The following is a 72,089-nucleotide window of genomic DNA, read 5'->3' on the forward strand; positions in this document are numbered from 1 at the left end:
AAACATCAAAAAACAGAGCAGGAAACATGATACGAGTTCAGCTGTGAGCTGGCCCTGATCTGCTTCATATTCCGAAAAAAAACCCCAACACCCCAAACCCAGTAAAGAGGGGTTTACTAAGAGAGAGGGAAACCACAGAGAGGCAGCGGCCGTAAGCCCGACTCGCCTCGGCAGTGCCTCTCGCCTTTATTGCTATTTATTGTCATTGTCATTTTTTACTCCTCAAAAACAAAAATTTTGGATTCCCGGCGAGCCTCCGCCCGTCTCCCCGTCTCCCCGTCTCCCCTCACTGCGGGAGAACAGAAAACAAAAAGAGGGGGATAAGTGCTTAGATCTGGGAGGAGGGGGTGTTTGTTATCGCTGGGGCTACACGAAAGAGGCCGATGACCAAAAATCAACACACCACGCGTTGAGAGAGGGTGCACGCCGCTGCTGGAATTTGTTTACAGGGTTAGTAGGGGGTCGGAGTGGTGGTGGGGGGCGACGTGGGGGGGGGAGCGGGTCCACGCGCGTGGGCGCGGTGCGGTGCTCCCGCCCCGCCGGGGCGCTGCTGCCGCCGCCGCTGCCCGCCCGCCCCGTCCCGCCCGGCGCCGTCCGCCCCGTCCGGTCCCCACGCGGTATTTATGGCGGCGGCCCCATTGGGCGCGGTGCGGGGTGTCAGCAGCGGCCGCGCCGCGCCATTGGCCGCCCCCACGTGCGGGGCCACCTCACGTGCTTCCGGTGCGAGTGAAAAAAGTGTGGCTGAGGGATTTTTTAGGGAGAGTTTGGTGCACGGATCGGCGCTGTCAGAGATTTGGCCTTTTTATTTTTTTTTTTATTTTTTTTTTTTTTAAGAAAAGGCGGAAAAAAAAGGGGAAATAAGGGGAGAAAAAAAAAAAAAAGAATTAAAAAAAGAACCCTAAGCGGGCGCGGGCGGCGCAGCACCGGGCTGGCGGGGACGGGCTCCGGCAGCCCGCGGCGTGGGCAGAGCGGAGCGTGACAGCGGGGCAGCGCAGAGCCGCCGCGGCGGCGGCGACGGGGAGATGGGCAGATCGTGACGGGTTTTCGGGGGGCGGGTTTTTTGGGGGGGCCGTGGTGTCGCCGCACGCACCTTTTTGGGTTTGATTTTTTTTTTTTCCTTTTGGTGGTGGAAATATAAGCTGACCGGGAGAAGGGGGAGAGAAGCCCTCGAGTGTCTCCCCGGTTTTGGATCCATCCGTGAGAGGGAGAGAAAAAAAAAATCTCAGCTCCAGCCCAACAAGTGGATTTTAATCTCTTTTTTCCTTCTTTTTTTTTTCTTTTTTTTTTTTTTTAAATTTTTCCTCCCCCTTTTCCACCCCGCCACCCACCGTCAAAGTGGGGTGGGCGTAAAGTGGGTGGGTGGGGGGGAAAAGAGACAGCGATCTCCGTGGCGGCGGCTGAGCATGGAAGAGCCGCCGGAGGGGCACGGCCACCGAGACGCGGCGCCCGGCCCGGCGAGCAGCGGCAGCGGCAGCGATGGCGAGAGCGTGCCCGTGTCCCCCAGCCCCGCGCCCGCCTCCCCCGCCGCGCCCTGCCCCCTGCCTCTGCCCCGCCGCCGCCACCCGCCGCCCCCGCCGCCACCCCCGCCGCCGCCGCCCCACCGCACCACCAACTTTTTCATCGACAACATCCTGAGGCCGGACTTCGGCTGCAAGAAGGAGCCGCCCGCGCCGGCCGGCGGCGGAGGAGGCAGCCGAGAGCGGGACGGAGACCGGGGGCAGAGCTCAGGTAGAGAAAACGTCAACCCGCTGCTGGCCCGGCCGCCCAACCCGCCCGCCCTCCTCTGCCCGGACTCGAACTGCCGTCCCGACGGCTCCGCGCCGCCGCCGCCCGCCGCCGCCGCCTCCAAAGCCAGTCCCGCCGCGGCGGCAGCGGCGGCGGCGGCGTCGGGGGCGGCCAAGCCCCCCGCCGACGGGGGCGAGACTCACCCGGCGAAGTACGGGGAGCACGGCAGCCCCGCCATCCTTCTCATGGGCTCTAATAATGGAGGACCTGTTATAAAGCCCGACTCGCAACAGCCGCTGGTGTGGCCTGCCTGGGTCTACTGCACTAGGTATTCAGACAGACCGTCCTCGGGTAAGGAACCGCGGCGCATCTGGGAGCTGTTAAATCGTGACAAGGTCGCCCCCCCCCTCCCCTTCCCCTCTTCCCCCCTTGGCTTTGGCTCCCGGCCTGTTCAGGACCTCGCGTGGGGAGGCGCGGGGGGAGGGTGGCCTGGGTCACCCGGGGCGAGAGGAAACGCGTCCCCCCCCCCTCCCCCCCTCCTTCCTTCTCCGAGTCTTCCAAATTTGAATGTGACGCCTGGCCCCAATTCGGCAGCGGTTCGATGCGGAGAGCCGGCGAGAGCGACCCCCTTCCCGCGCCCCTGGCCCGCCCCGCCTGCCGCAGCCCCGGGTGTTCCGCAGCGCGGCGGCGCGGGATGAGAGCCGAGAGAGAAAAAACCAGCGGGTTCGGCCGCTTTCTTGCTCTGAAGCTTTTTCTCCCCTTATTTTATTTTATTTTTTTCCTGGGTGCTGGTGGCGGGGGGGAAGACCCGAGCCACATGTTGAGCGGCTGCTGGCGGGGCGGGGGGGGGAGGGATGAGGGAGGTACTGTTTTCTTGGCAGGCGAAGGAAAAAGGGCTTTTTTGGAAGGTGGCGGAGGGGCTGTTTTACCGGGGCCTCTGCAGCGAGCCAGGCAGGCCCTTAGGCCGCGCATTGCCGCTGGAGTCGGTGCTCCCTGCTGCTGTTTGGGGCCCAGCTCCGGGGAGGGGATGTGCCTCTGCCCGGGGCCGTCCCGGTGGGAGCCGCCGGCTCGGCCCTCCCGACCCCATTCTGCCGCCCCTTCTATCTCTTTAAACTCCCCAGGTGCCCCAGGCAGCCCCTTATTCATCACCGTTACGTTCTGGTTTTAAATGACATTTGTTTGCAAGAAGTAGACGGCGAGGAGAGGGGGTTCCCACATGACACCCCCGGCCAGCAGCCAGGGCTCCGGCAGCGCGGCGCAGGGCCGGGGTAGGCTGTCCTGTGCCTTCCCGGGGGCCGCTCCGATGCGCGGGGAAGGCGTTGCTGCCCTGCCCCGGCCCCGCTCCGCGCTGCCCGGCCTAGTGCTCCCCGCCGGCCGTCAGTGCGGTCGAGCTGTCTCCATCCCCCGTTATTGACACGTCCAGGGACTTGAAACTCAGAAAAGCCTCTTTGATTGACTAGGGTGATTGATGGGGTGATAGAGCTGTCAGACGGCGCGGCCTCGCTCCCGGCCGGCCCGGCCGCGGGTGTTGTGCTGCCGATTCCCAGGGCCGCCGTGCGCCCGGCGTTCTGCACTTGCGCCTTCATTTCCTTTCCTCCCCTTTCTTCGGGCAAAGAACAATTTCTGAATGTCCTCCCCGACGCTCCCTGCTCGCCGCAGCCCGGAGGGGAGAAGGGCGAGGGGAGGATTGCTCAGCTCGGCCGCTCTCTTTGTTGTGCTCGGAGCTGCCCTCCGGCCTCGGCTGCTTCTCCTGGCTCCGGGGACGACAGGGCTGCGGCGGTCGGAAGCGCCGGCACCCCGCTGCAAGGTGCCTGGGCTCAGCTATTCACTCCCCGCGCCCTCCGCCCCTCCTCTAGCCCAGCCTGGGAGCATCCCGCCGGGCCCCGTCCCTCTCCCCGCCGACAGCCGCTGCCGAGCCGCGGAGAATCCCCCTGTTCGGGGAAGGGCTGCGCCGGGAGAGGAGATTTCGGCCTACTCGGCAGCAGGGAGGCCTCACTGGCTTCGGCTTCGGCTGCTGCTGCCGGGGGTCTGCGGGCCCGGGGCCACCCGCCGAGCCCGGCAGCTGTCGGGGGATTTTCGTAGATCCCTTTCTTCACGGTTTCCCCCCTCCTCTCCTCCTCTCTCCTCTCGTCGGGCAGGGCCGGGCCGGCGAGCAGAGGACAGGGGGTACCCTCTCCTCCCTGGCCGGGCGCTGCCCCCAGGATGTGCCCCGGGACCGGGCAGCTTCCCGGGTGAGCTGTGTCGCACTTCAGCCGGCCCCATTGCGGCCTGGAGATGGAGCGGCGGGGGCACTGCATTCGGCTGGGCTGAGCGGAGGGAGCCGCAAGCGGGGCCGGGGTATCCCGGCAAGGATCGGCCGCCAGAGAGCCCGGGCGGTGACGGCGGGGCACCGGGGTGGCGGCGGAGAAGGACTCCCCGGGACTGAGCTTGCCTTGCGGAGATGGTCATGGCCCCCCAAAAAGAGACCAAGGCAGCCTTCGACCCGTTTGCTGCTGGCGGCGGCTTCCCGGTGCCTGGCAGCGGGGATCCTTGTTCCCCGCGCTGCCTGGCGAAGCCGCTGCCCGGCCGGCGCGCTCCGGTCCCGAGCCGTGCAGAAAGAGCACGGCTCGTCCCGGCGGGGCGGGCGGAGTGGCACCCCGACGTGTGCCGGGGCGGGGGCCGAGCGGGCTCCGCTCCCCTGGCTCTGCGGGGCCGACTCGGCGGGGCCGGGGCGGCGGGCGATGCGCGGGTGCGCTCGGCCCCGGGCTCCCCGCTCCTTCCCCATCCTTCCCTCTGCCGCGCCGGGGCGGCGGTGCCGGGGTTGGGAGGTTGGGGGGGACACACGAAACCAGCACAAATGCACCCGTCGGCCATTTTTCCGCGGCCGGCGGGGCGGGGGTGGAGGTCGGTCGGTCTGTCGGTCGGTCGGCGGCACGGCCCTGCCCAGCGGCGTGTGTGTGCCCTGCCCGCAGGCCCTCGCACCAGGAAGCTGAAGAAGAAGAAGACAGAGAAAGAGGACAAGCGGCCGCGGACGGCGTTCACGGCCGAGCAGCTGCAGCGGCTGAAGGCGGAGTTCCAGGCGAACCGGTACATCACGGAGCAGCGGCGGCAAAGCCTGGCCCAGGAGCTCAGCCTCAACGAGTCCCAGATCAAGATCTGGTTCCAGAACAAACGAGCCAAGATCAAGAAGGCGACGGGCATCAAGAACGGGCTGGCGCTGCATCTCATGGCCCAGGGACTCTACAACCACTCCACCACCACGGTGCAGGACAAAGAGGAGAGCGAGTGAGGCGGGCGGCCCCAGCCCAGCCCTGCGCCGCGGCGCCGGCCCGCCGGCCGGGAGGCGGACAGGTGCGATTTAAAAGCAGATCTATTGTCTATCCATAGTATAAGGACTCCGATTAAGAAAAAAAATAAAATATGAACACTTAAAAAAATTATCTCTATATAGCCAAACAGCATATGACCTTGTATATATTTAATTTCAGGTAAGAAATACGTGTAGCGATCTCTATTTGCTGGACAGTTTCTCTCTTCCCTTCTCTCTCTTTCTCCTTTCTTTTGTTCGTTTGTTCGTTTTCTTTGCTTTCCTTTTTTTCTTTTTTTGCCCTCCCCCCCATGTCCGTTGCTCTTGTTTTACAGTAAGTGTCGGACTTTTCTCATCTTTCGTTTGATCTTATTTTATTTTTGTGTGTGTGTGTGAATTTCTGTCTCTCTCTTTTTTTTTTTCCCGAGGAAAAAAAATAATTCTGATCCACAGACTGCGAGACTGAATCCGCCGCTACAAGCCAAAGATTTTATTATGTTCAGAAATCTGTAGTCTGAAATAAAGTGTAGACTGTGTTCAGGATCCAGGCTGGCCGTAGTTCTTTATTTTAGTGTATGGATGTTTGTGTATATATATATAAAGAAATGTATATATACATACACCATATGCTGTGTACATAGTGCCATTTTGGTGGCATATTTAGGTTTTGTTTCCGATGGATAGGTGCAGCGATTTTTAAACCTCTCATCCCTTGTTAAAAACCCTATCTGAGAGCTTCGATTTTTTAAAAATTATTTTTAATTTTTCCAACCTCTTAAAAAAAAATTAACTCTCTTTGGCTGTTGTGGTCTTGCTTCGCCTCCCGCATCTCCCTTTTAACCAGAAATAAAAACCATCTCTTTATAATGGTAATAATATATCACCAGCTCCCGCTGAAAAATTGCCTGAAACCGTCTGGACATTTAGAGCTCCGGGATGTGTTCGAAAGGTATTTGTCTGACAGCTCCTTGCCTCGGTCCGAGAGGATCTACTCGCACGCTGTTTCCAGCGAGGACCTCTCCGAAGAATCGGACCGGAGCGATCGGTGCTCGGCGCTGGGCGCTGCGCTGACGCTCCTGGGAGCGCTCCCGACCCCAGCCCCTGCCCTCCGCTGTGTCTTCCAGGGCTCGGGATCACATCTGCCGTGTGAGTGGGAAGCGCAGGGTGGCGGGGGGCCGGCGGCACAGCAGAACTCCCCGCTCTGGTTTTCCTCCCGCCCCAGTTAAACTCGGCTGTGCCCTGTCCCGGCTCGGCTCACTCTTCGCCGCCGGCTCGGGGACACCGACGGGCCGGGATCGGGCCGTGCCCGTGGCCTTGTCCTCGAGCCGTCGAGGAGCCCCGCACCCGGGCCTGACGCCCACGCGGCTCTTGCGTGGAGCCCCGCCGAGCCGAGGGCGGGCGAGGGGGATCCGTTCCTCGCTGCCCCTGAGGAAACCAGGCGCCGTAGTGGGTGGAGAGCCTCCCGTCGCCCTCGACGAGGGTGTCTGTCGGTTTTCTTTCTCCTTTCGCTTGCTTTCTGCCCCTCTGGATCCCCGCCCTAGGCCAGCAGCCGGAGGGGCGGAGGGGAGAAGCGAGCACAACTGGAACCCGGGGACCATCTTTCCTGCATCCCCCGGAGGATGGGGCAATGCCGAGGCCGTGCCCCGGGCAGTGGACGCGGTGGGCCGGGGTGCGGAGGGGGGCGAGCAGCGGCACTACCGTTCGGCACAGCCTGCAGCTGCCCCCTCCTCGTCCCGTCGGAGGCATTAGGAGGTTTCCGTCTATTCGAGAAGGGGAGCAGAGGGGCAGCGGGAGGTGGCTTCTGCCATTTTTTGTACTTTTTAACTCTTCCTGCTTAGCTCTGCGGTTTGTTCTCATCGTCTGGAGATGGAGGCGCAGGCTGGGGCGACAGGCCCCTGCCCTCCGCGCCCGCTACCGGCGGGGCAGGACCCCTCCTCCACCTCATCCCACCCCATCCCACCCCAGCGTATCCCCCTCCATCCCCGCCCAGCCCAGGCCGCCTCTTCCCACCAAGGGCTCTGCTTTTCTCTGCAGACCGAGGACCCAGGAATACTCGGAGGGCTTAAATAAATGTTGTACAGCGCCATCTAAAGTTGTGCATTTCTTTCTTCCTCTTTCGTGTTTTTTTTTTTTTTTTTTTTTTTTTAAATTTTTGTTGTTGTTGTTTGCTTTGTTTTTTTGTTTGCTTTTTTTTTTTAATGGGATTGGAACACGAACTCAGATCTTCCACACTGGAGAAAATAAAACTGTCCCTCAAAGTGCGCACTGCACCACTCACATGGAAAGCAGTCACCGAGGGCAGCTGCAGGGTTCAGGCGGTGCATTCAGATCCCCTCTAAGTGTCCCTCTCACTTGCTGCTGTCGGGAGTGCACAGAGTTTGTCTCTCTCCTTCCCCCGCTCCAGTCTCAGTTCAGTCCTCTGCCCTTCTCATACTGACCATCTCGCACTCCCCTGGAGCTGTGCAGGCAAAAAATGGCATTTCTTCTTCAAAATCGAGTAACGACCCTCCCTGAGAGCATTCCTGGGCCGGATTAGGCCCTGCCCTGCCGAAAGGAGAGGGCACCAACCCTCTTTGCTTCCCCTGTCCGCGGGGCACAGGTGATGCTGGCTCGCTCTTGGTGCTGGGTCAAGCAGGGCTGTCGGCCCCCCCTGCCACCCCCTTGCCCCACCAACAGATCCAGGACCCGCTGCCTACCTGCAGCCCAGACCTGGCTCCTGGGCATAGGAGGGCCCGCAGGCCAGGGGGCTCTGGAGAAAAAGGAAGATGAAGAGGAGTTTCCTCAGCCGCAGGGTGTCCAGCCAAGCTCAGCTGAGCTGGACAAGTCAGGAATGAAGATGACGGGAGAAATATAGAGCAGATTAAAGGGAGCCTAAAGAGGATTATTTAAACAAATCAGGCTTTTTAATATAATTATGCTGTTAGGATTTCACATCGAGGGCAGCTGAGCAGGGCATATGAGGGAATCGGTGCAGGCTGGCGTGGTTCAGGTGGCTCCATGAGTGACCCTGGTCCCCCATGGGTGCTGGGGGCCAACAGCCCTGCAGGGATCCTCTCTGGCCAGCAGCCATCGAGGGGAGGCCTCCACCTGTGGCTCAGCACCACCCCGAACCAAGAAATAAGAGCAGAAGGTGCAACACTCTCCGTGTAGGAGAGGGATCAGGTGGAGCGGCGGGAGGCGGGGGACACGCACCGGCCCTCCTGGCTGGAGAGCAGAGCTGGGGGCTGGGTGTGTGGATGGCACTGGGGAGCCCAAGGCCCAGGAGGAGCACCCACTAACCCAGGTGGAAAAGCCCTGAAGAAAATGCCATTTCTTCCCCTTCCTTCCTCCCTGCCATGTGGGTCTGCTCCCCTACACCCTGACCCCCGGGGAGGCAGATGCGCTTGTAGGATGTGAATATCAAACAGCCACCAGACGCCCCCTCCGTCCTCCCTCCACTGGTGGAAGGACGCACCGACGGTCTATTCTTCGTCGAAAGCACCTCGAGGGTCGGACACAACTTGCTTCCACGACCCCGGCCCCGGCCTGACGACCACCCCCGGGGCGGGGGCGGCCCGGCCGTCTGCTGCTTTGCATATGCAAATGAGGCGCGGGGGAGGAGGGGAAGGCCACGCGTGGTCCCCCCCGTCGGTCCCCGCGGGCCGGGGCGCAGATCCCGCTGCCTCCTGTCACGGAGCTTGTTCCTTTGTGCCGCCTTTCGAGGAATCAAAGCAGACACGGTTGTGACACGTAGCCCGGCGGGTCAGAGGTCAGATTTCACAATCCCAATTACAATGATTTCTAATGATGTTTATCTTGCGGGCTCCGACGGCTGGGAGCTTTACAAGAGGTCTTCTCTTCCCTCCCCTCTGCCTGGAGGGCCGTGGGTGCGGGGGGCCTTCACCTCGGCTCGGGCCGGGGGGAGATGCGCTGCCCCCGGGCACGGAGCGCCGTGTCCACTCCGACGAAGGGCGCTGGGAGCCGGAAGGCGGCGTCGGGTGGAGGCCTCGGGGGTCTGGCCTCGGCCCCGGGCTCCCTCCGTACCTCCCTGCGGGGCTCGAGGCCACACCAGAATTAAGCGAGTGAATACCACAGTGGTTTACAGTGAACATTATCAACATTATCAAGCACTCACTTCTCCCTCCCCGTCGGGTAAGGTCCTAGGCAGCGCTAACAAGTGACTGAGCGGAGGTGGGAGCTCTGCTCGCCGACCATTTGTCCGGAGCCCGTCTCGGCTTGGGGGGCTGTAGGGACCGCCTCTGCCACAGTCGCCCTCCCACCCCTGGGCCGCCGGAGGAGACCTGGGGGGAGACGGCGAGCGGTCCCGGTGGGAAGCTCCCGCCACGCCCGGAGAGGGTCCTTGGCAACAGGGGGCACGGCCCACAGCACCTCCCAGCCCCGGGGCTCCGATTGCTTGTCGGCGACACCGGTTCGATTCAACTTTTATTTTGTCTTACAAGAAATAAACGCAGAGTGGCGGTCGGAACAAAAAGCAACTCAAACGGTTTCCGATTAGATCTAAAACCGTTTGGAAAAAGCTTTGCCGAATGGCCAAGGGCTGAAACTTTGAGAAAAGGGTAATAAATTTTGAGTTTAAAAAAAAAAAAAAAAAAAAGACTTTTCTTCTATTAGGGAGTTGGACATGTAGCGCCCAAGCCCCAGCCTGAGGCTGGCTGTTGACAGCAGCGCGCAAGGTGCATCTTTATGCTCTACATCAAATGCCTTTGAAACAGACTTTAAAAAGTGTATGTAAAGTAGCTAATGGTGCTCTTTCTTCCGGCTGAGTAAGTCGGAGAACCAGACTTTGCTGGAAGCAGAAGTCCTTTGCTCTGAGAACTGATCGTTACTACACCAGGTGAGCAAACCTTACATTAAAAGAGTTTGTTTGTTTGTTCGTGGTCACTTGATCAGTTTGAGATAACGAGGATGAGAATAAAAACTTTGGTAGCTGGGGCAGCAGCAGAGCCATCGGGGGCGGGTTGAGGAGGCTCGGGGCTGCCGAACCCAACCCGGTGCGGCCCTTGGCCAGGGCGATGCCGGTGCCGGCGGTGCAGTTGTGGGGGCTCCGCGGGATTCGTGGGGGTGGACACTGGGCACAGCCCCGCTCTGCCCCCGGGCTCTGCCGCAGGGGTCTGCTCGGGCATGGGAAGAAGGGCGATGCGGGGGCACAGGCGGGCTAGAGCACTTTTTGGTGTTGGGTTCCTCCCCCCCCCCCCCCCCTTTTTTTTTTTTTTTTTAAATCTTTCTCACCCTCTTTTTTGGTGCTCCACCGAGCTCAGGGATCAGCGGTGTCACACCAGAAGTAAAAGCAGTCCCGACGCCGGGCGCTGCCGGGGTACCACGGACACTTCTCTTCCTCGGCACGGGTGGGGTGTGGGAAAGGGATGTGCTTGTAATGGGGCCGGTCCCTGTCCACTGTCCTTCCCACTGCCGATGGAGATGCTCCCCACTCGCTGCCCGGCGCCTCCATTTGCGAGGACACTCGAGAAAGCGCCGCAGGGGCCCGAGGAACGGTGGCAGTAACGAGGCATTTTTATTTCCTCTTTTTTTCTTTGATTACCAGAGGAAAAAGACACCCCACTTCTTATCCTGCCCTTGTCCACCGCAGGCTCCCCGCGGTGGGGAGCGAGGCTCGGGGACCCTGTGGGGGCATCGGCGCTCTCAGGTGTCCCCTTATGCCAACAGACCTTTTAAGAAATAGGTGGAGGAGGAGCCGCACCTGCACGGCCTTGCTGGGCCCAGGAGCCAGGCTGGGGAGAGGTTATGCTTAAACCCTAAAATCTGGAGTGAATGGAGCCAATGAGGACCATGATCTGGTGAGTTCCTTCAGTTATAAAAAGATTGAGGAAGGCATGGGAAATAATATTAACTTTAAGATCAGCCCCATTTTTTTCCCAGAGAACAATGAGTGCCTTATCTCCCTCTGAATAAATAAATCATAATTGCCCGACAGTTACCCATCACAATAAACTTGACCAGATCTTCCAACAATTAGTTACGCGTTCTCTCCGCTCTGGTAAAAGTCTTGTTAAATATGATGAATGTTAAAATAAGCTACCCTTGAATGTATTTTCCAAGATCTTTATTGGAAAAGTACAAGTATTTAAGCCTCTTAAGGAGACCATAATGAAAGAGCGTGACGGTAAAAGATAAGACAAGAGATAGCACTAGATATTCAGGCACAAATGAAATACTAATTGGATCGTGCCTTTTAATGGGGTTTTCCTGATGCCCTGGTGCAGCTTTAAAAAAAAGTAATTAAATGTGAACCCTTTTGCTTCAGGAGCTGGGCACTGACTCCTGCAGCGGTTTTGCTACAGAGTGCTGTCAGTTTGGACCTTTCCACTGGCAGCTTCAGCTGCCTAAAATATTGCCTGGGAATATCACACCTCTATTGCAGTGCTCTCCTCCTGCGGGCTGCTGCAGCAGTACCCAGACCCCAGCTGAGAAGGTGCTTCCCATTAGGCCAGGCTGGGGGTAAGCCCATACTGACCATCAGCCCTTAGGAGACAACAGTCAGTGGTTTGTATGGAAGAGGAAGGCTTGCAAGATGTGAGTCTTGCTCCTGTTTCCCTAGCAGAAAGTGGGGGGTAAGGTGTATTGAAGTCTCCTGATTCCAGCTCCCCATCCATCAGATGCTAGTGGTGCTCACAGGAGCCCGGGGCCAACTTTGTGACAAGGAACATCCATGGAATCTGTCTCCAAGACGTGGAATTGCAAGGCAAGAGCAGAGCAGAAGACTTGAGCACCTGCATGCAAACAGCCCTAAAAGCCAGCCCCAGTGGTCCTTCTCTCTAAGGAACCAGAGTAGACCTTGGCACATTTGAGGACCTTTAGCTGGATTGGAAAAATGATCAATATTTTTTTTGTTGTTCCCCAGAAAGTGCTGAATTTTTCCTTGGGGTCACCCCATTTGTGTGTTCCTGAGTTATTAACCTGGCTGTACCAGTGTGATGGGTCCTGGGCTGGAAATTCGGGTCCTCCCTTGAGCATAATAAGGAGAAGCTGCACTGAGGTTCCTATCTGCAGGTGAATCTGGGTGAGGCCTTGGAGTGGGCAGAGCGATTTCTTTCTGTCCATGTTGGTGCAGAGCAGGGTGCTGAGGTTTTCATCTGAGCTGGGGAAGGCTCCTGGGCCACCTACACACCAGGACACTGCACAAGGAAATTCCTTGCACATTTTTGAGCTACACCCACTGCACAGTGACAGATCCCTTGGTGTAGCCTAGGTCTGGACATTTATAGCACTGTGCAATCTCCATGCTGCTGGAGGAGCTGGTGAGGCACTGTGACTGTGGAAAAGCAGGTAGAGAATTTCACAGTGGAGGTTCATAGCTTCGAGTAAGAAAGAAGCTAAATGTTAGAGCAGCAGCCTAGAGGCTTCACTTGCAACCTTTAACTTCTATAGGTCTTTTTACATGCAGGGTCATATATTTAAAGTGAATTTCTGGATTAATATAAGGTTGTTTGAGGCTCCCTCCCTTAAGTAAAAACAGTCGAGACCCTTGCTTTCTGGTGGAAATGAACACAAATATGGATCCATTTTCGTAGTGGTTTAACATGCAGCTGAGTTTACCCCAGAACATGTCTGTTATAGGAGGTATTATATAAATATATAATGAATCACATTTTAGGTACTGATTATGTCCTCCATAGATAATAATATCAGTTTGAGGTTATTACAGGTTCTGCGATGTAGCTGTTTCATATCTGACTTTTTAAAATATGTTCCGCTTACTTGTAGACCACACAAGCTCTATAGAGGACACCTGGTATCTATTAGATTGTTTCAGTCCGTGGAACAGAGCTAATCTGATATGACTAGGGAAGTTGGGAGTTTTGCCATTGATTTCAATGGCAGCAGGATGGGACTCAGAAGGCTGAACTGTAAAAACACAGCTCCATATGATTTTATTCACATCTAGCCTGTCAGGAATAAAACCCCACCAACCAGAGGTCAGGGGAGCTGCACTGTGCTAAGGTGCCTGCGTGCAGGATTGCAAGCACAGACAAACCATGTGCATGTGTGGATTTGCAGCTTTCACCTGAGGCTTAATTTAAAAATGAGCATCAGCTCAGCCTGAGCTACAACAATAGATTAGTGGCCTGAATATTGCTATAGATAGGATAAATCTTGGCAAAAATAACAGGCGTATAGCAATGCCAGCAGAAAGGAGAGCATTCTTCTTTGCCTTGCATATTGTAGCCTTTTGAACATCCAGCTGAAGGTACAATTACAGTTCACAGACTCCTACCTGAAGTCAATCCTGAGCTCTGATTCCAGTGGGAATGCTGAGCCCTTGTAAGCTGGTTGTGCACTGTAGTCAGTCACAAGTCAGCGATAAGTTCTGACTTCCCAGGGAGTTTAGTACCAAGGATGAAAGGTTTTTCCCCAAAAGAGTGAAAATCAGGGTGCTGTAGAAAGCTTCAGGATCTTACAGATCCTCTTTAATCCACTAACTCTTGACCACTGCCTGAAATTCCTGGGTGCTCCCCTTGCTGCTTCCCAAATCCATCACAGAATTGGTTTGAAGGCAGTGTCCTGAATGAAGAGCTGGCTTAAAGTCGTTTAGCCCTGTTGGTCGCACTGTTGTATGACAAGATGAATGAAGGCAGCATGGGTTCTCTTCCCTTGTATGCTGGTTTACACCAGCTCCAGATAAGTCCCTGTGGTGGTGATGCTGGGTGAAAATGAGAATGCAGCACCCAGCCCATGCTTCTGCTTTTCAGGAAGGCTTTATGTGTCTGCCGTGGATTTTTGTACTTTGATACGCATTGCTCAGTCAGTGTGTTTCACTACCCTGAGCTTGAAAAGTTACTTGTAAGCTTTATTTAAAATTACAGCAGCTTGTCACACTTCAAGCTCTTCTTTATATCCAATAAATTATTAAAAATGATTTATGACAACATGTACGTGACTGAACATGAATGACATCATTATTGTTAGTACTACATATTAGGGGCCCAATTCAGTTTGTGGTTTTGTGTGTGTGTTTTTTTTTTTTTTAAGACTCCTTTATTTTGGATTCTTCCTAAATCCACACTTATAGCAGTAGTGATTCTGAGAATCGAACTTATAATTGTTGTATGTCTGGCAAAATCACCCTTGAAATCACCAGGAATTTCGTGTGTATGGAGTTGAAAGTAAATCAGGGCTTCAGGATCTGTTTGCAAGCAATTCTAAAGAGTCTTAGAGTTTTATTTCATTTGGATGGAGTGGACTTGAAGGGAGAGCTCAAGCACTAAAAATAAATATGCCTCTTTCCCATGCATAGAATGAAAGAAGATGGACTTGGAGACAACTTCTTGAGACATCTGACCCAACCCTTTGCATCACACAGAGTAAAGGTTGCATTAATCCAGCCCTAAACTTCTCTGTTCTTATCTTATGCATCTCTGCTGGTGCTTTAAGTATCTTAATAGGCATTTATTGTATTTGCTAGGAAAGCAGTAATCAACTGTACCACTGCAATGGTTTTTATGTTTCTATTTCTGCAAAGATTCCTCCCTTTAGAAGAGGACCTGGGAAAATGTTTGTGTGTTAAATAGGGTTTTTGGTCAGTTGGACAAAAAGAAACGATTAATATGGTTGTGTTGGAATCTCAGTAGCTTTTTAATATGTAGTTAAATAATAGAATTAACTTGGTTCTAATTTTTTTCAGTGTTAGAGCATGCATTGAATGGCAAATGGTTTAGAATAATTTCTGGGTAAACCAAATCAAGTATTAGAATAGACCTGCATATCAAATTTGTCAGAGATCCTTCTTTTGAACTGCATTTTGGATAAGAGAGTATAAAATTAATGCAGTTTAAGTTTATGTAAGAGTAGCAAACTCATTACAAACTCACAAAATTAATTGCCAGAGAGTTACCGAAATTGTAACATGATTATATTGAATAGCCCTAGAAGGAAGAAAAGTCTCTAAATCCAGAGATAAGAGCTGCACCAATTTTCAGCAATCCACAGGTCCTGGGATTACAAAGCCATCCCCAGAGCCAGCCCTAATTCAGAATAACTACAGCTCCTGCATTCCTGGCACACCACAACAAAAGACAATAAATGGAGTCAGGTTTTGTCCGGTCCAGTCAGCCCTCGCTACTGTGTTCAATGGTTTGCTTCACTCAAATGCAGGACTGGACTCAATATGTGCCTGCTTTTTTTTCCTTTATCCTACCCCCCTGTCCCCTCCTTTTCTTTTTAAATGTATGTAGAAAGAAAAAGTACCTCCACATTTTTCAGGACTAGCCCCCCCAAATTGCATTTTGTGTTTCCTCTTTGCCAAATCGCTCATTCCCCACCATAAATACATCCCAAGCACATTAAGGTTCCTGAGACCAGGGGTGCTGAAATGTTAGCGAAAGGGACATTACAGGAGAAAAGTTCAAAACCTCAGGGCCCAATCCTGACCCCTTTGAACTGAACAGGAGCTGTTGCATAGGCTTCAGTGGGAGCGAGCTTGTGTGCTCTATGTGCGGAAGCATTAAACTTAAAAGCAAGCTGTTTAAAAGACTGCATTGTTTCTTGCTTGTACTGATAGTTTCTCATGTAAAGTTCTATATATTCTTTCACAATAAATACATGAAACAGTTAATCCAATGTTTTATTGTTTAGTAATATTTTACTTGCAAATGACCATCATTTCTTCTCTGCTCTGTTTGTTCTTCTGAATGTCTGTTTTATATTCTGGAAATGGAAGAGCTATTCTTTTAATGCCCATTTCTTTCTGATGATAATCGTTCTTTCTGGCAAATGCTGTGACTCGTAGGTAGTCTATATTTTCGATCAGTAAATATTGAACAACAATGGCAAGGAAGGTCTGAGCTATGATACAACTAAAACAAAAAAATAGAAACCGGCCCACCTTTTTTTTTTTTTTTGGTTATATTTCTATTATTTTCTGGATAGATGTATCCTCCTCCAAGGTGGTTCTAAACTACTGAATACCTTGTCCCAGAGGGCATGTAAGCCAGACTGCTTTTCACTAGCAGCTACAGTGGGGAGGACAGGAGCCTCGTGGGCTGGTGGCTAATACCTGCCTGCTCTCTGCCTGCCTCGTGGGGCAAGCCAAGTGTCAGGGCTCCCTGGGGTGGCCCCAGGTGGCCATCAGAGTGGTGGCCCAAGGGGCGATGTTTGGCATCACTCAGCACCACACAGTGGAGCATAGGGCTGGCACCGACAGTGGAGTTTGGCCATGAGTTTTTGGGGCTTAAGGGAAGGTAGTGCCCAAGGTCTAGGGCAGGCCAGACTGTGGTGTAGGCTGGGTGTTGTGGTAATCCCCTTCTCCTGGCGATGCCCAATTGCAAAGACAACCAGTGGGCCAAATCCCCAGCCCTCACCAAAGCAAAATGCCATTGACTTTAATGAGCATTTGCAGGCAGATTTCAGATAAGTCAATGTGGACTTTTGTCTGCATGAGGACTGAAGGATTTGGCCTACAGTCTTTTACAGTATGAGGTTAATCAACATGCGGGAAATTCCCACACCCTGTAAAGGGCCCTATTGTACCTCTGTGCGACAGAAATCTCTGCTAAATCACCGGGTTCTCTGCTAAAAAGCTGTGGGTAAGATATGAACCAAAGTAACTCCAAGTCAGTTAACAGGATCTTTGCAGGAATGTATCAAAAAAAGCTCCCACAAAAAAAAAAAAGCAACCTGGATAATTCAATGGGAGCCAGTGGGGAAGTACCCGCTTCTGCCCTCATTAACATCAATGGGAGTTTCCCCATTGATGGAACCCATTCAGTGGGAGAGGAACTGGGCTTTACAGTAGCATTTTAAATTATATTCAAAGGTCACTTAAATTATATGGTCACTTTAAAACCGCTCTCCAGAAACCTGAGTAATATTCAGTTATGCTGGGCACTTGCCTGAAAGTGTCAATTAGGATCTCTTTGGATACATTCACTTTTGAAAAAGCCAGTTGGCATCAGCAGCTTGTTGTAGGAGCTGCTGCAGTCTAAGGTGTTAAAATGAAGCATTTGTTTTTGAAATGACCTATAAAGCCTGTCAGCATTTGCAATCCAGCTTGTGAGCGGTTGTGCAAGGCAGACTGTTTGATGTCCGGGCGGATAGTTTGCAATCTTGGGCAGGATCCAAGTTTTTCAGGGAGCTGAAATTATCATTGGGCAGTATAGAAATACTAGCATTTGGCAACATGAAGTATAGATAGAGACACCATCCTATAAATAATCTATTCCTCCTCCAGTTATATGGAATCCTGGAAATAATATTCTCTATTATGAATGAAAGGTGTCGAAGAATAGGTTAGAAAATGCGAATGCAGCCAAACAGCTCACCTGCCAACGCAGACACAGCTTGCCCTGTAAGTTAGCTGTGTTTTCCTTGTCTGGCATAATATCTACAAGAAGTAATAAACAGCCTAAATAAAGTGTTAATTCTCAGCCTTATCACTTACGAATCCATTATACCTTCATATAATTTACTAATATTTATCTAGATGAACTAAATATTGCTGAAAATTTAAAGGTGGTGAACATGCTGTCTGCTGAATTATTCTGTGCTTGCTGGGAAAGTAGCTCATGGCAGAATTGAATTATTTAATATTATTTTCCAGTATCATGTAGAAGCTTCATTTTTGGATTATGATTTGTATTATGAAATGCTTATCAAGTGTTTTCCAAAGATTAGTTTAGTTTTAATTAAATAAACCTTTCTCAGGAGAAAGCTCCAACTACTCTTCGTACCCAGAGGCTACCGTACTTGTTGTTTTTAATTATTTTTCACTGTTACCCAAACTGCTTTGGGTACTCCTGCCCAATTAAATCACAGACATGGGCTTCTTATACACAATATGTTTAATATTTAATTTTAATTAAATTAATTAAATTGTTTATTTAATTTTATGTGCATTATTGTGCATGAAGCAATGCAAAATTTATGATAGGAAGAATTTGTGGGAGCTTTCAAACAAGCTAATTACTGAGGTAAAAAGAGACTTCTTCTCTCTTTCTGGGGAATAGGCATTCGACCATAAGGAGATAACAGAAGTTGTTTGGATAAAATAGTAGGTGGTTGCACTGCATTAAGAATTATTTGTTTTACCTTACTTTATGTTGTAACCATTACTGGATCATATTATAATAGATTTGACAACAGCCTTCTCCCCAGGTTGTTGCAGACAGGTAATCAAGTATTTATCAGGGTAAATAAACCTAAAGCTACAATATAAATACACTAGTAACATTAAAAATCAGCAACTCACATGCCACAGATACACATTTTTGGTTACACTCTGAGACTTTCTGTTTCCAACAAACTCATTTATCTCCCAGGTAATCTTTACAAGAGCCTGCTGTTTATTAAAAAGAGTAACAAATAAAAAAACAATCCCTTTTTTTTTTTTTAGCAGTGCAGATCATTTGTTGTGATAGATTTTTTTTTCTAATGAAGATTTCTTTTTCATCTGAAAAGGAGCAGCACAGTATTTTTGATGCTGTTTTAATCTGGTGATGTATTGTTTTGAGAAGGTCACTGATGCTGGATATAGACAGAAAGCTATTTTGCATGACCTTGGTGCATGTTATTTCGGCAGGAAGTTAATAAGCAAGAAAAACATAAAAATGCCTCTTTGTAAAGTTGTTTTCTATGATTTATATAAAGGTAGCTCACAAGCCTCTTCTCTACTCATGTGGAGGCTATGGGAACCCTCTTGATTCAGTGGGGTTCTTTCTAGCAGTGCTGGGAGGAAGGTTGAAACAGGCCCTCTGGGGCTGATTTCTTAATACTGGAGGAGGCAAACCTATCGCCGTGCCACAGTTGCATTTGTCAGGAGTGCAGCTCCAGGGAGGAGAGAGCAGGATCAGGCCCTTGTGAGAAAGGGTCTTGGAAATGCAAACCAGGCTCCTGGCGAGAACAGACCTGGTTGCTCTTGCAGCCCTGCAGTTGCTGTGCTGCGAGCAGCTGTGAGCATGACCATCCCGGCTGAGTGAGATGCAGGTTCTTACGGAAAAAAATAAAGGGAATTTTTCTCCCTCCCCATCCTACCTTGTGGAAATGCAAAATGTGCTTTGTGAACTCGATATGTGATATGTCTGTGAAGTTGTGATGGGCATTTTCTCTCTCCCTGTTTAAGGGTTAAAAGTGACCTCATAGTGAAACATAACATGCTACTTCTCTGAGTATTTTGACAATTAAAACAAATATAAATAAATGTATTCACAGGAATTATTCATATAATAATTAACAACTCCTCAGTCCCAAGATCAGAAGAGCTAAAAACAATTTTTCTTGAATGTTAGGGATATTCACAGAACAATACTTTTATTTCAGCAGATTAAATAGTATCATAAAAGTAGCTGATGATGCAGTAAATTAAAAATCAGACTGGGGTCGACTTTACAGCAGCTTTTTTTAGTATAATACAATTACCCATTACTGGCTAAACATTAGTTTTAAATCAACAGCAGTTGTCACAAAGAATTTTCTCTTAAAATTATTACTAGAAGAATTTAAAATGAGAGCAATATTACGGCATACACAAAACCTGAAGAGATCTTAATACTGAAGGAGGACACATCATAAAGACTCATCTAGATTTAATTTTTACCCTGCAGTCTCTATTCCTGTGTAGAGCCAGGCAGAGCAGTACGTATGCATAATATGCCTCCCTAATGTACATGCATACGCTGGGAGACCAATCCACTCGAATTCATGGAGACACAGCCTCACCTCGGAGTGGTTAGACTTAAAGGAGAGATGTGAATAAGGAATGAGGCTGAGGCTGAGCCCTGTGCAGCAGCTCAGTGGGGCTTGCTGCACTGAGCACTCAGCTTGCCCCTGAGTGTTTGGTGCTACTTTGGTTTTCCATATGCTCAAGTGTACACGGCAGCATTACTGAGGCAATAGCACCCAATTATTTCCAGACCCTTCTCAGGATATTCTGGGTGATTTCAGAAAACTCAAAAGTTAAAAGTCTTTGCGTGCTAATAGGAAGAGGTTTTACGCCATGAATAAAATTGGAAAGGGCCACACAGTGCTGGAGACTGTGGGGTCGATGGGGAGACTGGGGAGACTTGGTGTGCCATGGGCTGCTCCCCGTAGCCAGCACCAACACAGCACTCATTCTGTGTGCACCCATTCCCAGCTGTTGTGACAGGAATAGGTGCAACACAGGTATTATTTGTTGCCTGCCTTTCCTTCCCTCCTCATAAAGACCTGAGAGAAGACTGGAAAAATAACAAGTGTATCAAGCTAACATGGCATATTTAGAGCGGGACATTTCGCAAGTATAAATAAATGGCTTTTTACCAGCCACAAAGGCACACAGATGCTCTAGTCAGTGCTCCCGTGCTTGCAATAAGGCGGGGAGAAGCTCGGAAATAAGGTTCATGATGTAAATCAGGGGAGGCAACTGCAAGGAAGAAGTAGCTATATGATTTACAGAGTAAATTACTGGCTTCACTAGATTTCATTATCTTCACCAAACTGTTCTTTATATTTCAGTGTGTTTATATTTTATTCAGAGATTTTTTCAGGGCAGGAGGCTGAGCATGCACAACATCGCCATTTCCTGAGATGCGTGCAGGGTTTCAGGAGTTATTTATAAAGGCAAACTTTGACTTTTATAGGCAGGGTGAGATTATTTTCCCTAGCTAAATATATGTTTTAGTAAGTGTGCTAAAGGTACTTTAATATATGTGCCTGTTATCTGATGAGCTTACTGCAACAGCTGCTATTTATCCATGACGGCATACTGCTCTAAGATTGATGGGTGGAGGACTCATAGGAGCCAGTGCCTGGGAGACCCTACCCTGGCACCCCAGGCTTTCCCAGCTGGTGCCCTGGACACGGCCAGCACAGCAAATACAGCCGCGTCAGTCCACGGGCACCATCAGACTGTGTGGCTTTGCTGTGGCCATTCCCGATCAAAATGGAGCCGAGGCAGCTCTGGGAACCGTTTTCGGTTGATCCCAACATTATTGCTTTTTGCATGGGGTCCCAAAGGGAGCAGATGATGGAGGGAGGTAGGGATTGTACAGAGCAAAGGGAAGATATATGCTGTGAGCTTTCCTTAGGCTCAGAATTCAGTTAGAGACCTCACGAGTAAGGAGGCGAGGCAAAGGGAAGGTGAGAGGTGGATGGTTTGAAATCTGAGCTGGTGACTGCTCACTGCTAGGACAGATCATCCTTTTTTGATGGTCACTCCTGTGAGCACAACTATGCCATGTGTTGATTTCATGTTTAATTTCTTTTGAATCCAGCACTGGCCATTTTCCTTCCTTTGTGCCTTCCTTCTGTTTGCCCATGTTGTCAGCTGCAGCGTTACCAACTTCACCTGCCCTTTCTGCAGGGAAATCCTCTGCCTCTGACAGTGCCATCTTCCCAGGTTCTCTTGCAGCTACTCCCGCAGGTGTGGCCACTGAGGACATTATTTTCTGGTGCACGAGCCATCTAAGGGACAGGGTGAACTTCCATGTCTGTAGCCCAGAGCTGTTCCACAATGCATCCCCTTCCTCCTGCTCTGGGACCAGAGCCTCTCTGGTAAGGTGAGGATGAAGGTGAAGGGGGACACCCTGGTGGTGGGGTGCTACAAGCCACAGGCAGTTATTTCCTGCCCCTCCTGATGAGGGTGGACAAATTTCATGTGACTTAGCATCTGAGTCAGGAGTGCAGATCTTAAGGAAGGATAATCTTGACCTGACAGAGCTAAACGTCTTCAGTGGTGCTGTTCAGAGGCATCATAGGAGCTCCACCAGCTTCAGTATGGCCACCCCAAACTGTGACGTCAAAGCTGTATGTCATACCACAGAGGCAGTCTATATTATTATTTAACAGAAAATAAAAAAAAAGGCAGAAAATAGAAAAGAAAAAATGTAGTGTTTATATAGAAAAATCTATTTTGATCACTGTATTTTTATGAAAATAAACTTTAAATATTGTTTAGAACAGCACTTCCGGACTTCAAAATGCCATGAATTTAGAGCTGTATAAGGCTCCCCTTTCTAGCCTTGTATCACTCTGTCCAACAGGTAATCTTCATCACAGGCATTTCAGAGCATTTTCTGCTGTATTTATCATTACAGCTGTTTGATGAAGTAGAGTAATTTAATTATTCCCATTTTTCAGCAATGGAGCTGAGGAATAGGAGAGCTAAATGATTTGCTCAAAGTAGTACAAGAAATCTGTGGCAGAGAAAGGCTCTGCCCTGGGGCTTTTCTGCAAGACATTATTAAGACTCAACTTCAAAGACGGGACATTTTGATATATAAAACAATGGCTACTGCTCTAGGATGGAGTTTTACCTTTCCTCAGATTCAGACCAGAGTGTTGTGTGGTGGTTGAGTGTAAATTTATTATTCTTTGGGAAAGGAAAAAAACACTCAAAAAGGAAGTTGAGACTGAGATTTGTATAAAACTGAGGAAACTGATGGGAAGGAGTCAGAAGCTCCTGATGATTTTATTTCCTTCCTATGCAAGCAGCGTAGGTGGCATGTAAAATATATCACGCGTGTGTGCGCACGTAAGCCAGTATGTGTGTGCATGCACATGTGCGTTGTGTTTCTGCTTATGTATTTGATCTATTAAACCATTTTGGGCACTCTGTTTATATTCCCTGCAACAAATAAAATGTGGCCCCATAGGCAGAAGTCTGGCACACCAGATTTGAGTCTAGAAGTAATTTTCTTTTGTTCACAGTGGAGTTATTAAGCTCTTGCAATACGAGTTTACAGCTGAAGTGCTGACAGACTTAATTTCAAGAGCAATGTGATTAGGGCAACATGCGAGGTAGTGCTGTACCAGTGCTTACCTTTATTAGCTGTGACAGTGGCGTAAGTCCAGCTGACTGAGGGAAAAACAAAACTAAGGCAAACAAACAAACCTCCTCCAGCAGCAGGCAACTTTGGCTTTTGGAGGTGCACATTAGGGGATGCCTGATGCCAAGCAAATTCCAGACTGGGGGAGATTCGTGTGTGCTTTTGCTAATATTTATTTTATGACACATTATAACTACTATGTGTTACAGTTGCTAGGAACCCTTGGGAAATAAAACTGGGAACTGTGTTGTGGTGCAGCCAAGAGTCCACAACTTTATTAAACATGAAAGTCGATGTACGAGGAGCCGGCAGGAGCCACTGGTCCCGGCTGAAGGCAGGCAGTGGGGTAGCCAGGCACTCTCCATGGCACCTCCATGTCCTCCTTGCAGGGATGGACAGCGCTGCTCCCACGGGTCCCGCTTTGCACCTGCTCATGTCCACCGAAAACAGCCAAAATGTCACTGTGCCAATATTAGCTGTGCTCAGGGAGCTGCACCCCTATCAGCTGGGGAGCTGAGATTATTCACAGATATTGCTCTGAGGAAAGCTGCAGAGGGAAAGGAAAATTAAAGAAAAACAGCATTGTCTATAAAAATTCTCTGGCAGCATTAATAAGCTGCATGTTTGGTTCTTGGTTATTTGCCTGACTCTTGCTCCAGGTTGTGTTTCTGCTTTGGTTTCACGAGGCTGCCAGTGCTGCTGATGCTTGGGTGTGCTCACAAACACTGATGCTGATAAAGTGAGTGCAAATATAAAACCCCGTCTTCAAAACATCCTTCATTTTTTTATGAGAAGGTAAACCCCAAATCTAATGAGTTTGTACAGTCTGAATACCAATCTCATTAAAATGCTCTTTTCCATTTCTTTTGGATCAAACACTGCTATAGTCCTTCCCTAAATATTAATCATTTGTCTGCTGGGACCATGTTCATTTTCCATTTTGTTCTTCTACCAGCATTTTTAGGGACTGAATAATTGCTCTCTGGAAACAATTATAAACCCAGTTAACTCTTCCCTTTCCCATCTTCTCTTCCAAGTGCATTACTTTGTCCTGGTTTTGAGGGACATGTGGATCTGGTTCCTTATTCCTTCATTGTCTGGGGACTGAGGGCTTGTACGTAAAAAAAAAAAAAAGATGAAGGTAAATTGATATATTTTTCAAATTTTTGAAGTCTGTCCTATACTCACATAGAAAGTTTGGATTTCTATGTGAGTATAGGACAGTAGATTGAGAAATGTGAAGCCAAAGTAAATAATGTGCAAGGACTGAGTGGCTGGTTGGACTGGTGGGTTTGTGCTGATACTTATTTTTAGACAGGCACTTGAAGAGTATGTCCCAAAATTCTATTTTGAATAAAATGCATGGCCAGAAGCAGAAGATGTAACCTCTGTCCTCCTGTCTTTAATTTTCAGCTCTAATATAGACATATTTTCCCAGTTACAGAAGAACAGCAATGGGAAATATGATTTGGTGCAAGAGGTCTTTGCCTGAGTGATACCAAGAGTATCTTGCTAAGAGATAGAGAGTTATTCCTTTCCCTTCACTGTGGCAAAGGCACGTGGTATTTGTAAAAGTGTGGAGTTAAGTGCCCAATGTGAGGAAGCGTGTAGCAAAAAGCAGTTTCTGGCGCTTCAGGGGTCAGATCTTAGAAGCCAAAACTCAGATCCAATAAAGGGAATTAGGAATTTCAATACTAATGAGTTATTGTGGACACAACAGTCAGCTCCGGGGGTCCTGCTGTCCTAGGGCATCAAAGGATGTTATAAAGCTACTGCTTTAGTTGGTTGTCCCATTAGGAGAAGGATATCTTTGCACTGACAGTACACTCTTTTGATATTTTGATTAAAATTTATGAAGTTCTGTAATCATCTGTTCTTGCCACTCATTGCCATTATGATCCCTAAATGCGCTCTTCTGTGATTTTCCCCTTCTCAAAGCTTTTTATGGCATTCAGATCATCTCTGTCTGACAAAGTGGGAGGACAGAACATTTGTGAAGGCACTCTAGCTCCTAATTGGAGTGATAGTAGCACAAAGGACTCTGGAAACAATATGTTGTGCTTAGGAACGAGGCCAAGAGCGGCTGCCGTGCCCTTCACCACAGTGTCAGCGGAGTCGTGAATAGCTCAACGGTTGTGAGCAGTAAACAACCTGGCTCATCAAGGCTCTTCCCACACGGTGACAGTTGAGCTTTTCTTACTGTGGGGATTTTTCCAATTACTGTCCTGACAGAATCATTCAACACCACACTGGTTTTTGCCTTCTTTCTGGAGGTGGAATGAGTTCTTGATGATCAAATGCAATCTTTACTGCCATTTCAGACTGTAGGTATTGCAGGTCAGGCAATACTTGGGACACTGAGGCTGTGCCTCCTCTGAGCTCTGTGCAGGTATCATGCAGGACCCAAAACTTACCAGCAACTTCAGTTCTTCTTTGAAAGAAGCAGTTGTTAAAGTCTTTCTAACCAACTTTTCTTGACTCCTTGAAAACTCAGCTTTAAGGAAGACTTTTGAGAAGATTGTAGCAAAATAATTGGATAGCTTTTGACTCTGTCTGGTTTCTTTCTGACACTGGCAGTTTAACCTGGCAGCTAGAGAGCAGGTGAACTTGAGTGGTGACATTGAGCTGCTCTTGTGTGCTGAACTCTTCTTTGGTCAATATGGCATTTTTGGCCAGCAAGGCCGAAGTCTCTTCTGAGCTAAATGTCAGACTGGACTCCCACCCTCAGCTATCACCAGAGTGAATGGGGTCAACTTATGGCACCGAAACATGATGTTGAATATGTAGACACAGGTAGAAGGGGTGATTGATGGACTTGTCAATGAGGGTAGACCCAGGAGAGGTTGGCCAGTTTTGCAGCTTAATTGAGGACTTTTACCTGGTCTCTTTCCTTGCTTAGGTGGGACTATCTAGGGGACACTGAAGAGATTTTGGGCTTTTGCAGTATCCAGTTGTTCTTGTTACTTGTGCATGGCAAGCGTGCTGCATCCTTTTCCTTTGCTATAGAACCTGTCATTTATCAGACCTCGCCTTGATTGCTCGTATATTGTTCCCCTAAACCCAGACTTTTTATGACAATCACTCTTTTATCTGTCCAGAGTTTGTGAAGAGCGTGTGATGTGCTGGCCTAGCTGTTAACATTTCATGCAGAAAGTGCTGCACTGGCTGTCGGTGGTGCAATTTGAAAAGCTGAAGGATGGCGGTGTGTGGTCCAGTCTTTAGCTACACAAGAGATCTGACCTTTTGTCTGGTATCTGAGGAAACCTGAAGTATTTGGTCAAACTGCTTTAATGAGGTTACAATTGGGTAACAGGACGCTCTTTACCAGGAAATGTTGGCATAGGAGTTAAATTTCTCCTAGACCTTAAAGCATCTGCCTTCAGTTATCTGGAGTCTCCCAATCTACCAGTGTGATAGGGATGGTCTGCACACAGCTTGAAGACCTGGGGGACAGAAGGATGGACAGCTTATCTTTGCAGAAGGCAGTGCTGTGAAACCTTTGAGGAGGAATAGGTAGAGTTACAGATATCAGTGGGTGTAGTCCCGAGGCTGTCCTGTTAAAGAAGAAACATTTTCAAGATCAGCTGTCTCACTTCAGGCTTCAAACTGGAGTTAACTATTTAATAGACTTTGTAATGACTTCTATGTTTACGTATTGGACTTACAGAAAATTTTCTCCAATGTTATGTCTCGAGAGCTGCAGAGGCAATGCTTGTTCCCTTTTACTTTGCTCTGCATCATTTCACTCCATCAATTCCTGTTGTTATTTTCTCTTAGGGTTCATAAAAGTGGCTTTCACTTTGGTCCCACATTTCCGGCACTTTCCACCATTTTTACTGGAAGAATCAACTGTCCTCTCTTGCAACTCTCCAAATTCAGTGTATCTTGTCTGGCATAGCCTGAATGTTCTCATATGTGGGAAAAAAGGACAAACAGTACCAGTTCTCATATTTGAAGAAAGATCCTTTCATACTACATCAATTTAACGTCAAAGAAAAATTAAAACTTGATGTTGTTGTTTACAATTTTTTTTCAAACCCCTTTAGATTTCTTGTTTACATAAATTGAATGATTTCATGTCTGTGAAACAAAACAATGGGTAGTGTTGATGCTGTGTATTATGAAATAGGTCTTCATGGATCATGTTTTGGGAGTATTTCAGTGTCTGTATCCATTCAGACTTTGACTTCTCCACAAGACTTAGAAGATCCCAAATGTTGGTTGTGCATACATAATAACTTATTCGTAACTTCTTTATATGCCACTCTTCTTCCTCATAATTATACTAATAAAACTCATTACAGAAATCAAAGCCAGCTAATACAATATATCTGATGGACAGCTGTCTCTGGATGCATGAATTATAATTACATGAAGCAAGATGGTCTTATTATGTCAGGGTATCTTTGCTCTGAATAAATTTCTATTACTGGTGTGTAATCTTTTGACTCAGGCCAGATGATAGGAACTTGCCCAAATAAGTCCCTTACAGTATTACTATTGAGCTACGCTTTCACCTGTAGAATTACGATCAGATAAGTGATGTTGGAAGTTGTGACTTTGAGTTTCAGGGGTCTGAGCGAGGTTGAGGGCTAGGGGGAACAAGAAGCATTTCTCACCTATACTGGTCTTACCTCTTCAGTCTGCTTTCAGGCTATAACTTAATGCCATACACTGATTTAGATGTAGCACTTGTCAGCCAAGAATAAGACTATAAGACAGAGACATACGAGGACTTGACCCACACTTTATTGTGAATATGTGATTGAACTCTGAGCTGACAGATAGAGACAGCCATTAGTGTGGGAAAGTGAAATTGTTCTGCCATGTAAGATTTCAAAATATCCTAAACTCAGCTCTGTAATTTAAGATTAGAACTCTCTTAGCGAATTTCTCAATCCTCTCTTATTTTTCTCCCTTTTCTTCTGTACTTTGCTAATAAAAATGGCAGCATCTACTTTTGAGATATCCCTTGGGACACTCCTTATTTCAAGGGATTTTTCTCCTTACATCTCTAGTATTCATATTAACCAGAACAAACTGATACTTAATGCTGAAGCCACAAACCTTTAGTGGGTCCCTTTGCTCTAAATTTAAGACAAGTTAAGGTATTTGCATGGCAGCAATGCAATACTGAGTATCTGCTTACGTTGAACTGCAGAGGCAAGGACTAGAAAATTGCAAATTATCCAGCCATACTGGCATTTCTTTCTCTGAAAGTGTTTTGACCCTTCTCCAAGAAGCTGAGTTAACACTGATCAGTGCTGACATGAGAGACCTGGAAAAAGAGTTTGTATCCTCAAGAAATGTAGGGAATACTTACAAATAGGAAACTTTCTCTGAAGAAAAAGAGTTTCCTTATTGCTATGCCTGACCTATCAGGGAAGGTGTAGCATGTCATGTCAGACAGTCTGTTCTTCTTCTGATCTGCTGGAGATGATAAAGTAATGGGGAATCAGAAAAGAACAAGAGTAAATGAGCATGTGACATCTCTCCCACTTTTACCCCAGGATGTTGTCTTGTGTATCAGGCAGAATCAAGAATATTCAAAGGACTCGTGAAATATCCAGAAAGTAAAACAAAACAGGAGATGGAAAAGCCTGTTTCTTGACTTTGAGGGCACGTTAAAATAAGAAGAAGACAACAATTCTCCAATCCTTACTATTAAAAGACGAATAAATCAGATTTGTATTTAGTGATAATAAAGGCATCATATGCACAGTGAGAAACCTGTCCCTGTATTTATTATATGTAAGTTTTGATTTAAACTACTTCTGCTTCACAAATGTACTTTATATCAACGAGAGCAGTATTTACACTGAGTTTTTAATTAAAGAAATGTAGTCATCTTTTATGTTTGCAGTTTGCCTGCAAGCATATTTTTTCCCCCTTCAATTCATTCTGTCAAAATGGTTAGACAAATTGTGGAAACATGTTTGAATTATGGATTATTTGTCAGTTGTCCATAGCAAGATACCAGCTGTAGCTAAAAGTTAGGGACATACCTAAACTTGTCTTCTGAGCTCCTTCTCAGGAAAGAAATCGTTTCAAAAAGGTGCTTCAACCCATGAGGATGAGGAAAATGTGGTTGTACCTCTGTTCTCTGTGAAAAAACTCTTGCAGATCTGGAGCTCAACATTTTGATTGTTAAAGATATCTGAGATATTTTGTGACTGTTTATGTTAATTAGGATACAAGTTTTTGCCCTCAACAAACTGATTCAGTATTTATGAACTGTTGTTGCTTCTGTCCCAGCCAAATTTCAGCTCTTGACTACATTGTTTTCAGTGTTAGGACAAAATTATGTGAGTTTTGTATGGAAACTCCTAGGAAATGTGGGTTATGGAAAGGAAAGATATCAATAAAACAACCTCTGGCCTGGTTTCTAGTTTGGTTCTTGGTTTGTGAATAGTCTTGTGGAATTCAGCAATTCAGAGGAAATCCGTTGTCATTGAAGGACAGCAGTGTGATACACTAATGCAGTGGACAACGTGGTTCTTGTGATGAGAAATTACAAAATGGAACATTAAAATGAAAGGAAACCTCAGGAAGCTACCTGATGCTAGAAATCTTAATTGATACTGCTGGAATATTAATTGATACTGCTAAGCATCAATTATTTTTCTTGGAGGAAAAAAAAGAGAAAAAAGAATTCAAGTTGTAGTGATTGGTAAAAGATCACTCGAAATTTTGTGGACTGTTTTCTGTGAGGATCGAGATTAAACCTGGAGAGTGCACAAAGCCCAGTGGTCTCCAAGAGCAGAGGGAAATGAAATGGGGACAGTTCCTCTGCCTGAGGTGGCAACCAGGTGCTCTCCATGTCCTCTGGAACATCCTACTCCTACAGGGCTCTTTCTCCCATACCAGGGGTTTCATCCCCAGCACAAAGGGTGAGAGACTGGGCTGACAGCCCTGGTACTTTAGGACATCTTTGCCAACATCCTCATTTGTGCAGAGGATTTATCTGAGCCAAAATGTAAAGCACAGAAAAAGAGAAAATGTTTTACATGCTTTTAAACACAGGGACTGCTGGTACTGTCACTGCCTGTGTTTGCCTAGAAACAACGCACCCGGCTGAGTAATTTATTTTCAGTGTATAATCTTTGATGGCTGAAGAGCAGAAAAGCTGTTCAATACATTTGGAAATGACTGCAGCTACAAGGTGAGAGAGCAGTATTTAATATCTATTTTGAAACCCATACTGGAGGCACCTGATAAACTGCCAGAAGATGGGGTTTGTAACACACACAAAGCTAAAATTTGAAGGACTAACAAACACTGAAGCCACTCATAGGGGGATATAAAATGCTGTGAAGTCTGGGCTCAATTTATTTTGCCCTTATAAAATGCAGTTGTCTGAGTTGTTTTAATATTGTGGGTCAGTAAGCGGAGACTGAAAATTTCACAAGAGTGTGCAGTTTTGAGTGATCCTCTTTTGAAAATATTGCAGAATATGGGGCACCTGTGATCTGATTCAGCCCACCATGAGCAGGAGCAGGAAACACCAAAGGAGCAAAGGTAATGGCAAACAAGGAACTAAACTTTTTTAAGCCTCAAAATAGTCTAGTTATGGTCGAAGCCTTGGCCAGTGTTGCCAACACTTCTTGTTCTCTTATTCACTATCCCTCTTTGGAAGCAGGGAGAGAAAGCTTAAAATGATAACATTTAAAAAGGGCATCAATACACACACACAAAAAAAAGCTTAATAAATGCCATTTTCACAGTCACCTTTGCATTGATAGGGTGGATATTACATCAAGTATAAGACCAGGAATAAACAAATAACTGATAGGGTGATATGGGAAAAAGATAGATTAACTCTTAAATCTGGAGCTACAATATCTGTATGGTCTTAAAGCTTGGTGGTGCTGTCTCACAAGGTCCCTTAGTATAGAATACAGGATCGTAGAATTAACCCTGTAACAGGCAGCCACTGGGTGGCAAAGAAAAAAACCTTTCTGGAATCAGGTCTGAAAAACTAAAGTGTTTGGACAGTCTGATTTTGGGGACATTTTTCCACCATAAGAAATCCCCTCCTGGGCTAAGTGGAATGTGATGAAGCTGGTGCCACAGGTGAAGTGCAGGGTTATCCTCTGTTCCTTGGGCCCTGGGGAATAGGGACCCTCATGAATGAGAGGTCTCTCTTGCTTTCCTCCACCTGCAAAATGGCACTGAATGTATTTTCTTACTAATCCCCAAGTTCTTGTGAGTCTTGTCAGTAAAATGCATTAGAGTCTCCAGCAGAAGGACCTTTGTAGATTTTCAATCTGCATTTATCCCATGGGTTCCCTGAGGGCTGAGGGTGGCCCAAAATGATCAGTGCTAAAATGTTATCTCAACAGGTGTTACCAGGAACCATGCAGACACCTCTGGACCAGGACTTGTGTTTTTTACAGTGACAATCTTGAGCAGCAGAAAGGAAAGGCATAGTGAAGAAGTTTGCAATCAAGCTACAGCTTGAGCTTAACCCAAAGCTCTGAAGTAAAGGAGAGGCTCACCCACCAATGGGCAGAGGCTACAGAAAACAAGGTGAGGGTAGGTATAAGATTATGATAGGTGTGGAAATGAATGGAACTATGTCTCAGCTATTCAAAGAGTAATGAAGGAAGGAGTGTAAGTGTTGTTTTATACTTGATAAGAAAGACCAGGACATAGAGATGGGTATCTGCAAATCAAAGGTAATTATTTTACTGTGACAGAAATAAGAAGTGAGACTTTTATTGTTGCAGTACAGTCCAGGCTATAGTCAATTGCCTTGGAAAGAATCTTTATGGTGTTAAGGTAGACTTGGCAAGTTCTGTCCTTTTGTGTGTGAAATCACCTGTACAGCAGTGTGTTCAATTTCCAGCCTGGTGTTGCTGACACACACAAACAAGGCAGGACTTCTCTGGATGAGGTATCATCTAACCCCATGATCAGGGACTATCTGAGTCCAGAAGGACTTACAACCAGTCCCACCAACACATTCACCCACATCAGTTGCTGCCATTGGTGTCCATAGGAGACTATCCATAAAATTCACCATGCATACAAGCACTTGTAACATCCTTTATTAATATGAACAGCTGCAAAATTCAGACAGAAGAAGCAAATGGGTGACGAGCAAGAGGAAAAAGGAAATTACGATAGCAACCAGACAGTGTAAGGACTAGCAATGTGCCTAGCTGATGGTATTGCACCCATAGTTTTTAAAATGTGTAGTAAGGGATAAATAAACTGATAAATAAAATGGATCTCAAAAGGCCACATGGGAAAGATGCACAGTCTTGATTACCTAATTACGGAAGGAATATTGCAGAAATGGAAATAGTACAACAAAGTCCCATAATGACTTCAAGATTGGAGGCTCCAAAATGGTTAGTGAAACTAGGTCTGTATCCCTCGCAAAGAGAAAAGATTAAGAGGGGACCTCGCTGAGCTGCAGAGGGCTCTGGGGGGAACCGCAGGGAGCAGTGCTGCAGTTATTAGAGCTAATGTCAAATATGAGGATAAGGGACACGGCTCCAGTGAGGTCTTGCACTGTACAAATGTAATACATTTTTTTTTCCAGAGGGTATATATTATAAGCTACCAGATGCTGCTCTAGAAGCGACCGATCTGACCAGATTTCAAATAGAGCAAGAAGCATATGGAGAGAGAGCAGGAGAAAAAGAGTATATTATGGAGAACAACTGTTAACTGGAGGAAAGGATAGGCCTAGCTGGGCTTCCTGGCCTCCTGCCATCTTAAGATTTTCTTATGTCCCTATGTAATCTTCTGACTTTTGATTTAGATGTTTCCTAAAAATGTGGCCCAGTGGTTGGTACATACTAGGCATTAGCCCAAGAAAAGAATGAAAAAAAAATATGCACTGTATCTCATTAAAGAATTTTTGAAGGGAGACTTTGAGGCGCCATTTGCTTCTTGTTACTCATCTTTGCAAATGTCTCTTGTCTTCCCAGGCTCTGCCCTGATGTGTTAGCGTTAGCAGCCTGTGGCTTTCTGAGCCGCACTGAAACGGGAACTCAGAGCGGCCAACCTAAGTCAGTCAAGCAGAGACGGCAGCGCAAAGCAAAGGAGGACGACAAAAATAAGATCGAGTGAAGTAAACCATACAGGATCTTTTTGTGCACATAAACAGTATCAGGTGAAAAAATGTTGTCTGCTAATGGCTTTTCAGGCTGCTGTTGGGAATAAGGATCACTCTTATATTTGAAATATTTACGGTTCAATTAACAGCATTTGTTTCCACGAAATATTTTAAAAGAGAACAGTATTTATCTTTAATTATTTTTCATTTTCTTTGACAAAAGATTCCAATATAGATATTGCTGTAGGCACAGGGGGCACTGAACATCAAGAAGTGGATTCTGTAAACAATTTTTCTCAAAGCACTAGAAAGTTTAAATATTAATTTGGCCATAATTGGCAGAGAAGCAATTAAAAACGCTACAAAGCTGACTTTCTCCCTCCTTTACTTTCTCCTCCCTTTTCATTTAACCACAGTATAGAGAGTAGATGTAAAACAATAGGACCCTGAGCTGTACGGCATTCTAAGCCTAGCTTGCCTTAAAGCTACAATATGGATTTAATTTATATGCAAATGTAAGCAATAAAAAGCCAGACACTGTAGAAATTATAGTATTTTTCATAGATGCTTCAGCACTGGCACACAAGCCAGCACTCATTTCAAACAAGGAGCTAATTATTACTGGTCACTAGGCTACCTTTTTCTTTTAATATCTCTCTCTTTCTTCCTCTGACCCCCCCTTTTTTTTTTAACAATGAGTAAATTATTTTCTTGAGTGAGGAGGGAGGGGGGGGGAGGGAGAGAAAGAAACTGGAATATTGGGGGTGAGTGAATGAAAACAGCCAGAAATATCTCCTGTGAGATTCAACATCAGGATAATTTCACAGTCTCGCTTTTTGACTGCTGTGTCCTGAAGCTGACCAGCACCATGCAAGGCTGATCAAAGGCCATCGGAAACATCAAGTAAGCCTAAATGGGGCTAAAGTATGCTAATAGAGAAGCTAAATGTACTTTAATCCTGTTATAATACAAGGTAACTTAGAGGCAGTGAAGGGCCTTGTTGCTTTTCCCTACTGGGTCCAGGACCCCTGCAAACCTTGAATAGAAGTTGCTTCCTATTCTTTGCCGGCCGGGGTATGGCTTTCTCAGATGCACACACAGTCCCCTCCTCCTCCGTTTACTAAGTGTCAACAGTCGGCTGAGCAAGACTTCTCCGCTCCTTAGATCAGCACCCTGTGACCTTCCACATTTAAGCACAGACCATTAAGCTAAGCTTTCCAGCTGTTGCCTGAATTATGAGGGATTTTTTTTTTCAGAGGAGGGCAGAGCTTAGAGGAACACTAGGCAACAGTTTTATATTATGGACCTGCTGCCACCCAACTTGCTATGCAGAGCAATGTGCTTTCCGCAGGGCTGCAGCAGACGGGTGACATTGGCTGAAAACAGGGGGCTGCTTTGAAGTGATTCAGACCCAGGGCTGTCCGGCTTTGGCATCATTGTGCTCGCTCGGGGAAACATAATCTAATTTTAGGAAGAGGAGGAAACAAAGTAAACATGACTGAACTGCTCTGCACTGTATGTGCCGGCTGGGACAGCATCCCCAGGAATATGTGTGCTCCCCGGGCAACTTTCTTCTTCATTTTCCTTCTTCTTTTTTAGACACCGATTTTGGTGCATCCTACTGAACAGAGGAAAAAAAGAGTGGTAGTTCTGCCCATGAAATGATATGCTTTAGTGGATGCCCCAAACTAACTATTGCTTGTAAACCCCAGATTAAAAAGGAGACTGGTGTAACTTTAAAGCCAGCCAACTGCCTTAGTGACTGTATCAGAAGATTAAAAACAAAGGTTTCATTGAAGCACTACCTCCCACTGTGCAGCTGAAAGTCTCACGGCTGAGGCAAATGGTCCTAAATATCTTTCTGTTAAGTACAAATTACATACTGGATATATTAAGTTGTAATGGTACATTTTTCAAGAGTCACTTTGCTTGTGTGAGAGCACCAGTAAAGGCTCAAAAAATGCTGACTGTATGGCACACGGAAACAAAAAGGAATCTGCCTTTCACGTAAAATGTTTTGTTCGCATCAAATCCTCTTTTTCCTCCATCTCTCCCCATCCCCCAGCTAAGTCTGGAATTTCAAATGCCAGAACCAGTATGTACAGTAAGTCCTTCTGAAATCCATGGCAGAGAAATAGTATCCTGGCCTAGCAAACTATTATCTGCATTTACATTCCTAAGCCTTACCCCTCTGTGTTAGTGCTGATAGGAGCCCTTTAGATCAGCTGAAATGTAACTGAATAAAGATGCTCCAGAAAATGTCTTTTTAATGTGGAATTATCTTTCATTTACATAGGCAACCTCCCTTAACTCAGCACATGTGCTATAAGGCTTCATGTAATAGAAACATTCATATAAAACTTAATGATTAGCATTCATTCTGCTCCCAGATGATCAATAAAATGCTAAGTTAACACATAAGTTGCAAAGAAGTCTATAAGAATGCATAAACTTGCACTACTGTGTGGGATGTAGGTAAATAATGACTGTGGAGCAGAAGAAGAGAGCAGTGCCCCACTTGTGAAATGGGCAGTGGTACCACGGCTGTTCCTGCCACTGGCTTCGTTCCCAACTGGTCTTGGAATGTCTTATGTCTCACATGCACTGCCATGCCTGCAAACATCCATGTGCACAGGCACACATACACTGCTACAGCAGATAAAAAAAGGACCAAGCAGACAAAAACAAATAAAAAGCTGTCTATAACATCTTCTCTTTGCATTTTCTGTGAAGGACCACTTGTGATGTGCTTTCTCTACAAAAATAATTTGCAACTACTAAATAAGACAGAGGTAGCATAGATGGGAGCTATGGATAAAAGTTAAAATCACAGAGTGGCACACTTTTGCCCAGATACCTTTACATCAGTCTTGCACAAATGATTTTGAAGGCCTTATTCCGACAAATAAATTGTGTAGATTTTGAAAGAATTTGTTTGAACAGTATAGAGTTAACATTAGAAAAATGTTTTTGTCAAGGACATACTTAGCTTCTACTGAAATATTTCAGTTCTAATCTGCTCCTCTTTAGCCCCTCTAGGAATAACTTTCTCATTTTTAGGTGTTTATCTACCTATCTATGCAACATCCAAAAGTTATGTTGTTTGTCTGTCTTTCCCTTACAAGATTAACTGAATTGCTGTTGTGTTTTAATTATCAACAAATTTTGAAATGAAAAGCATTTACAAGACTCTTGCCAGTTCAGCTGCAATTTTCTGGATTTGTTTTTAATTAACAGAAGTCCTTCCCTACACATATGAATCTTGACAGAAATCTTTTTGTTCTTACAAACACCCATACACTTGTTTTGCTGTTCAATATCTTTCCACGTCTATTTCTCCATCACTTTTTTAAAAATAAAAATTTAAAAAAATTCAATGACCAACTGAGAGTGGGCAATTTCAGTCCACAAGAGCTCCAGAGATAGTCTTTGAAATTATTACAAGGCACCTAGTTCAGATATATTGAATGAAAAGATGTAAGAGATTTCCCCCCTAAATTTCCATCTAAATTTACAGGTTAATTTTTTTTCAGGTGTTCATAATTTACAAGATAATGATAACTCGAGGTCATATTTGACTGCTTAAATGTTTCTACTCTAGTTCAAACACTTTATTTATTATTTTTATTAATTTAATTTCTAAAATATCAGAATCTCTATTGCCACCACAAGAAACCTCTACAGCATGAATAAAAGAGGTCAAAAAACCCAGCCAAACATGAGCTATATGTTAACAGCAATGATGAATTAACATGCATAGTTTGTTTCACTCTTCTGCAGTTTTGTGATTTTTTGCATCATCTATGTTTATCAACAAAATGTTTTTATTTCTTCATCAAGCATTTACAGTTTTGTTGAGACAGACAATTAATATTTCATGTAGTTATTTCCAGACTTGGCAGTTAATGTCTCTTTCCCATATAGAGAATTGTTGAAGGGCAATTTGCCGGGGCAAAAGCCACTGGAAGGCAAAGTGCAGCTCTGTAGCAGCACGAGAGGTTATGAACACGACTGAGTGACGGGAATTGTTAGACCACATAGCAAAGCTCAGTTATTAGTTACCTGTTAAACTATCTGTGCTTTATTAACAGAGATGAGGTAGGTGCACTGCCCACACAATCTAATCGATAGGTAATACATAAAGCACACTGTGTAGCAGATACTGTACTTACTGACTGTCAAGTTTTCATTTTTAAAAATACTTTAAAATATAAAGAAGAGCTGAGATGAGGTTGTGCCAAAAATCCCCTTTTATATGTTGTGAAGTAAAGTGTACAAATCTGAGTTTTGATTTCAAACATTTTGCCCCACCAAATTTCCTAGACTAGTTTTGAGCTTATTTGGCTTTCCTGTCTCCAAGAAGATGAGGCTGAAAGGTTGGCAATGTCTCCTCCTCTTCTAGTACCCAGAATTGGACAGACTCTACATGGTTGCAGAAATGCAGCTCTGCATGCTGTGGTTCGTGGGATTTTGCAAGCTTTATTAAGATGTCCCTCTTCTGAAATTAAAAACAAAGGAGAAGGAAACCACCCAGTCACACTAGGTGAGTTCGCTTACCCGTGTTCTGAACTGAGAGATAAGCTGCAATATTTACAGTTTAAATGTGGGGCATATTCTGGGATGAAGTCACAGCTGACTGTTTTTCTGAATCATGCTTGGCCCCAAGCCTGAGATAAAGAAAGTGTCAATATATATTTGCCTGTGGAGTAGCTAATTAGAACAATTAATCTGAGAACTAGGACAAGCTGTGAGACCATGAGCTGATTCAGGCACACCCTCTACTAACTTAAATTTTGATCAATGTTTAAAATACCATGGGAAAGACTGGGGTGATGAGGCCCAGTGGCTGAGATTCAGGTTCACTGTCAGCGCCCCTGTTGCTGTGACATGCGGTCAGACCTCGGGCAACGCGTCTTCCTCTTGTCTCTGAAACAGGCCAGTGATATGCACTGCCTTCTTGAGCTTTGTGGTTACAAGCAGTATGCTGTGAATGAAATGTTAAGTACATCTCAAAGCCAGCCAAGACAAGAATTGCATTTTTCTTCCTAATATCTATTAGCTCAGAGCAACGGAAGAACCCCACTTGCTACCAGCTCACTCTTGTTGTTTGGAGTTGAGGAGCTAGCCTGATCATATCCACCAGATATTTGCTTTCAGGGTCGCATGCAAGTAGAGCAAAAGAAAGATCTTTTGTGGGAATGACATGCTTGGAAATATACTTGTCCAAAACAAACAGTGCTTGTTCTTTCTTCAGCTAATTCACTGAAAAGATATTATTTTGGTCAAGAAAACGGTATCAATTCTCTTCCTTTTAGGCAGGATGGTGGCAGGTTTCCCATGTAGATTTGTTGAAGGTATAATTTTGACAGGAGCATCTGGCTCCTTTGTGAGCTTCACAAGCAATTGTGTGGCAGTAGCTTTGGGTCGGCCTCTGGTTGAGCCATGTGGGCAGCCCTTTGACATGTCTGTGCTGCTTTTCCTGTTCCACTCGGTTTTGTTTTGACTCTCTTTTGAGCTTCCTAAATATGCAGCCTTGCTCTGCAGATTCCCTGGGACAGTTTCATTCAAGGTCCCTGACAAGGACTGTGGTTTTGCCAGGACTCAAGGATCCATTCTCACACTGATGCTGTGTGTTACATTAGCCGACAGCTGCTTTTGGCAAGGTTTTTTTTTTTTTAGAAATCCTCTTAGAGAAGGGAAAAGAGTGATCTCTGGATAGTAGAGCTTTCAATTCTCAAAATAAACCATGCCATGTTGTTTAAGAATTTAAAAGCACTTATGAGTGTCCCTGGTACAGTAACGTGTAGTGTGGTCCTTCTGCCCTCTTCAAATATATGATGCCTGGCTTTTATTTTCTAGGTATATTTACAGTAAAAAAAAAAAAAAAGGCCTGAATTTCTTTTCTTACTTCCCTGTGTACAGAGTGATGTGAAAATATCCTTTTAGCCTGATTTACATGAATGCAACCACAGCACCCAGATTGTGCCAGCTTGCTGTATTTGGCAAGCAGTACAAAGGTTCAGGATACCTTGACTTCTGCTTCCCAGATCCTCTGAGCATTTTGGGCACCATGCTCCAGACATATACTGTTGTGCCTACCACTGTGAGTGACTGGGAAGTGACCACCAGCTGTGCTGGTGCTGGGTTTGTCCAGCCATGAGTGGTGCGAGCGAGGAGATGGGCAGGTAGGAAAGATGCAGCTGGGAAGGCATGGACTCCCAAGCTCAGTTCTCTCTTAGCCCATCCTTAGGCTGCTTGAAGAAGCTCACCTACGTTGTACACATTGATGATGTGGCAAAGAGGGTCCCTGTCTCCTCCTGGTGAACCATCCCTTGGGGCCAGCAGTGAGGATGCCTGTGTAGTTCCATCACTTACCACACAAGGCCAGCTGGGGCATGAGCCCAGGGGATGGATGTGCTGTGAGCAGTTCATCATGGTGATGTGTGCTGTACCATACAGACTGAAATCACCAGAAGATTGTTCAGGAGAGATCTCTGGCTAAAACAGCATATAGTGAGCAGGGATGATGGAATAATTTGTAACTGGTTGTTTGGATAAATTTCATGTCACTGAGAACAGTTCACAAATCAGGAAGCTGTTTCAGAGCTAAGTAGTTCATGTTTATTAAAATTAGGAAAAAGCTTGGCTAAAATCAGTGTTTAAAGAGGAGCACATGACTGAAGCATATTTAAAGAGACTGTCTCAAGTCCGTAGCATTACTGCATTGAGTGTACTGGCTTTCTTTGAAAAGACATAGAGACACAATACAAATACAGAAAGAGAGGGTGTGCACGTGATAAGATGGAGGGAGAAACCTGTGTCTCTAGCAAAATTACAGAAGCATCAGAAACACCAAAAAGCATTATAGTACTATTGAGAAATCCAAATACTGCACCAGGGATGGTGACAACCCAAGAACCGTATATTTGATTTTGCAATGCCAGTGGAAAGGAAGAACAAAGCAACTGGTTCATTTGCGGCTAACAAGTTGAAGGAAGAGCTTTTACTGGAGTCTTTCCATGGGATGATAGATTCCCCAAAGTGCTTCATCAATTAGGCATCTCTAAAGTCATCACAGCTGTTTCTTTACAGAGTGGAGCCACTGCTGGTGCATGATTCGTGTAGCAGAGTGTGTCAGCATGCCCGGCAATGGAAATGTTATCAGGCAAATAGAGATGATCCCCCATTCCTTGCTTCCCTCCCACCAGCACAGAGTTTGGTTTCACATTGCTTTTGCTTTCTAAATTGATCTAACTAATGTAATCAGACAGAAACACCCTGTTCCAATGTCACTATTGCCTTCCAAACTAGAAGGCCTAATTAAGGTCACTAATTTCATTGAGTAAGACAATTTCTTGGGAGAAATCTAAGTGAATACTAGAATAGGTCATAACATTACATAAATCAATTAGCAGAGAAAGTGAAAGAAAATAGCCAGGTCAACTGGAAAAAAAGACTTTAGGACTTCAAAATTTGCAGACAGCAAAAACATAATCATAAATACTGAAGAGTGAAAACAGAGAAGGCCTATTCCCAGGAATGAAACTTTTGCCAGACTCAGAACCCATAGACAAATCAAAGGTTTGCCCAAAGACAACGCTTCATGGCAAAATGAATAAATGTGGCGTTGCTCATTTTTTGTTGTTTTGGAGTCTACATCTGGTTGCTGGAAGACAAAGCAGATCAAAGAAGAAATAGTCCTGATCTGTATTAATGGGCCACAATGGAGGAGGCGCGCAGTCAGTCCCTAAGCCTATTCGCTTGCCTCAAGATGTGGCTTGCAAAAGGAAGGAGATGAAACCTAGGGTGGGATCTCTGGGGTTGCTGTTAAACCACCATAAAGCTCTATGTCTAGAGGCAAAGTAAAAGTCAGATGAATGCTTCATATCTGCTGTTGAATTATTTTGGTTAGAGTCAGCTGGGAATATCATCTTCACCTTTGCAAAAACAGCAGCTATCTCAAATACAAAGCTACCAAGAAGTCATGCTGGGATAAAAAAGATTCAAAATAAGTAGAAGTTTCAGCAGTAGAAAGAGCTCTCCTTAAGAATACCTCAGGCACATTAATCTCAATAGAGAGGTAGTGACTGAAGTGGCTGTGCTGTAGTTAGGGTTATTTGAGTAACATTAAGTTATTTGAGGGCTGCTTCTTGGGCTGCTGCTGCATGTGGTTTATGTCTGGTAGTTCATGGCAATGCAGGAGAATCAGCTGAAGCATGAACTCCCTTAAGCACGTCCAGTCTGCCTTGGCCCCTGGCAGAGGTAGGAGATGTAGGTGCAGGAGATATCCAGGAATGTTTGCTGACCTAAGAGGAACAAATGTGTCAACCCTAAGAAGGTCCCATGGGAGTCCATCTGGTACTGACTGCCTAATTTGGAGAGGCAAAAAATGTGTGAGACTTGGGTCCCACTAGTTGAAAACCTTCACTGGGACACACGGAAATAAAGACAAGCACAGGGCAAGATACGCAAGAGGGTATCAGGTACATCTAATAATTTCTGTAATGCATACATCTCTCACAGTATCATGTCTGAAAAATACTAAGGGTGTAATGCATCTTTGTTGTCTACTATTTAGCAGCAGCATTTATATTGGTAAGAAAAATGCATACTAGGGTTTGAGCAACATCAGTTTAAGATAAAGAGACTGAAAGAAATGCAAAAACTAGACCATTTCACAGACACAGCTTCATCTTTGCCCCACATACAAGACCAGGTACTGAACAACAAACTAACACTAACATTCACCATCATGGTGAAATTTATGGATGCAAATAAACTGAAGAACAGGTAGTAAAATGCCTGCTAGCGAGTGTGGAGGTGACCCAAACCACAGATGACTTTTGGCCACCAGGAGGATTTCATAGCATGACTGACCACACTTGGAGTTTGCTTCCAGACAGTTTATAGCCACCAAAGTACATTATATTTCAATCCCCTAATTTGCCCAAGTTAGTCAGGTTGAAAAACCATAAATTGAATCTCTGGACATTTGCAATGAAATCTGTCCTCTCTCTGAACTCAAAAAGCAAATCTCTGACATATCATATTACAGCCAGCTTTGAGCTAGATATCTGTTTAGTATAGAATACTGAATAGCCAGGACATCCTGAATTTATGTTAGTGGTAAACTGGATAATTTTATTTTCTTCTTTTGGTGTGTAACTTTGGTCATTTCACAAGGTTTTCACACTAGTGCTGAAGTTAGAAATCCAGTACAGACAACAGTGTCCAGGTCAGTATCAGGTAGATTTTCTCAAAATACACCTACTTAGGCATAGTAGGAATGGTTTCCAGGGATAATGAGCAGTGCACTCCATGGCCCTAATTTTATGAAGAAAGTTAATGCCAGAGCTGTGTTGATATTGAGGAGTTTTTGCAAGAATGAGGTATTGTAAATAACTCCATGACTTACATTTTAACTGAATGTATAGGCAGCTTGGTCTTGGAAGAAATGCTTGTGAATTAGTGTTTGAGCAGTTATTTTATGAAATTTTGTATTCTTTGCATGAAGATCACTAATTTGTGATCTTTTGCTCTAATAATGTCATGTCACCTAAACTAACGAAAGCATTACCAAAAACACCACTTCCATCTATACGATGCAGGACAAGAGTTCTCTCTTTATTGCCAAAAGGATATTCAAAGGGATATACCCACATGTCTCAGATCTTGTGACTATCTGGACTTTACACATTTCAGTATAACTTTTTTAAAACCTACTACAATCTTAATATTTCTTCAGCTTTCACTAAACTCTAGCATACACCAAATAACACAGAACTCTATTTCCGCCATAAAGCACCCTAAAATATGAGCTTATTTTTATCTTCAAAGCATCTTCAAAGATGTTTTGAAGCATTCATCTTGTAACCATTACTGACCCTTTTTTTCAATTATGGTATAAGAAAAACTTCTGAGAGCACTTAAAAGTATCTTCAGATTTTTTAGATGCTCTTTGTACCCACAAGACCTACCTAAGAACAGTCTCAGAATCTCAGTATGTATCAGTAGCTTTATTTTGCATTAAGATTTTTCACCAGTCTATCAGTCAGCCTGGTAAGTGAAAATGTGCTGCTTTGCATGCGTGAACATAGACATGATTTTTAGCAAATCTGAGATCACTCTTGCCAATAGCCCCGTTAAATTGTTTTTATCAGTCTGGTTGACTGGAATGTTCGAGTATTTACAATAGACTCAAGAGTATTAGGCTGAAAGTCTGTCTAATGTACTACCAAATTAGACATGGCTAAACAGTTGTGCAGTAATTTTCAGCTGCTTACTCCAAAATAAAAAAATTAAAGTATGATGAAAAAACTCTTAAAAAACATATTTTAATTCAGAATCTAGCATTTTCTCCTACCTTTTTCTTCCTGACAGAGTTCTGATAAAACAGAGAACCAATTTGCAAGCCCTGTGCTCATCCTAAATCTTCCCTTTCTCTGGAGGCTGAGCCGCTTTTGGTAACCTAGTACTTACTGAGGAATAAAAGCATGTAGCTGGGGTATTCCTGTGGCTTGCTGCTGTGCTGCAGTGGTGGCTTGTTCATGGTTCATCCATCCTGTTGGTGTTGAAGGCACACATCTGGTCCTGCACACTGTGTCATTTATCCTCCCGTAACAGGATGTTTCCCAGAAGCAACAGAGGAAAAAGTTAAGCTGGAATGGGGAAAACAATTAAACACATGATTTAATTTGTTAGGAAAAAAACCCTTAAGAGCATTTAAACAGGAAAAGATAAAGGATGGTTAAGTAGCACATTGCAAGTGATTGAAACTGGAGGAACGAAGGAGTAACCAAGTATACTTTTTGGTCAAATGATTCAAGAAAAGACTGAGTCAGGAGTGGGGTTTGACCTCTGGAATTTTTTGGGTCTACCACTAGGGCTTGTCTACACAAGACAGCTGGAAATTAAGAAAAGGTCTAACCAAAAAGATGAAAAGTTATTTGGGATTCACTCTGTATATATCTCTATATTTTTATATATGTGTGTATATATATACATACACACACATATATTTATGATCCCTTCTGGAATAATTAATCTCTTTTTTCCTTCAAACTAGAGTAAAATAGGAGGAAAAGCCCTCTTATTTCAGCTCAGGACAAATAGAATGCTATTGTCCCAAAACATCCTCATTTGCACCCTCAGGTGCACAGAGGTAAATCTGTTCTGCAGCTGGTCACACTGTAGGTGTCACAGCTACATGTGGTTTCCATTAGCTCATCTGAGATACTGCTGCAATTAGTAGTGTAAATTAGAGTGGCTTTTAATCTCATCCTCTGCCTTTATTTTGAGTTACATTCTCTTTTGCTTCCACCTAAGTTTCATCTTTTGAGCCCTGATTCACACTCATATAGGAAATGTCGGCTATTGTCTTGTAAGCTCGGTTTGCAGACTGGGATAAGAGCTTGGAAGAAGGAGACTTCCCAGAAGACTGCAAGACCTTGCTGTAACAGTATTAAACCACTTTGTCAGGTGAGTACACTGGACACTTTGTTGGTGTTTGATGAGAGAGGAGGAAGGATCGTGTCTACTTTTGAGTATTACCTGGCCATGGGCCAGTTTCCCAGAACTTGGCAGGAGGAGCCCAGCTTCTGATCAGTTTGACTCTTGCAGCCATTTCTCACAGTGATTACATGTTGATCCCAGACAAAAGGAAACAGCTTTTAGGAGGGGCTGTTCTTGCTCAGCGAGCAGTGGCTGTGCAGGAGCTGGGTGTGAGTCCCTCGGGCAGCTCTTCATGCAGAGCAGCATCACACCACTCAGTTGCATCTTGCATCAGTTTGCAATTAGCTTGCATCATTTCACTCATCCATATTGCTCAGCTTGAGATCTGGTGTGGCAGGACACTGTTCCTTTTCTTAATTCTCCTTGCAGCGACTGCTCAGGAAGCACTTGAGCTGGAGCTCCTGCAGTGCAAGGGTGGGAGCTTTTCCCTGTTTTCTATGGAGTCGGGACTTTTCTCTGCCTGATGCCTGGGTGTTGGGGCTTGCTAACAGGCAGAGCACTGTGCTCTGCCACTGAGCCTCCCCATTGATGTGGTGGGTGGGGGAAGAGGTGCGTGGGAGTTGCCTGGTATTTTTGTGCTGCAGGTGGTGCTTTAGTTTGGGCAGCATTTGCCCTCTGTTTGTTTTCAGGCTTGTTCTTTTGTGTACATCAGATCTTCATGAAAGGGTGCAGTGCTCTCAAGCGGAGCAAGCAAAAGAAACATAAACATGGACGTACAAGTAGAAAGAAATATGGGCAGGTGCTGAAGCCTGAAGCCATTAGTGTTTTGCTCTGGTTGTTTGCTCTGCTGGGAGAACAGGCATCTCCTGAGAGAGAAGACCTCACAAGTCCCACTGCAGTTCTCAGCCCTGTGGCTTCCTCTCCTTCTGCACTCTCCGTCCATGCCAGCAGTCAGCTGCTGGAGCACACACCAGGCTTCCCCAATGCGTTCTGATGTTGACCATGGAGTGAGAATCCTACAGACCTCATCTGAATCCAGCACTGCAGCTTTCTCCATTGGTTTTGCCATCATCTTAGCAAGAGATAAAGCTGAATAATCCCCTAGGTGACACCACCCCACATATGAGGAGCACCCCAACTACTTGTTGAGATGGGTGCTAGCCAGAATATGATATAGATTGATTTAGGTATGCTTTGTGTAAATACAAGTCATTAGGCTCAATAAAGGATGAAATTTTATGGCCTGACTCATGTTAGAGGTTGGGACCACATGATTTAATGGTTCCTTCTGGCTTTAAAATCCATGTGCAGCAAAAAATGCTTACACTAATCTTAGCAATGTTAACGTTTTTCTTTCTATTGTGCTGATACGGTAGGTGTTTGTGTTACAGAGATATTGGAAGTCTCTGCCCTGAAGGACATGTGCATCTGTAGAAACTGAACTTCGGACTCTGCTGCCTTTAGTAGAGTTTTTAAATGGCTTTAGCAGTTTACAGAATTCAAGTTCTCTCTCTGTTTATTGATGCAAATATCTGCAACAGCCATGCTGAGTTCATCCAGTCTGGGGCTAGGAACAGCCTCATGGAACTCATCTGTCCAGTCATAACTGAGCTAATAGACTTTTGCTAACTTGTAGGAGTTAAAAATGTAGAGGAAAAAGAAAACAATACCCCCAAATTGCAAGATATATAAAACTAATTAATAACTTTAGGGAAATGGTGATCTGTTCATGGAAGAGCCATGAGAAGAAAAACAAGCTAAATTAGTCATATGATTTATTGTTGTGAGTGATTCACTCCATTACTGGCTGCTTCCTCCACAGGCCATAGAAGCTAATATATAAACTGATAGAGGAAAGGTGAGATCGATAGAGAGCAACCTCTCCCTCCTCTCCAGGGAAAATAGGTCACCTGTCCCTGCCATGCTGCTTTCTGGGCACAGAACACATCTCAATAGACTGAGCATTCATTTACAGCTAATGAAGTTTGTGTTTTTCAGGGCAAAATTTTCCTGAGGAGTGTTTCCCTTTTTTTCCATCAGCTCTGGAAAAACTGTGCTCACAGTTTGGCTGGCTCCCTTCCCCCGCCCTGGCAGCTCTCATTGTTCGCAGATGATGGCTGTTTGCTGGCCTGTGCAAAAAAAAAAAGGAGATTTTTTTATCTAAATGCATTGTCCTTTAAACTGTTGGTACTGAGGAGGAAAGACCCTCAGGATTTGCTCAGCATGGGACTGGCTGCTTGCTCTTCAGGTGAACCAGCATGGAGTGAACGTCTGGGCCCAGGGTGTGACTGAGTGGCAGGGGTGCAGGGTGCTTGGTAGGTGCACTGGGGCTCCTCATGTTGCCATAGTTACTTACACCCCATGGCCATGAGATGTGTTTTTTTTTCCTTTCTCCAAATCCCACGCCAGCCCTGGTGCCACCCCAGGCACTGGGAAGCCCAGCTGTGGCCCTGCCTGCACAGGAGGGTACTGATCTGCAGAAAGTTGCAACTCTGGGAAACATTCTGAGGCCCCTTTTAGCTTTTAATAAGCAATAATATTATCTGTGGTGATGTCTCTGCTGAATTTTCTTATACCCAGCACAACCCACTGTTTATCATGTGACTATTTATATACTGTTGCTGAAGCTTCATAAATGGTTTTTGCTCATTGCACAAATTGGAGCTGAACAGCTGGAAATTGTATGGCAAGCACAGCCCAAGCTGAGCCTACACAGAAATTACACACAAAACTTCTGTGGATGGTATTTATTAGAGAGCTGGTGGAGAGGAGTTGTCAGCTCTGGATGCTGAATGCATTCAAAACTTGGGAGTGTGGGGTTTACTTGCCAGTTCATCTTTAATTAATTACAGAGGACAAACAATTAGGGGAAGAGGGTGCTGCTGGACTACCTGACTCATAGGGCAGTTAATGTGCTAATGGAGATGTTTGCTTCTGTGCTGATGGGCTGAGCTGTTCCCCTGCCATGACTCTTCCATGGCCCAGGTGAGGTCAGGCCCCTGTGTCCAGCTTTTAGCACACAAGACAAAAACTCCCAACAAAACCCCACAAATGGGCACATCAACCAGCAGCCATTTCAAGCAGGGAGCTGAGGAATGGATGGGGTTGGGGATGGAGTGCTCCTGGCCGTGCTTCCTCCGTGCACCCCAAAAGGAGTTTTGCAATGTTGGATACTCCTGGTATATTTGGTTGTAGGTAAATGTCAGCCTTTATGCTTCTGCTCACTTGATGGTTTCTGAGCAATATACATAAAAGTAAATAAAAAGAGTGCAAAACAGCTTAGTGCATAATTACATTAAGTGGTCGGGAATAAAGAGCTCTGGTTTTGCAGATTTAAGAGCTTTTTCAATTTGAAAAAAGAATTTCAAAGATCCCATTTTAAAAAAGAAGAAGGAAAGAATAAAAGGAAGGAAACATTACAATCATTTTTTAGATTACAAAGGCTTTCCAGGCAGCTCTGGTGTATATATACAACATAGAGTCTCACAGTTTCTGGAGAAACCGAAGACCTCACTCAACATGAAGTCAGAAGAGAGTGTATTGTGTGAAAACATTGGTCATCAGGTCAGAGCTTCAGTGCCAATGTTGTGTAAATACAACTGCATTTGATGGCCACACCTCTGCTACTAGAGGACATTCGTCACCCTTAAGCCGTGTTTCATGTTGAGTTTGGTTCAGGATAGATGTTCTAAAGCCTGCTGTTGAAATTCAGGAGAAAGGAGTCATCCGTTAAAAGGAGCTTGAATCATGTTCAACTTGAATGAAATCCAGACCAAAATGAACAACCTAACCACCATCTTTTGTGAAAATTTAAAATCAGAGCCATGCCTGAATTCAGTAGACAACATTACATTCACACTTAAAAGATTTCTGCAAATCTCCCAAAATGTACTTCAGAAATCTGTCTGTTTAAGCATAATCGCTTCATTCAACTTTGCTTCTAACTGCAAAGAAATAAGCAAACCAAAGGCAGAACCCATAATGCACATTAGGATTTGGTTTGCTTCAGTTTAACCCAATTCTTACTATGTAGTTAAAACAGATGGCAGTCACCAGGTGCACTGATCCCAAATACACCACGTGAGTGGATCAGCACAGCTCATAGCCAGCTCTTGAAGTCCCCAAGCCCCTACTTGCTACCACACAGTTACCTAGTCCAAGTGTGTACCATAGTATTGAGTCTCCTCAGGCTTGAGGGGGAAGAGGGAAAAGCAGAAAAATAGTTAACATACATGTTTTTTTTCCTCTCATTTTTTTCTATCCTTTCTTTAAACCCTGATATAGAATAAGTTACCTGGACAGAATACAAATATACAGTTATAATACATGACAATGCAGGAAAGTCCTGGACCCTGTCAATTACTGTGGTACTGTATATTTTTATTTTATTCCTTTGGGGAAATATATCATTCAAGTAAAAAATCATTTGGACAATGCAACTACACGGAGAATATCCAATGCATGAAGACACCTTTGCAGTGAACTGCACACAAAGCGATATGGAAAATGGTATGAAACTGTGGGAAAACTTCCCAGTTTAATTGGTGACACAGTGCTGCCAAATGAGTGTCTCTCTAGAACACACTTGTTGGCGTAAGTCACCTTCAGATATCCGTGCTGATACTTGAACTTAAAAGGGACACAGCTGACTTTTTTGTAGTAGCAGTACTCCAAAGCAGTGGAAAAAATCCATCACAGCAGCAAATTGAGTTGGGCAGCAGAAACCTTAGCACCTGGGAGGAGGAGCTGCTTGGGAATGTATGGGGCAGGGCTGAAAACCACCTCCAAATTATTTTGTTCAAGACTAGAAGACCTGCCCAGTAACATGTGCAAGACAGACTTGGGTAGATCAGAATGAACTGCTTTTGAAAGGAGGACATGAGCCAAAAAAATTTATTTTGGTTACCTGGCACTGACTTCAAAATCAAGATTGAATTATTTTGAATTGTGTGACTGGAGATTTTTGAGTGAGTTGGCAGAGAAAAAAGAAGAAGCAAATAATCAGGGGGTGGTTTGTCAGGTTGGGTTTTTATACTCATTACCCAGATGCAGAGTCAGGGAAGGGAGACCTCAATTCCCTCCTCTTCCTGTGGGAATGTGGACCCCTGGGCTTTGCTCCTGGTGGACATTCTGAGCCCAAAGGCTGGGACAGGGCTGCTCTCATGGACCACTTCCCATATGGGTCTGCTTTGCATAAGTAATTAAACATCTCTGGATGCAGGGAGCTGCATGGGGGCCTTATGAACAGGTCAGTCTACAAGATGGGGCTTTCATCTTGTGGACGAGATTTGTTTTGAATGGAATGCTGAGCCAGTGCTACTCAATATGGGAAAATTCCCAAGTAGTGGGATATTAGGCTTGAGGTTTTCAGTTGGGGTAGATGACACTTTTCTTCTTGAGCTGATACTGCCAAGAAAGGATCAGTCAATTTCCATAACTCCTTTAACAATTATGCCCTTCCATCTCCATTTACCTTCATATCTTTTTAATAAAAAATAGGGACTGCAATAACTTTTGCATCAAGAGATATACATGAATTGTGAATTACTGACTTTAATATAGCGCGGTCGTCTGAGTCTGCCCAAGCTTTTAGAACTTGGTACACAGGTCTGTATACAACATGTCAGTTATTTTGCCCTTTCAGTATCTACTTTTTTTTTTTTGGGTTTGTACAATATTTTATTAAAAAAAATTTAAATGAAATTAATCTTTTTCAGACAGTAAATGAAATAAAGATCACTCTGGAGAAAATGTTGTGCTTTATTTTAACTACAAAATAAATCATAATGGAGATGACAAGTTTTCAGGCATGTAGACCAGTCAGTGTATATAAAAATGCACTCAATCTTTTAGTTGTATCTAGGCTTTGAGTAGTGGTTTCTCTAATAGCAATCAAAATGTTTCCACACTCAGAAAAGCGTTCACCTTCTAAAAAATATTTTTCTTTGAGAATCTAGGTGACCAGCTAAGCTGAATCCTTGGATAACTGAAGCAAAATGAGCGGCAGTGGCAGGGTCTGCCTGCGGGAGAAACAGGCTGTGGGTGAGGGTCGGGCTGGGCAGCTCTTTGCAGAGAGAAGACTCGGAGGTAAAGTTTCCCTTCTCTCCTTTGCATATTCATGTGATGGACCTGACTGTTAAATCACAGTTTTGCTTTGCTTTCTTAACAGATTCCACTGGGTTAATTATGTGGAAAAATTGATAGAAGCATATATAGCATATATCCAACTCTTCTGTTGTAATAAATTAAAAATTCCTTTAAAATTCCCATTGTTTTGTCATTTTCAAAAAAAGACTCAAAAATAAATGTTGATTTTAATATGGATGTGGTGATTGTCCAAAAAGTTTGGTGGGTAGAATACCAACATATCTTTCGATGAATACTTATGAGCTATTGATTAAAAAAAGAAGTTGCGGAGCTTGTGGTGCAAGATATGCCTTGTATTTGGGAAGCTGTATAGACATCTTTATATTAAATGTATTCACAGCACCTCAAAAGATCATGCTGGAACTGTAAATTGTAGCCCTCTAGCAAAAGTTTAATGTTTATTTAAAGGGGGCAGCTTTCTATTACATTGTTTGAACAGATCTCCTCAGACAATGATCACAACCTCGTTCCCTTCTCCTTCACACTCAGGTTATGATATCTATACTCTTCTTGTCGCATATGGCTTCACTTTTATGAGCTGTCTCTGGCTCTCACCTGATTTTATGCTTGAAGTCAAGAGGGATAACGTGAAGCCCCGAACAAAATGACAGCCTCAGATTTTTGAGAACTACTTGCAATGGTCAGATGTTTGAGCTCGGGCAGGGAGATGGGATTTTTATTTGATGCCGCCCCGGCAGATGGAGGAGGGAGCTGGGAGGTCTCCGCTCAGTGTCAGCACTGCCCCGTGTTGTGCCCTGGAACTCGTGCGGGGGGACAGGGCTCGGGTGCCCCGCGTACGGGGCTCCTGTGACCTTTGTTCTGGGGATGGGATGGCCCTGCACTGTGCACAGTCTGGTGCTGTGCCGCTGCTAGGCTGGGTCTGACTCCCGATCGAGCGAACAGTCCCATCTCAAGCTCCTCTCGCTGCAGCTCGCTGCTGCCGAAGAGAACTGCGCTCGATACAATGCTGCCTATATACATAAAGAGGCATATTTTTTGCAGGCAGACATATCAGTCCATGCTGATTTTTCATGCACAGTTTAGAATCTTTGCTTTTGAGAATGAGACTTGTGGCTCCCTAATGTAAACATACAGAGTTTTTCACTCTAGATCTAAAAGCAGACATTTTTCAAAATATCATTAGGCAGAAAAGCTTCATTCCAGATTTACATTTCAGGGGTTTTTTTGTTTTTAATTGTCGTTGACAATGTCTTTCAGATCTGTTATTGCCTATAATTTCAGCATTTTGTGGAAAGGAGTCTGAAATCTGCATCTAACCTGTATATATTATCAAAGACAAGCCCACCAAAATAATTCAGCAAAAAGTTCAGATATCAAGTTGGTCTGAATAGCTGCTCCAGCCTGTGTAAAACAGTTGCTATCCACTATATGACTAAGAACAAAAAAATGTCTTCACCATCCTGATAATCAAATTTTAATACCCAAGCTACTAAAAATCAAAAATGCTGCTCTTGAAAAATGTTTAGAAATATATAAGCAGGTTTTTATAGAACGCATATTTGGACAAGAAGAAATGCCTCAGCAAGGAGGTAAAAAAAGATCTCAGTCTGTACATCTTTGTGTGTATGGGAAAGGCACGTAGGATCTGGTTCCCAAGCCCAGCAATTCCCTCTCACTCACTGCATTTGGTGAACCTGCAAGGGCAGCAATAACAATCCTGTACTACAGAGACTTCAAATCCTCTTCTATCTAGGTTCTTGTGCTGTGCTCTCATCACTGGGGTTTTGCACCTAGGAAGGGCTAATAGGTACTAATTATGATTATAGCAGCAGCTATTTTTGCTATACTTAGTGTGGTCCCATATGCTTAGGATTCTAGAAGACAAAGGGGACAAATTGAATGATTTTGGATGTGAAATTCATTTGCAGTGCTTTAATTCCTTAATCTAAGACTAAAGAGTGCATTGGATATGCTGGCCTAAGAGTGAATATGCACTGAGCCTCCTGGGGATTTTGTCTAATGTGAACTAGCCCCAAAACCTCACAAAATAGTAGAAATAAGATTTTTATTTTCTCCCCTGTCCGCTCTTTTTTTTTCCCCCAACAGAGTAAAATATAATTTTGCTATATTTGTAAATCCATTCTCTAAATGTAAGGAACTGAAGTGCATGTGTGATGTTACTGCAGATTTGAAAAATGCACACAGTAATGAGAAATGAAATTCTCCTCTGAAATGATTCCACTGATTTCAGTGGAGTTAGGCCAGCAGGGAATTTGATCCCTAACAAACTTGTTCAAATTGTACTGAAGTTTCACCCTGGAACATATTCATGAACATCTAGAATGCTTTACAAATGAAAAATTTATTAATTTGATTAAAATGCTTGTATAATGTGCTTTCAGTATATATTTTTTTCAAATGCTCTATAAAGAATTTAGTATAAATTCCTGAAAATTCTTTGGCAGTTGTCTAAAGATATACAAATAAAGTAATACTGCTAGAAGTATAAAAAGAAATTAATTGAAAGTCTAGAATTAATGTGACTAATTCCAAATTAAGGCATACTTTTAAAAATATTTTGCCAGGAAAAAAATAAGGTAAGGTTCCATACTTGTGCACAGTTTCAATTTTTTTCCATCTCTCTCTTTTTTTTTCTTTTGCTGCAGGCTCAAGCATAATCTTATAACACCAATAAATGAAAAATATGCGTTGAGGGAATCAATATACTGATTGTATGATTTTTTTTTAAACAAGGTTCATTTCGTGGTGGCAGATTAATTTGTGTTTTGCTTAACATAAAATTGTCTTTAGCCTTAATTCAAAAGTAAATTGCTCCTCTAAGACTTTTGATTTTGTTTTTAAATAATTAACACAGAAAAAAGAGCTTCAAAACAGTTAAATTAATTTAACAACAATAGCCTTTTGAGGTATAAATACAACCGTTTGCTCAATTCAAGCAATAAAATTAACAATAAGCACACAACAGGAAATAGATTTTAGTATATATATCAACAGAGGGGCACACCATCCTCACTGCAGCAGGAAAGTGCTTCCACTTTCAAAGACTAACTAAATCCCAGGAATATTCAGTTTTCCTCAAAAGCCTGTATTACTGAGTAATAATTTAAATTACAAGTAGCTATTAAAAAATAGAAAATTCAATGTGGAGAATCCTCCACTTAGGCAGGAGAGGAACAGATTTTTAAAATTTCCTTTCCTAAAACAGGTTTTGTTATTTATTTACCTTCCCCTTGTCCCCCACATAGTGTTCCTACAGAATATATGCATCACAGCTACTTAAAAGTTTGACAGTAAGAGCACAAATGTCAACTAGAGGACATTATTCAGCACAAAACATCTGCACCAAGATGTGAAATCATGGTAATACTATAAGGAATAAACTGAGCAAAAAGTCCTGTGTCTAATATTGTTACACAATTTTATATGATAAATAGCCAGAACAAATGCTCGTCAGAATAATGGTTTTGTTCTATCTTATTCTGCAAAACTAACTTGTGAATGACCCCAAAGATAGATGATTTGTTAATTTGCAGATGTCTCTCCACTTTCTTCCCTGTCTCTGGCTGTTTCAGGAGATTACGCCTTTACTAACTATATGTGCATGTATAAAATATCTCTCTCTTAGGCATTTCTCAATCACTCATCGTACCATGTTTAAGTGCTAAATATATGTATTAGGCACACACATGCCCACCCACAAATGTGAGATACATATACATATCTGCTAGCTAGACATTCAGTTAAATATGTATTGTAAAAGGCATAAGTGATTTCAAAGATTTGAAGACAACCGTGATGACAGTATATATTACTGTTAAATTCACCAAGGCACATCTGCAAAACAGACTAGGGACTTATCTGTAAATCTTTTCTAGGAAACTAAAGGTAAACATTATTTGTTTGCCAGAACAGTGTGGAAAAAATATTTATGATTTCAAGAAACAGTTAGTGAAACATTTGCTAAGGGAGTAGCAGTACATTTGCTTTTTAAATGAATTCATCTCAAGTAATCAGGACTTAGTTAAATGGACTAATGCCACTGAACATTTCAGTCTGTCATTTGGGGTGTAACACTGGCACTCAGAGGATACCTTTTAAGCACAATACATTTATGAACTCATTTCTTTTTCCCTGAGGATTAAAAAAATAATTTTTATGCACAGTATCAGTGGCCTTCTTTAATAATTTTCTCACTACCGCAGCTTACCTTTAGAAAGGATGGAGAGTTTAGCCTCACATGGTAAAAGTTTTAGCCCTGGGGGGTTTATTATAGCAATATTCCTTTTCAATGCACTGTCCAGGATAACGAGTCTTAACATCTCCTCACCAGGCCAACAAGCAGAGAAGCACGAAAATGAAACAAGCTATGTTTAGCAGAATTTTTACATACCATAACCTCTTTACCATGGTCAGGGAAGGCTGGAATTTTCAAGATGATCTCTTATGGCACAAATCCATTGCAGGACAGAGCTGATTTACAGCTTAGCACCATTCTCCACTCTTCACTGAGAGTAAGTTAAATGACCCAAGAATAACATTAATATGTACTGTAACTAGATAGAATGGTGGTCTAAAGGGTGGTCTAAGGCATTAGCTTTCACCCAAGGAAACTCAAGCTCATATATTGCCCAGAAATACTAATAAGGGTCAAGTATCATTACTATTTTAAGAGGTTGACAATGCAGTGAGTTATGGGGTATGATAGCAAAGCAGGGCTCTACTCCTGCCTTCTATCAGCCCTCTTGTCTCCCCACTGCAATGTTTTGAACAAATCTTGGCTATATTCAGACTCAATATTTTGCATGCTCTTTTGTGGTTAACCTGGTTTAAAAATACCTCCTGATCAGTTTTTTTTTTTCACTTGGTTGGGCCAATCTGTTTAACCTCAACAGCAAAGGTCCTCACAGCAAACTTTTTTTTCCTTTTCTCCCTTTCATTGGGAAAGTAATTAAGGATTAACCCCCCCCCCCCCAAAACTAACTTGGAAGGGGCTGAAGCCATAATTTTAAAATCAAGTCAGAAGGGGCACTAAAATATTTCCCCAGTAACAAGAAAGATCTGACAAAACAGTAAATAGAAAAGTAAGATGTTGAAATTATTTTAAGACAGATGCCTTTTTAAACTGCATTAAGAACACCTATCACGGAGCCTGATTCCAGCAGTTCCTCACACAGGAGGTATTTTATCTTCACAACATCTGGCACTGTCAAGGAGGTACAGTTGTAGACCTTACCAGATGCAGACACTCCATACATAAAAGTACACTAACAAATCATACCATTAATAGCAGCACAACACAAGTGTTTCTTATACATCCATGAAGAGAGCTATTCCATGGTTATGGGAAAGCTTAAAGAAAAAAAGCCACAAAAAACCCCCAACAACCCCCAACAGAAATTTCTTACAATTCCTAAAACGTAAAAATAACTCCAAGAGCTTTATTTTCAGCTTTTTTTATAGATGACTGACAAGAAGGCTTTTTTCTTCAGGGTGAAAAACTCCTTGTCCCATAAATCTGTGTGGTTGACATATCTAGGTAAATTTGTATCCTTGCTCAAAGGGATCACTGGTTTTATTCTCTATGGATTTTTCACTCACTCTGTTGTGGAAAGTGAGTTGAGGCAGAGATAAAAATTGCTTGATATTTGAAGGAAGGTTTATATTATTTTATATCATCCACACTATTCTGTTGTCACTTGGTTTCTTTTATGAACTGTTTAAAACATAATACTATATTACATAAACCTTGCCCATTTTTAAATATGTAGTTTATTTCATACCCTGAAGGTCTTGAGCTCGATATTCCTCTCATATCCTTGTCTGTTAGTCGGACATAAGTATACCAATCCCAAAATAAAACATTAAGGTATTTGGAAGTTATATTTATGTAAAAAACATGTTATTTTTCCTACTTTAGTATTTTATGTATGTATGTATGTATGTATTTATTTATTTATTTATTTATTTATTTTAATTGAGGTGTCTCTGATAGTCTCTCTAATATAAATGAGCAGTACTCTGTATTTCAAGTAAACCTCCCTTGAAGGTAAATCTGAACATTAGTGGCACTAGCACAATTGTCAAAACCCAAGGATTTAGTTTGCGTATGTGTCACTAGATCCTTCCCCTTTATATCACGCCAGCAATAATCAATAACCCATAGGATTCATCAGTACAATGCACAGGACTTACATGAGAGGCAGAATTTCTGTTTCTGATCTGTTTCTCCTCTCCTTTTATTAAATGATTAAGTAAAATAAATAGATCTCAGCGAAATACTATTTTAAAGATCAAAGCACTGTTCAGTGTTTTGTAAGATATTATCATAACAAAATGCACAGAACAGCAACCAACCACAGTCCCGAGGAATTATTTTAGTGTATATAATACCATTCCTCTCAAGGCCGGAGCCATGACATGTTGTCAGGACTGTTTTTTTCTATCTCTGCAACATGCTTTAAAATTTAATTTTCTCCAAAACGTGTGCTGCTTCTTGGAACTGAAGTGATTTTAAGTGCCTGTGCTGTGTTATGACAGCAGTGATGGTGGTGGTGCACGCTTGGCAGAGGGATTAGATATGGGTCAAACGCTTAACCATCTGGATTTACCATGAGTTAAACCTTATTTTTGATACCTCTGTTTAGACTAACTGGAAAGCAATTTCTCCTTCGTCCTTTCCAAACTTTTCCCTCTCCTCTCCAGGCTGGTGTGGCTGTGGAGCCGCACTACTCCTACCACCCTGTGGCAATCGCATGCCATGACACACGTCAGCTCAGCCCGGGCTTCTGGCAGAGAGCTGCAGCCATCTATATAGTTGTTTGTCTCCTGGTGATTAATTCTAGGAACAATTAACGTTTTTTCTTCAATGCAAATAATACACACGTAGGTGCGGAGTATTAAGATAGGACAAAAACTCTCTGTGAAAGAGGTTACTACTGCTAAACTCTTTTTGGATGTATGACTGCAACTCTATTAAAATAACTCTTAAATGCTGGAAGCAAGAGGCTCTGGTTTTGTACTCAAGCTGTTAGTATATTATAGAGATAAAAGATCTTAATGAAAATATCTGGGCAGTACTTTAGACATGTCTATTTGCTTACTTAACATATCAGGAGATGATGAATACAAGAAGTTATCCTGATCAAAAAAAGAAAGGTTAATACAATTAAAATTTTCTCACTCCATGCACATTTCACAAATTCTCTGCATTTTATATGTAGCAGATGGTGTTCAAACAAATCAAAAAGCTGAAGCTAAAAAAACCACCCTGATGGAGAAACTCATATATTTCTTCAAACGATAAGATGAACTGCAGATGTTTGTTGAAGAGTACTGCTGACGCAGGCGACCTAAGAAGCAAAGGCTTGAAAAGAAGAGTCCAGTTGTGTTTAGCACTGGCCAACCCTGCTAGCTGTCACTGCATGATTTATGAAGGTTGCTTGCTAGATTTTATGTCGACAGAGAAATTGTGATTAAAAAAAGCCTGACCAGTTGCCTATGTTAACAGGGAACGCGGTAAAACACTAGCTTGCAGCATACCTTGCACCCCACTTGCAAGTTTAGCTTTACTGGGCAGACAAAGATATTTAAACAGCATAACTCACTTCCATCAATCTTTCAAAGTTTTGACCAACGTGCCTTCATGCTTCTGCATTTTGTCCACATGGTTCTCGGTAGTGCTGCTAAAATACTGTGCTTATCTGACACCTGCAGTCAAATTAATCCCAAGTTAAGCCTGACAAAGTCACTAAACGGAAAACAGTTGTCTGTTTAAGAACTTGGGAATCAGACATAAAACCAGCTGCTTGATACATGGTTAAAAATCATTAGCGAACACTTAAAAATTAATTTCAAGATTATGCTTGATAATGTTTGCAAAACCTACAATTAAGTCAGTGTTTTGCTGGGGGAAAAGTCGCACCCTTATGTGTCAGTGTTTCCATGTAGAAAATCACATATTCTTACAACTTGTTGCAAGTGGGCTGTAAATATTTACTCTAGACAGCAGTTTAGTATACAATGTTACAACCCAAAAGCAAATATTTCACACCAACTTTCAAATATATGGATTTTCTGATTTGTAAATGATTCAGGCAGCCTTTCCCCTCCCTTAGAACTGCTAACTCAATCTATAAACGTAAATATACTATTTCAGAGGAGAAAGGATGCAAATTACACATCAGCACAGTAGTCCTCAGGGAGTTTATTATGGGGTAATTGAACCAAACAAGGGCCAACTTCTTGCCTGATTTACAGTCTCAACAAATCTATTGACATCAGCAGAGGTCTAAGGCAAGGAAGAATTTGGCTTTGAGGGGTTGAAAAGAGTTTTAAATTATTCCAGCTTAGCTTCCCTGTGCTGACTTCTGCTCTGAAGGGACACCATTATAAATGTAATTTGCAAGCAACTTGACTATGCTGGCTAAGGATGGGTGTAACCCAGAGCAAGGCTTTGCCTCCTAAACAGTGCTTACTCATCAATTCTGAATTTGGCTCCTCTAAACAATTATAACCCTCTACAGATACTGAGTAATATCACTAAGCGTGCGGTTTGCTTATGTAATTCCTTAGGCTGGTTGCAAAGCAGAGCTCCAGGCTAGAGGCCAAGTCACACAGAGTATGAGCAGCTTCAGAAATAACCACCATTCGGGTTTGTTTACAATGGAACAGAAACCACTAAATTAAGTAAAATGAAATAAGTAACCACTTACGCGTTAGTGCAGATTTTCTATATCCTAAGACTGCTCAAATTTGTGTGGGGTTAGGAAGAGGATGCCATGGAAGGTTATTGTGGCTACTGAATTCTGCGTTGTGTTGGGGTCCTACACTGTGTTCCGTGTTGCCATCAGGTTAGTCTGCCCACCTCAGAGTGCTTTAGAGATGTTATAAAATGCACTGAGAAATGGGAGGCAAAGACTGCAGGTGTCACGAGGTGACAGCTCTGTACAGCTGTGGCTGATGCTGGGGATGGGTCCATGCAGCAGTGATGAAGGGCATTACCATGCTCGTGTAGCAGTCAGTGAAAAACCATTTTGTAAGTTTGCATGGGAGTTTTGCACTGTCTGTGAACATTCACTCAGCTACGGCTCAGACTAGAAGTGACCCAGAGTAAATGTTTCATAGGTCATGGCAAATTGCTTGGAGATTTCAATGCATGTGACCATATCATTATATCACACATATTGTTCAAATCACTGGTTTTCTCGTCCCACTAAAGGGGAGCAGTGTCTTCATCTCAGGGTTGATATGAAGTAACAATTTCAAATTAACGTGTAGCTAGACATCTCTGAACTTGCAGCGACTATTTTTCTCATTTATTTTGTGCCTTAATTGGCCATGGGGTTTCTCTAGATTTCTTCCAGTAGCTGCTGTGGTTCCATGATCTTCACTTAATTTACCGTGGAAACAAACAATGACAGTTGAGTCTGAGTCAGATTGTAGTTCTGCCAGCCATGGAGTTTATACCTAATGATTCAGTTTTCTGCAGTTCATGAGCAATGTGCAATCAGAAATAAGAGAGATGTTTACAGTGTAGTTATGGTTATTGTTAAACACAGGAAATATTTGCAAACATATCTTACAAACTCAAGGAGGGTGCCTGGATCTACCCTATAGATGGGCTGTTTCTGTCCATCAGTAGCAACCATGCAAGAGGGCAGCTCTGTACTTGCCTTCTTTGGATGCTGTGGAAATGACTGGGTGCCAGACTGGTTGGAGAGAAATAAATCTGGTGTGCAATGGGACTACCCTACAGGATTTTGATAAATTTGATATCCAGTTATAAGCTCAAATTCATTCAAAAAAATGTTTCATATGACAAGACTGGAATCTCTGTTGTGTGTACTTATGCTGTTGCCTGCATGGAGATTTTTCTTTGCTTTAGTGCACCCACCTGTGAGGAGTATCTCTTGTGTCTCATCCTCTGCCTCTTCAGGGCAAAAGATTTCTTTTAGCTTTCTGTTTGCATAGGACTTCAGAAAATGGGATACCTGTCCAGTTAGAAGAAGAGCCCTCAGGTTTCCCAACAGTATGTGTGATGTTATCACTAGGGGATACAGTAATACCAGATAGATATTAAACCTCACCTTCAGGGAATGCAGAATATGCAAAAGTGATTTAGAAACAGCTACAACTTTGAGTACATTTTCCCTTCTCTTGCTTTCTTTGCTGGAGAATGTGATGCCAAGTTGCTTTTTTGCCTGAGACAGTGTGAAACTTGTCTTCCACCTACTTCTATGAGACCTGCACATGGAAAAGTCTGACTTTACAAACTCCTTCATAATCCTTTACAAACTCCTTTACATCCTTTGTAATGTCATTCCTTCGATAAAGCGCTGTATTAGACACCTTACCGCATTTCATATGTCATTAGAACTTTAATTAAGAAATGTCATATATATAAATAAATTATTTTATTATCCCAGCAAGCTGCAATGGCATCTGTTTAGTCCCTGAAAGTGCTCACATAACAAACAGTGCTGTGAAACCATTGTTTGTAATGCCTGTGTTATTCTTGCTCCTGATAAATGCACTATTGAAATAAACCAGCTCTTCCAGCATTAATGATCATTTGATTAAAGAAAACTTTCTAGTTAACATTTTGTAACAATGTAATAAGTAACTTTCAATTAAATTTTTCTATATGTGGAGAAAATGTGTAATGAATAAATCAGTAAAGACTACATAGTGGAAGCCTATTAGCAGGGTGAATATATTCTTGTAACTCAAGTTTCTATACCACTTTAGTATTATCTTCTATCAGAAGAGAAGGTACAATTACCAATTTTATCTTATCTTAGACTTATTATTAAAGAGTAGTAAAGGAAACTTCATTCCAGAAGCTGTAATGTGATTTTTGATTAATGGTGGGATTTTTATGTGACAAGAATATTTCTCCTAGGCGAAGTACGCACATGTATCTTTGCCTGAACTGACTTGTTTCTGGCAGGCTTTTCACTGACAGCAAGTTTTGCTTCTCTGTAGACATGTGTATTTTTCTGTATGTATAGCAGATTTAAGTGTGCAGGATCTAAAACAGTCTGAACTGAATCTATGCTACATGAAAGGACTTGAGCTTTTACTCCACATTTTAATCCATTTAACAAGACTCACTAAGCAATAAACACCTTCCACTTTATCTTCTGAAATGTCAAAGTTGCAAAGTGAAGTGTTACAAATATGAGCAAAATTAATCATCACTTGAAGTGTTTCAAGTAGGTCTCACACTTGCAGGTAACTGCAATAGTCATTGTTACTGAAAGCTATGTGCATATAATGATGGCCGATGGGATATGCAAGAGGATATTTAAAACACATGAAAAAGGATATCCATTCAAGATTTGCTGTTCTTAAACTGATTTGTGTGACACTTTTAAAATGGCAAGGTTGGACTGTGTTACATGAGAGTTAAGTCAAGCTCTCACTAACATCAGATGAAAGAGCCTGCTCAGATTTTCAGGTTGCTGACAGTAAGACTTGCTTGCCAAGGCACAGTTGATATTCACCTGTGTGCAAGGGATGGCAAGTAGTCCCAGCCTACACTAACAGTATGTGTTAGACGTGGGAGGGCACATGTCTGATTGACTGATTAACACAGAGTCTGCTAGAACTCTTTAGTCTGTATGAATGCTTTAAGAAGCACAAGAAGTCAAGCCAGCAGATCTTTATGGCAAGACCTGATCATCCGCCTGTGCTGTGCGCCGCCAAGTCAGGGAAGGACCTTTACCAGAAAAGGACAAGCTGCAAGTCAGCAAGTCAACTCTGCCTCTTTGGTTTTCAGGGCTAATGAGAACAAATACATTTTTTTTTTTTCTTTAGAGAGATTATTTACATTCTTGGCTTGAAAAGATATTAAAGCACACAATTTTATTCTTAGCCAAACTTAAGGGAGTTTCTCTGGATTTCAATAAAAGAAAGAAATTAATTGAATTTGGCCTGACTTCCCCTTCTAACCCTCTATCTTCTTTTTTTTTTAATCAGTTTATGCAATTTTTTTTCTACAGAGGTAAACGCAAATCCATTTCTTTTGTGCTTTTTACTTCTTTCAACTAGATTTGTTTTTCCTAGATTCTCCTTAATTCCAAACAGCATAAAGATTACTTTGATTTCCCTTTCAATATATTTTTTTCCCACACATGCACCTCCTTTCATATAAATACATGTAAATGAATTTAAACATATGCATAGATATATGTGCTTGTGCAGTCAATTGTCCTGGTTTCGACTGAGATAAAGTTAATTTTCTTCTTAGTAGCTGGTACAGGGCTGTGTTTTGGATTTCCTACAAGAATAATGCTGATAACACACTGATATTTTAGTTGTTGCTGAGTAGTGTTTATACTAAGTCAAGGACTTTTCAGTGAGCAGGATGAAGGGGCAAAGGGATTTGGGAGGGGACATAGGTGGGACAGCTAACTCAAGCTGGCCAAAGACATATTCCATACCATATGGCATCATGCTCAGCATGTGAACTAGGGGGAAAGCTGGCCAAGGGTCACTGCTCAGGACTGGCTGGACACTGGTTAGCGAGTGGTGGCCAATTACATTGTACCTCCCTTGCTTTGTACATTTTAATTCTATTATTATTTTTTAAAAATTAATTTCTGCCCCATTAACTGTCTTTGTCTCAACCCATGAATTTCCTCCCTTTTACTCTTCAGATTCTCTCTCCTGTCCTGCTGTGGAGGAGTGAGTGAGCAAGTAGCTGTGTGGTGCTTAGTTGCTGTCTGGGGTTAAACCCCAACATCAATATATAAATATGCATTCATATATATGTTTAGTACGTATGTACAGATATTTAGATGATTACTCCAGGCTGTCTCATTTCTAATGAGTACTCTAATAAACTGGCACTGACTGCCATATTCTTCTTTGCTATCCACTTTTTTAGTCTCTACATGCATTTCATAGGTCACTGAAAATGCATGGTGTCCTGATGCATGGTGCTGCTGTGTTGAATACAAGGTTTGCTTCAAACTCTGCAAAAGTCAGTGAATACTATTCCATGGAAAGCAAGTGTTTGTGTCAGAGGGAGCATACATGTAAGTCATGGAATTCTTCAAATTGTTCAAAATGGGTGTTTTTAGTGATCCCTTCAAATACCAATGGGTTTGCTTTGGAGTGGGACTTCTATACAGTTTTAACAACCTGCTTTTTTTTTTTTCTTCCATGAAAATAAAGAAGGAATCAGAGTCATGTTCATACTCTTCATTCAATAAAACCCTGGAAGAGTCAAATGCATTATGTCTGTGCAACCAAATGGCTATTTCTGCCAAACTGTATGGAAGCAATATCTTTTTAGGTTGTAACCAAATTGGCAAAATGAACATGGCAGTTTTTGAGCATCTGTGTTACTGCATATAAACCCGATGGTGATTCGCTGGCTGCTCCTGCTGCATTCTCCAGAGTATCTGTAAATATACACAACTTATGAAACACCTTTGTAAAGACTCTTCCAGCTTGAAGACCTTCTTCTGCCACAAAAAAATCCTGCTGTTGATTCAGACACACAATGGGCCACCAGTGTATTTTCCAGGGCAACCACTTGAACCTCCATTCAAGTTTTCAGCAACACTGTGAAACCAGTGCAGATCTTTATACATCCCTTTCAAAACAGCAGAAAAAAACTGGGCCTTTCAATTAACCTCACATTAGTACAAGAAAGATGATGGCATAATTTTAAATGCATGTTATCTTGTATGAAATATAATGCCTGCACAGAAAAATTTCCAGCTTCCCCTGCCACTAATCTCTGAACAAATACAAACAAAAAACAGTAGCAGGTCAGAGCCCCTGCAATTTATTAATTTCCCTTCCACTGAAATATTTTACAGTCCTTCATTTATTTGTAGATTTTGTTCTAAAACAGAAACCCCCTTGAGATCTGGCATCTTGTTTGCAAGAGCGTCTGCAGGGAAAACAAGGTTGATGGCAGCCACGAGAACAAAAAGGCTAAAATGAGATGGAAGATGACATCTTCAGTTGTTTAGAAGTCCACAAACAGACTTAACGAGATGCACCGATTTTTACTTTAAAAACTCACAAGTGGGTTTTCATCATGCCATGTTTGCTCCCGTGTCCCTGTTGTTTAACCCCCTTTATCCTCTACAGTGCATTTTGCCCATCTGTTTATACCTCTGCCCTACCCCAGACTGGTGTCTCTGCCCTGCTTGTGATCAAAGCCGACGAACTGTGATTCTAAGCAATACTCAGGCAAGATAGGTATCCCCTCAATCATAAATCATGCATAGGGCAGACACAGATCGCCTTTTCTTGTCTCAGGGTTTCATGGGGAAAGAGGAGCAATGATTATGATCTTTTAATTAATGCTGCATTTAACATGGCGTGAAACAAACGTTTTTGTTCTGGGGTTGACAAAACAGTATCAGAACCAAACCTGAGGTAATAGAATTGCAGACTTGGAGTTTGAGAGGAAGGGACATCTAGTGGGATGATATTGTTCAAACTCACTGCACAGAGGGTTGCAACACAAAGAAAAGGGTTTAGACACCAGTAGCAAATACTACTGAGTTTCACTGCTCATCTGGCAGCTCAAGAACTGGATCATCCTTTGCCATCTGCAATTTCACAGAAAGTTTCTGCTAAAGGAATAATCTTCAAAAAAATGAGAACCCACAACTCCTTGCATTTTTTCAATCTGTTCCCATGCTGCCCTTCCCTTCATTAATGTTCAGTTTCTCAACAAATTGTGGAACAGATACAAATGCTGCAATTTCTTATGCTCTGTTTTGGGTCATCATTAATGTGAATGGATGAATCTGGTAAAGATGGGCCTGGTCCAACCAGCTTGCACAAAGTTATTTCACTGACTTGAAAACAGTTTCTGTTATATTGAGCAAAATGTAGATTCTGGGGACATTCTTCACACCCATGAGGGTACGGATATGTAAAATCTCTGTTTTGGAAATGATGGCTACTCTCCTCTTCCTTCCTACCCTTGTCTCAACACAGTTCAAATTCCACTAGGACTTCTGCTTGGGCTTCCTATCATGTTAAGTGTTGTGTCCACAAACAGATTTCACAAGTGCAAAACAAGTGTCCAGTTCAGAAAATGAAAATACTTTTAATGAGGTTAGAATATAAAAGCCGAGTGGTCTGCAGTCCCATGACTCAGCCCTGTATCTCTTCCCTGAGTGCACAGGACCTCACACACCTGTAGGGCAACAGCCAAAAGTAGTGACACAAGGTTTCAGAATAAAATACAACGGCAGCTGTGAGAACAGACTATAAGGCCTGTGAGCTATTACACAGGGTGTGATCCTCCTCTAACTTACAACTGGTGTAGATCAATTTACAACTGATGTAGTACTGATATAGACCTGATGTGGTGTGGATTAAACCCCTATTGAAATCAATGGAGTTAGACAGGTATAAAACTTGAGGCAAAGGAGTGGAGAACTAATCTGATTATCTCAGAGTTATGAAAACATCATTTATTTTCAGAATTGACATACTTTGTGGTTTTTGCTGCTTGACTCTCCAAACATTCTCTTATACTGAAAGTGAACTTGAAAACTTTAAAGATTTATGGCACAGCTCTCAGTTTGGGTAGGTAATTAATTGTGATGACTGTTTATTTTGGAGCTCCTTTTGTATATTTTTGGAGAAAGAAGGAAGCTTGCTGCCAGGAAAGAAGGAATATTTGTTTTGCTTCTTACAATTTGTGGCTATGTCAGTGGTTTATGCATGAAGTTTTAGGAAGAGTTGCTGTTGCTTTTTCTTTGTGAAAATGCACTGAGCATTTCCTAGTCCTCAGTTTTTTTGTTATTTTTTTCTCCTCCCAAGACTTTGGCATCTGTTGCTGTCAGATAATTTGTAGCATGGTCTACTTGACCCTTAGTTCATAGGTCATCAGAATCTATATGAAGGGGGTTATTCTCTGCTATTGTTGAGCAAGGGATTTACATCCTAACTCGTATTAATGCTTGTAAATCTCCCATGCATCATTGACGAGAGGAGGCCTAAATTACAATCATATTTGCTTATGAATACTACCAGAATACTGACGCAATCCAAACAGGCATGGAGCTGGGATATTGAAGAAGATGAAGTTTTTATGTGAAGTCTAACAGGAATCTGAACTTGCAAACCTTACAAGAGTGCAATTAGTGAGATACTTAGAAATACATTAATAATGGTTCTAAAAGAAGAAAAATGGTTAGGAGATGCATTGCAGCCTTGTGGCAACTAAGTCCCACACTGGAGAAACAGCTGTCTGACCAGTAGGTGCAAACAGAGTGAACTGCACCAAGTATTGGACTTGCTGAAATCAGGCAGAGAACTACTGAGAGGAACTCATCATGACAGGCAGTTAAGCATCTTATGATATGGCTTAGTAAGATGAGCAATGTGAAGTCAAACATGTTTTTAAACACTAAAAACAGGCATGTTGCAGTCCACTCTCTAGGATCTGTTTTTATAATAACCATCTCCAATCTTGGCATCAAGCACTTGAAGTAAACCAGATATTTGCTTAGAAAATCATGGCAAAAACTCCTTCTGTTTTGATTAACACTTTCGGGAATGTCACTGGTAACTGGTATTCCATTGAGGAGAAAACAGTGAGCAAGATGTGCCATGGGATCATGGAGGTGGTTTCACCCAAACTGTGCTGGGTGTGCAAACACCCATGACCACCCACATCACCTTCTTATGGCTAAGCCTTTCTTGTTCCATTCTTGGGTTGTGGTGTTTGTCCAAAAGCTTTTCCATTTTCCAGTGTCAATGGGGAGATGCACTTGCAGTAACGATCTCTGTGGTGCTGTGTGCCTGACTTACTATAAGCATCATGCCAACTACCACATTCCAAACCATCGTCTGGAAATGTAGTATAATAGGGTCCTTATGAGTTATAGAAATAAAAGAAGGAAGCAAGTTTCCTTGAGCGGAAAAGGGTTGTGTTATTAATATGCCTAAGACAATCACAGTGGAAAGCTGGGTGTATCATACTCAACAATCTGCTAATAAATGCAGTTTTATTCCTCTACTTGAGCAAAGCTCTGACTTTATCTTGTCAGAATTATTTAATGTTTTTTTCATCCTGTAGGAGCTTACCTGCATATACTCTACACTTGTCTACATACAATATAAAGGACATTCTCCTCAGCTTACTAAACTGAGGCACTGAGGGTCTGAAAGAGCAGTCTTCAGTTAAGCAAATAGTCCCTTTGACTTACATGAGCAAGAATTGCTTCATCAGTCCATTATACATCACTGCATTCACCAATACAAAGGTTACAAGTTCAAAAATGGAACAAATTTGAGTAAGTGCTTCTTCCTAAAGTAGTAGTCCCTTTTTAAAAAAAATCTTTCACAACAGTTTTCTCATGTTCCTAAAAATAGTTTTTCCTTACTGTTGAAGAAACTAAAATATTATATTAAAATAATTATTAATAACTATTAGTTATTTATGAAGAATTTTATTTCATGGATATTTGCTGATAAATATTTTGAAAGCTTGTTGTTCCTTAAATTAGGACCTGTTTCAGTTTAGATGTTCGTTATCTGGATGTTTTAGACAACCAAATGGATGCCTCTATCAATGTGAGGAGCAAAGATTGGACCCGCTATGGATATCTTGCCTTATTCTTAATGAATGATGAATGTAGGATGAATTGTATGTTACCTATATAGGCATGTACGTACATACAGATAATATATCATATATCATGGATACATTATTAAGCCAATGTAATCAGAAAGAAACAAATAAGGGATATCAAAGAAATATTTATAAATTAGGTGTTGTCAAGGATATTTATGTGGGTTTAAGACTGTCCATTTTATGGATATTATGTCTCATCAGTTAATCTCCAGGTTAAATATCAGACCAAATCATTCTTTTGCAGGAAATAATAGAAAAACAAAGAAATGTAACTTAAGCACAATTCAATTAAATGCAAGGGAATTGAGCACCTCAATTCTTAATGAAATTAATGATCTTTTATAATCACAAATGGCCAGACCTTAATTTTACTTGCTATTTAAAAGATGACACCTAGAGTAAAGTCATGTCCCATAAACCATTAAGTGTCTCTGGGATTCAGAAAAGACTGTCCCTTCCCGGATTTGTAAGAGAGTGTCTTGACACACCTTTAATACTTCCAATACCAAGACAGCTCAATTATGACTACAAGATTTTGATTAAAAGGTAAGTGGAGCATCCCAAAGCCAAATGAGATCAAGCAAAGGGCACTCATTATCTTCAGTGGAATATGGCATCTGCCTCATAGTCTTATCAACAGCCATTGTCATACATGGTTGCTTTGAATTTTTACAGATTTTGTCATAGATAAGTCCAAACTAACAGAGGAGTGATTTTTAAATTATGCTAATCTTAGATAAATATTAAGAAAGTTTTTCCTAATGTCTTAGCAAAACTTACATTTCCCTGCAATCCCTTTACTTTGTATTAAACAACTCAAGAATAGATAATTTTGCTTCTTTTCCCAGCTATATTTTTATTAATTTTATTATCTAGCTCATGTAGGGGTTTATCAGAAAGAATTTGAAATAATATATTGCAATAATTTGTTTGAGAGGTCTTCAAAACAGAAAGCTCTCCAGTAACAATAACTGAGTTAGCATTGACTTCTGAAAAAAAACTGTCCTGAAAAAGAAAGATAGTCTTCCACTGTCTGACTTAATCTGTGAAAGCTATTAGAATGTGAAAGTCATCCTCAAATTTCAGTTACTAAAGTTGGGAGAATAGGGATTATTGTGCAATTTAGGATTGCACAAAAGGAAGAGGTCAAATATCCCAGGACTCTGGTTTCGCCCAAATAGCTACGGTCTGACTTGTGGCATTGACTTCCAAGCTTGTACAAAAGATGTAAAACGAAAAAGTGAATGAAGCAATACTAGAAATGTCAGTGTATCAGGGACTGAACAATAGCAATATTTTGGCAAAATTTCTATCTTATTTTGCAAACTGTGTAAGCTTTCTGAGCTGAGGAATAATGACTATTTCTTCATATCCCCTCATTATAACTTTCTTACAAATAGTTCTTGACAGTAGAGTCATTATCCCAAACTTCTAGAATAGAAAAAATTATATATATTGAGAGACTTTTGTTCTTTCCATGTGACCCTCATATTCTAACCAGATGGTAAATCACTGCATTTTTCCTCCTAAAGGGCTGGGAAGATATAGCCCATACTGACTTAATCTGAGGTTGATGAAGTGGTTTGTATTTGAGATAACAAGATTAGATTATCACAGTTTATTAGTTTAAAGTCTTTCTGACAGAGCCTTGTGTTACCTGGTATTAAACCATGAATCATCTCTGCGTGCATTCCACGGGCCAGATTCTCCGCTGGCACAAAATGATACAACTCCACGGATGTCCCTGGAGCTGCCCTTGCCAACGCCAACTGAGGATCTGGCCCTTATCACACAATATGTTATTGAAACGTCAGTCTTCAGAGCAATTCACCAGCCTGATCTACCTCACCAGCCCTGGTTAGTCATGCCCTGGAGGTAGCTGTGATAATCTCCATTCAATCTGTACTTCTGGAATGGAATTGTTTGGAAATAATGCTTTCAGCTGCACACCTTGCTTTTGGGAAGTTTGCCAAGAGGCTTCTTGCTCTGTTTTGAAATAAAGACTCACATCTCAACTGAAATTTTGGCTCTATTCCCTATTGCAGAATTTTCAGTAAGTTATTAGGTGCATCATTACCCCATTTCATTTCCTGACTGTTCTGACTACTACCCTAGTGCTTATACACTGAAACCAAACCAAGATCCTTTCCTCAGCCCTATCCCTGAGTGCCTGGTCCAAATCCCACAGAACTCTATTCAAAGTTTCCCAGCAAACTTACTCAGACTCCTAGGAGAAAAAAAAGGAAGATATCTAAAGTTTTGATCATGAAATCTTTTATGCCACAGGTTGAGATGCTGAAGTGGAGCACACAGTATGAAGAGGAGGATGAGATTTTCATTCCTGCAATGTTTTCTACAGGCTTTTCCTCTGTCTCTATACCTGCAGGAAGATAATCTCTCGGGGACGACAGAGACATGGACTTCTTTTTCCATCTGGAGCATACTGCTTCCTGCTGATAATGAGCAACTGACTTCACTGGAATCTTTCTACAGATTCCTCAGGTTCATGATTTTCAAGGAGACAGAAGACTCTGAAGATGTGAAATACCTATTTGTGGGTTTCTAAGTCTACTCTGTGTCTCTGCAGTTCTTCTATAATATACCACAGTGGGGTATCATGGTGATTTATATTTCTGCATTCTCTGTGTTCAGTCTCATAGAATGTTAGGATCAAGAGCAGGAGAAAAGATAAGTACACAGCCAGTTTTCTCTAATTAATGCACACAATGCCTCCTTTAGATTCAAGCAGCTGGCTAAAAAAAGGAGATTTTTCTAGAGAAAAGAAAAAACTGAATGCACTGGGAGCATCTTCCATGCAAATTTGTGTACTTTTGAAGGCTGAAAAAGTCTAATCTTCCTGAACAGAAAAAAATCAAATAATATGAAATATTTCCTTAGCCTACACCTCGAGCCCATATCTAAAACTCTGGCAAATAATCTCGCTCTCTCTTTCTGGACTTTGTGCTTGGCTTCTGCTGCATCTCTGTATGTCCTCTACTTTCCTCTCCTCATCCTTCCAAACATTCCGAAATGGCCAGGCACTTGCCTTTGCTTTTTGGGTGATGACACACTTCTTGGCTTTGATTTGGACCACTACAGTTTCATAAGTGACTGTAACTGTTGCTTTATGGTTATCTGAAATGAAGGACAGCTGTTACACCTCTGGCCTCAATAACATTTTGTCCAGCCTACACCAACTTCTTCATCACTTCATTGAGTCAGCACTGGTCCTAAACACTAACTCTGTGGGCTTGTTCTCTGGACACTAACACGCTTCTGAGTCTCCTATTTTCCTCTTCTCCAGCTGCTCTGGTATTTCCTTCACCTCAAACAGACGCAAAAGTGCTCATGAACAATGTCTGTGAAATCCCCCTCAGTGCTCGCCTTTCCTTCAGGTCATAAAACCTGACTGTATTGTGGATGGATATTGCTGTTGGTTCAGCTGTTTGGTTCCATAAAGGAGCTTTGCTAGTACTTATATTAATCATTGTAAGTAGTGGACAATTATTACTCCCAAAAACCTATCTGAATTTTTTCAGTTTCTTTGCTCATACAGACTAACAGCTTGGATGCCTGCTGGGTGCTGAGCAAGAGAACCTGCCCCATGTGACATCCCATGTTTTCTCTAAAGTTATTCTCCTCAATGCTAATGGTATTCAATAGAAAACTTAAAAACATAAGTAGGCAAAAAACCCACCCATCAGAAATCATGTATGTTTGGTCCATCTTGCTTCATCTGGGCACACCTGTAGGGCGATTTGCCTACACGTGCTACCCTGACAGGAGCAGAAACTTGGGAACAGAGGTTGCTTGAGCTTTTTGTCTCTGACTTGACAGGAATCTGTTAGAGGGCACATCAGAGAAGGCAGAGATGAAGGACAGAAGGATAAGAAGTAGGGAAAATAGTCATAGAATTCCAACTCTGCAAACTCTTTTTTCTGGGGAATAGCACTAGTTTTTAAAAGAAAGGAATGATTCTTACTTTCCTTACGAGTGTTTCAGAAGGTTTATTAGCCAGTCTTTGTCAAGTGTTTAGAAACAGAACCACGGAAT

The 72,089-nt window shown here is 43.2% G+C and overlaps 1 protein-coding gene and 1 long non-coding RNA gene across 2 annotated transcripts; one reads left to right on the top strand and one right to left on the bottom strand.

The window, feature by feature from the left end:
- Window positions 1–1,100: 1,100 nt before the first annotated feature.
- On the top strand, window positions 1,101–5,554 carry EN1 (engrailed homeobox 1). Its single transcript, XM_027637200.1, has 2 exons — window positions 1,101–2,076; window positions 4,677–5,554. The coding sequence occupies exons 1-2, from the start codon at window positions 1,404–1,406 to the stop codon at window positions 4,991–4,993; spliced, it is 990 nt and encodes a 329-aa protein (XP_027493001.1). The 5' UTR covers window positions 1,101–1,403; the 3' UTR covers window positions 4,994–5,554.
- Window positions 5,555–26,120: 20,566 nt separating this feature from the next.
- LOC113944000 lies at window positions 26,121–54,875 on the bottom strand. The gene is made up of 3 exons (XR_003526547.1): window positions 54,804–54,875; window positions 43,313–43,491; window positions 26,121–26,207 (listed from the first exon to the last, which is right to left on the bottom strand). It is a non-coding gene; the product is annotated as an uncharacterized LOC113944000 (long non-coding RNA).
- Window positions 54,876–72,089: the final 17,214 nt, after the last annotated feature.

Source organism: Corapipo altera, unplaced genomic scaffold (genome assembly GCF_003945725.1).
Source record: "Corapipo altera isolate COAL_440 unplaced genomic scaffold, ASM394572v1 45, whole genome shotgun sequence".
In the NCBI taxonomy this organism is placed as follows: Eukaryota; Metazoa; Chordata; class Aves; order Passeriformes; family Pipridae; genus Corapipo; species Corapipo altera.

Coding starts and splice junctions, on each gene's coding strand:
- EN1 (XM_027637200.1), top strand. CDS start 1,404: ATGGAAGAGCCGCCGGAGGGGCACGGCCACCGAGACGCGGCGCCCGGC. Junction 2,077..4,676: donor TTCAGACAGACCGTCCTCGG/GTAAGGAACCGC, acceptor CCCTGCCCGCAG/GCCCTCGCACCAGGAAGCTG.